A 72,089-nucleotide genomic window follows, 5' to 3' on the forward strand; every position below is an offset into this window, starting at 1 on the left:
TCGTGTGTTGAGAACTACTCGTTAGAAAGGAAGGCCACAAATTAATCATTAAATTGTGGTTGTAATCTCTAAAGCTGGCCAACAAAAAGTTGGCACCACACAATGTTGATTGGAGTGCCTAAGTGTGGCGGTCAGTGAAAAAGGGCCATTGGCTATTGAGAGGGATAGTGAGCAAGATAGGGTGCCGTATGAGAGCATCCATGCACATGATCCTTGCTCTTGTGAGAGCATGTGTTCGTTAGATCTAAGAGTTTAAGAAGTCCAGCAGAAGATGAATGTAGCGGGAGTTTAGGCATGCAATAGACAAACCAAATCTTGAACGCTTTTTGTACTTGGAAGCTCTATGAAATGCCCTTGAGAAGTTCTTCAAACACACAATATGCACAAGGCAATGATGCCTACAATGAGAGTAATTATGTTGTAAAGCAATCTAAAAATGGACATAAAAGAACAATAAAATAAAATTGCACACACAAAAAATTGCACGTGCAGTGCACACACACACAAACACCATTGTTAAGAGCCACTAATCACCAATTAATTAATTAAGAAGGGTACGGGCTCATTGGTATTTCCAAGAGTGTGCCCAAAATTAATTAGTAGCCGTAGTGATTAAGGAGTGGATTATTAGAAATGCTAATGCAAATAGGAATTAATTAATAGATAGGCCTAGGTGTGGAACTGTCACGTTGGATACCACTTGCTGGGAAGTGTGTTCCTTGATCACCAATGGCTTAGCGTTACGTTATGGAGGATGGAGCCTTAGCTTAACCATGGTGTTAGAATTAGGGCTAGAGAGATGGAGATTAGGGTTAGGCCATGCCAAGGGCAAGAGCATAAAGAGAGAGTATAGACACAATGATTAAAACTCAAAGTGAAATTGATTAATTAGATAATAGCCTCTTAAATGGGCTAAGTGCTTTACAATCATTGGCTAGAGACCTCTTGCTATTGGACCATGATCCTTTATCCTTTCCTAGGTGGCTAGAGGCCTTTCCCAACTGGTGACACAAATTGGGTTTACCCTAACAAGCTTGTGGACCTCCTTAGAGCTACCATTTCATAGGATCGTGATTGTCTCTCCACTACACAGAGGTTGCCATAGGGTCCAAGTTGAGACATGGAACAAGGTTAGTCTAGCATTGGTCTTGTGGTTACAATTGGGTTTCCAAATCTACTCCCAAATTTTCAGTCGCATATTCTAGACATTGGCCGCAATTTGGATGCTATTTTAAGTCAGGGTGGTGCTATGTGCACCACATCCCCATCCTTGGATTATTCTTCACCCCTATCTTGTTAAGAATCCTTCAAAATACTGTGTAGAATTTGTTTGAAATAGATTTTATTTGCTTTGAACTTGTTTTGGTGCCAGTTTGGGATTCCTTGAATCAAGTTTTCATGCTCGTTTTATCCATTTGGAATTTTTTTTATACTCATGGTGGCTCGGGATCTCCTTGGAGGAGTATTTGAGAGGAAATTGTGATTGAAAAGTTGTCATGGTTTGGGATTTCCTAGGAAGAGCATTGAAGAGAAAATTTGATGTCATCTGGGGATGTAATGCCTATGGTGGATAGACTAGCGAGGCATTCATCATAGTAGGAGATTCATAACAATTAATAGTAAGTAGAGTAGAGGTAGTGTACTCAATACAATGAAAATGAACTTGCTTGATTGATTATAATGAGAGAGAGAGAGAGGTTACAAGCTTTGGGTAGTGGCCATTTATAAGCTCCATGTTGAGAAGTGAAATCGATGGATGGATGGATATGCACCACAAGTGGAAATGGCAAGGGTCTTGTGAGCTACTACAAGTAGCATGTGGCTATCAAGTGTGTAGAATGCGTTTAGGGAATGAGTAGCATGTGTGAAGCTTATAGGTTTCATAGGACAAACGCCACTTTGCACTTAAATGGTGTACGCTTGGCTAAACACTAGTTCTGTAAAAAATCAGCCACTTTTGTGGCCTTTTGAGACTTTTGTAAAAAATTTATCAACACTATGTTAGTTATCTAAATAGAAAATGGTTTCAGGGAATTATGACCAACACTCAATATGACTTGATAAAAGATAGTTAGAGCTAAATGAAGGTTTGAAGGTGTCTTTCCATTGCCATCTGCTACAACTAATTTGTGCGGATGGACAAAATTTTTATATTTTCTTTTGAAAGTAAATCAAATCTTTGTTAAGCACGCCCAAACTTCTTTGAAAAATCCCTCAATAGGTATGTGATAGATGTACCAAAAAATTTTAACCCGTATATAAAGATTGTCGACTTTTTTTACTTCTGCAAGTTAAGTGTTGAAGTACAGTTTTACCTAAAATTTACTAGTTTTAGAAAAGTAAACTTTTTATTCTTGAGCTTTTCATGTAAATTGTGTATCTACAAAACTTTTTCATATCTTGAACCCATAATTAAGAATTTTCATGAAATTTTGATGTCATATACAAAAGCTATGTTTCATTTACTAGAATCCTGATGTGAGCCATTTTTGTGGCTTTAGCGAGTTTTGTGGCTCATTACAAGTCTAGTGTTAGGGGTTTGTTCTCATTGTGAGTGTAAGCTATATGATTACTTCAAAAAATGCCCACGTAAGTTGAAGCTTACATGATAGAACATGGATTTTGATAAGGGAGTCTAACATAGGCTACATCGAGTAACTACATGGGTCTCATAAATATCAAGTCTCATGGAAAAAAAAATTGCATTTGCTTGATTGTGTGCATTTTGTTTTGTCTTTTCTCCATCATAATTACATTTCTCGAGAGTAGTGATTGAATTGAAATGTATGTGCATACGTAGACACTTTAAGGAGTTTTCTAACACACAATAGCTCCACACTTTTGCTACTTGGAATGGTTTTCAAAACTCCCTTGCTCTCTGATGTGACCAGACCCAAATTCTAACATTTCCATTACTTTTTGGCTTTGTAGCTATTCTCCCCGTGGTGAAAACCCCCTTGGCCTTACACATCCAAGGCACTAAGATATTGTCACCACTACACTACACATCCAAGCTTGAAAGCATTTCAAAGCACTCAAGTATTAGAATTCTAAGCATTCACACATTCAAGCGTTTGGGTAGAATTGTAATGTATGAAAATCTTGATCCAACAAAACTCCTATAGGAAAGTGCAACCATTTATGCTATCACCTATGCATGCCATACCTAGTCTCAAAATTGTAAGGGTTTATAGAAATTGCCAATATCTATTGGTAGATCCACCCCATAATCAAAGCACAAACATATCATTCATATACACAACATGTGCTTGTATGATGAATATGCACCTAATACGGATCAAACCATGTGCACTCCACATGTGCACCATCATCATAATTTGGAGTTCCTATGGTGGCTAGACCAACGAGGCATTCATTATAATAGGATATTCATAACAATTAGGAGTAAGTAGGTTAGAGATATTGTACTCAATAAAATGAAAATGAACTGGCTTGATTGATTAGAATGAGAGAGAGGTTACAAGCTTTGGGTAGCGGGGGGTCTATAAACTCAATGTGGAGAAGTGCAATCAATGATTGGATCGATATGCACCACAAGTGGAAATGGCAAGGGTCATGTGAGATACCACAAGTAGCATGTGGCTTTTAAGTGTGTCGCATATGTTTAGGGAATGATTAGCATGCATGAGGCTTATAGGTTTCCATAGGAAAAATGTGACTATGCATTTAAATGGTGCATGCTTGGCTTAAGAGTTTATTCTCACCATGACTGTAAGCTGCAAGCCTACCTCAACAGGGGAGCATTTACTTGTACTCTCGGAACCTTCAAGCAACACGGGATGTGATCTGAGGAGCATTTAGTTGTAGAAGGTCTCTATATCTCATGACTTGAATATTTTTAGGTTATTTGCGAGAGGAGTGATGAGGGAGTCTTGAATATCTTATGGCGGTGTTACTGTTACTGTTATTGTACATAGTGACATAAAAACGCTTTTTGGCCCCCTGAAACCTCAAAACGTTTTCACAAAACGGGCGAAACGAATTGTTTTTTTTTTTTGGCCCCCTTTTGACCAGTTAACCTCAACCACCCTTTTAGGGATTTTTTAACCCATGTATAGAGGCTGCCTAGAAAAATAAATAGACTTTTTGACCCTCACAAAAATTGAATAATTTCTCTCTCTATGTGTCTGAACCTTACGGGTCAGCTTGGCCCCTCATATTTACCTTTACGTTGCAACCGCTAGCTTCCAACTTACCTTGTTCACTCGTGATTCAAGCCTCAAATCTAGATTTTGAGTCTCACATCTAGATGTTCGTATTTTACATGTCTTGACATGTGAATTTGTATGTCTATTCAATGTATAATTATAGGTACATACATGTAAAATGAAACGTGTGGTTCTTTTTCTTTGAGCTCCAAAACAAAATGTTTTAGAAATCTCAAAACTCTGAAAAGCACAAAACATCAAAACGTTTTGTCACCCTGTTTGTGTAGTAGGACAAGTGTCTCCTGCTCTCTACATTGGGTTCTCCTTAGTGCAATATGTGTGAAACCTCACTCTAGTATTAGTTGGAGGACATGAAGCCAAACCTAATGTGCCATAGGACACCCCCAAAGACAATGATGATGACTCTCCAAAGGATGGCCACAAGATGCACATGTTGGCGAGAGACCACTATGTACAAGCGTCCTCCCCACTGTTGTAGCTCTATGTGCAACTAGTAGCCACTGGAACAATGTGACTCACCACGACTATCTGTCATCCCACAACCTCACCCAAAAAGCTTACAAGAACTCAGTGGTGAGACCCTCCTCATGCCAATGAGGTGTTGCAGCAGGATGAGCCTCTCTCCGTCCTGCCAGTATGTGACGTCCTAGTCAAGCAATGTACTAACAGAAAGGGGCACATGGATGGTCGATTGAGGTGAAAGGGTCCCTCCAAAACCACTCTCTAGGAACCCAATGCACTTGTGCCAGTGGACAATTATCCCAAGCCCATAGCCTCTAGTGGCAAGTCTCAAGAGCTACTGGGTCAGGATCTATGACACAAGTCCTCCCATAGATGCCCACAGCTGGAACCGTCTAAAAGAAGCACTCTGCAACCTATGGGGCCTCAACTGAAACTCAATGTAAATGACCCTCACCTTGTAGCTCAAAAAACAGGGAAGGTACACTATGAACAAGCTTAAACTACGATGAGGACCTCTAGTCACTTGAAGGTCCCCATCCATCTAGGCGTTACTGACTAGAGAGTGCTGACTCAAGAGGTGTGAGCCACTCAGCTGGTACTGCCTCTCGGATGTTCTGACACATGCTTTGCACCCCTCTCATGCCCTATAGATAGATGTTATGAAGCTCTTCTACCAAGCCTGAGAACTATAGCCAGTCACCTAAGGTGCATGTTGGACCCTCTTCCATGGGACCTTAAGAAACATGAGTCCTACTATGAACCAAGTGGCCTCTCTGAGTGCTAACTATGAGGTTCCAAACAAGAGGCTATCACAAACACTCCCCCGTGCTCCCACGAGCGGAGTAGACTCCCAGTAAAACGGTCCTTCAATCTCAGGCCAACTCTATGCATCTCTATGAAAGTCCATATGGTCAAAGGTCTCCAAGTGCCCCTAGATTGAGGCACTCTAGCACTAAGCCACTGAACAAAAAATTCTTCTAGGGCTCATCCCTTGCAATCAATCCTCTGACAAAAAAAATCCCAAGAAGGGCTCTGCTCTAGTGTGTTGGGTCTATGATCCCCAACCCCCCTTGAGAAAAAGGAAGAGTGATGGCTTTCCATGACACTTTGTCCCAAGCTATTTGAGTGTTGCTCCCTAACCAAAGGAATTTTTGGATCAGCCTCTCTACCAGGCTGATGCAAGAAATCAAAAATGTCCAACAAGATGTGATGTATCGCATAGTAGCCAACATCACCTGGTTGGGCACAACAACTCTACCTGCTAGAGAAAGTCGTGCGAAGCTTTAATGTAATAGCTTCCTCTTAATGGATATGAGGAGGGGAGAAATTTTCTGCTCAAGAGACAAGTCCAAACCAACTTAAAGCCCAAGTATTGAATTGCAGTCCCTAGGGAAATCCATCTGAAACTCTCACCTGGAAGCCAATTAGGTGTAGGAGTACTACCAACTGAAAAATCCATTGTCTTGCTTGAGTTGATCAATGTGCCTGATGCACAACAAAAGGTCTGAAGAGCCTACTCACACCTATGAAGGTTGGCCTCCTAGCCCTCCAAGTACAAAGATGAGCCGTCTACAAACTCAACATCCAGTAGCTCATCGCCCCAAATAAGGAGCACTAAGCCACATAGACCAACCTGTTGTGAAACAAAAAATCTACTCATTGCCTCATCATAGAACAGAAAGTGGAATGGGGTAAGAGGGAAGCCCTGTTTGACCAAATGTGTGAGCATGAAACGATCTCCTCTACCACCTGCCAAAAGTACCTGACTGTGTGTTCGTTTGTAAAGAGCTGACACACCACTTATCCAGGCATCAGAGAAGCCCATCCTACGTAGAGTGCCCTCCAAAAAGTCCCAATCAACTCTATTGTAGACCTTCACAAAATCGAGAAGAAGTATCACTAGATCCTCACCACGGAGGTGAGGAAGGACAGAAGCCTCCCAAAACATAAAGACGTTGTCAAGGATGCTATGCTCCTTGACAAAACATGTATATGTCCCATGTATATTCCTCTCTAGATGTGCATGAATCCTCAAACTCAGAGCCTTGGTAAGAATTTTGTAGGTTGACTTGAGGATGGTAATGGGCTGCAACTATTGAATCTCGTCCAAGGAGTCACCCTCCATGGGAATGAGGTAAATCAGACCCTCACTCATGCTATCAGGTATCTCTCTTGTGTGCAAGATGTACTAAAAATCATTACAAAAGTTCTGAGCCAAGTAGGTCCCAGTACTCTAAGAAGATATGGCAGTCAAACCATCCTCACCTGGGGACAGCTACCACGGGTAAGTGCTCTAAGAGCCGCATGGAGCTCCTCTAGCTAAAGAGGCAGCACAGGCCTCTAGCACATCTCCTCAATCACAAGACAAGGCATATGTACCCAAAACTGCTCTTTGCATGCATCCTCACGCTATGACTAAGGCTCTACCTATAGAAGGTCACAATGTCAAACATTTTTTGGATGAGCATAAATTCACTAAGTCATGCCAAGAAGCTTGCCCACTAGCCTCATGTATATGTGTGTACATAGCCGTGCAAGTTTTGAAAGTGGCCCTGTAATTCATGTACAAAAGTGTGATTTTTCCAAGCTTGATTGCTAATGTTTTGGTTGTTCGAGTCCCCAAAACATGGTTTTTAAGTATTTTCAGTTGTGCTTTATAGCTCGTGAATTGGTCTTGTACATCATGAGTTATGAGCATCCAAAGCGGGTGGTTTCAACTTAGAAGGTGATTGCAAGTGCATGCGACAAGGGAGACTAGGCCAACCTGGGGGTTTAAGATAAGAAATATTGAAGTTTTACATTTTTGGACATAGCCAAGGTGATGGGCTTTGAGCCTGGTGTTACAATGTGCAAGTTATGTCTCAGGGAAAATTGTCCGAGAAGTCCTCTTATGCTTTGGGAGAAAGCTGGAATGTTTTGGGCTTGGGAGGAATGAGGAGGAGGTTTCCATGTGGTGGGGAGATTATCCCACATGAAAAGAGGAAAAGGGAAAGTGGGTGGTATATAGGGCACATTGGGTGCCGATTATAGGTGTATCAAAGGGAAAGAAGCTCTCTCAAGGCTTGGCTATGGGGGCTTGTGGGCTCATGGGGAGGGAGATGGTGCATTTTGGGAGTACACACTACCTAGACAGGTGCCTCGCCACTTATTTTGGTCCCTAGCCACTTGCCCCCAACCCATTCCTTGGTCAAAGGGTCACCGACAGCTCATTTTTTGCCCAAAAAAAGGCCTAAAAGGAGCCAATTAAAAGATGCCTAAGGAGAGAACCTTGCCAGCTAAGAAGAGAGAGAAATATATTGGGGATAAAAGATAAGAAATCCCCCATTTTAATAGCTGCAACACCTACACAACTTCCAGAGAGCTCGTTTTTGAGCAAGAAAAAAGACACCTTCATGTTCGAGCGGCCAAAACTTCTTCATTTCTTCTCTATTTTTTGTCTATGGATACTCTACAGACATCTCCACAAGACAAGATTCATCATAATGTCCTTTGTTTCTCATGATTTTGATTGTGTTCCATTCTTGGAGGGTTCTTCATAAATCTCTATAGGTGTTTACCAACACAGGTGTTTTCGACCTTGCAATAGTTCTTCCTTCCGACGGTGTGCCTTTTGCAAGGCTATAGAGGCATTCATTTTCCTTCTTGTTTACACGCTAACACATTTTGGTGCCCCCACTAAGGATCGAGTTCTCCCATGCTCGAATTCTTGTGAAATATGTGTATCTATAGGTAGAGAATGTAAAGGGGATGTGGGTCCTTATGGACAACTACCTATGTATGTGAAAATTGTGGACAACACTTGAGGCGGTCATATAATTAAATTGTAGCCTTTGTAGGGTTGTGAGGTTTTGTGAAGCCAAGCACTGGGAGCTGGGTTACCCTATGTGAGGTGGATTAGGTACTGGGGTGATCCATCGACATCCCTTGATCTTTCGACATCACATGTAAGTGTTTTTGTGGCAATCAAACATGGCGGACGAGTTACCACAATTTCATGGATTGCCTAATGAGAATGCACAAACATTTATTGAAAAATTGAAAGTCAATTTCTTACTACAAAATATCTTAGACCAAGCTATATTGTTGCGGCTGTTGCAATACAGTTTACAGGATGAGGCAAAAGTTTAGTTACACAATCATGAAGAGTTGGCGAAGATGCAAACTCGGGGGGTGGTTTTGGACTACAATTGTGTGAAACAAGATTTCCTAGCATAGTATAGATCCATTGAAGTTTGGCATGAAATTTTGGGATACACTCAGAAGGCTAATCAAAGTGTTCATGATTTTGTCATGCAGTTCACCCATTTATGGGATAAATGGGCCCAAGATTTGGGAAATGAAGTCCCTCCATCCATGTTAAAGAAGGACAATTTTGTGGCCAAATTAAAAGAAAACATGAATTTCAAAGTTTAGCTAAAAAGGCCCGCCACATTCAAGGAGGCAGTCGTTATTGCCATGGAGAAAAAATGGCTCAAATACTGAATGAGTATGGGAAAGCGGTCCTTGTGCAAAGTAATGGTGGCCAAAAGGAGGAAAATTGGGTAAAGGCTGGAGCCCCAACCTGATCAAAGGGTTGCTAATACTAAGTAGTTACAATAAAATATGCAAGACATGATGACCGTGATGCAAGAATTGTGACTCAGTGTTCTTGGAGGTGGAGGTGGAGGTGGTCATGGTTCTGATATAGGGTTGTCTCAAGCATGTGAAGCTCAGTTTAATACTAATGTGGGTTGTGGACAAGGCGTCTTTGAGCTACATAGGAGGTTCATTCCTACTTGCTACAATTGTGGTGAGCTTGGTGACATTAGCACTTATTGTTCAAAGCCAACAAGGACAGGTGATATGTTCCCATTGCCCCAGCAGATTCCTAACACGGCTAATGATTATACATTGGATAGATGGGGAGATCAAGGTACTGAGCATGAAAATCAGGCCTCAACCTCTGGTGGTCATGTGGGTATTGTGTGGGTTGAAAATATATGGAGATGCTCAAGTTTGTGTGATCACACAGTCATGTGTCAAGAGACTGGGTCTCATTACATGTAGAAGATTTGGGTAATGGAGTTGACTAGAAAACCATGCCAAAGTCAAGTGTTTGGGGATGATTAAGAACTTGGAAGTTGAAGTCTTTAATGTGAAGGTTATAGTAAACTTTCATGTTACGACAGCTAGCCTGGGAGCTTTTCCTCTCATTTTGGGATGACCTTGATTGAGAGTTGTTGATGCTATGCAAGATTGGGGCAAGGGAACAATCTGTGTGTATGGCAAGAAGGGTGAAAAGAGGGTGTTTGATATGACTACCAAGCAACCTATGGCACTAGAAGATGTGAGTGAGAATGATGAATTCGAAGTTACCAGCAGTGAAGATAGTTTTAAAGATTCAAAAAGTAGCTCTCCCTCCAGTTCTAGTGATGAGGGTGAAGTGTCATTCTTGTTATTGGACGAAGTGAAGAGGGAAGTGGGTGAAATGTTACAAGTGTCATGGAATTTTGCCCTTCATTTCTCTCCTCCCTGACATTTTGCTTCGAATGCCCTCTCATGAAAAAGAGTACCTCTATTATTAGCATGCCCCCTCCCTTCAATGGCGCCGCTGCTACTGACGTGGCACGGGACTCCTCCCTATGATGTGGCAGGGCCAAATTTTGACCTAGATGAAATCTGCCGCTACCGGTCTCAACCGGAGCGCCCTTGCGAGCTCTGCAAAACCTGCTTCTTTGTCAAGCTCACCTGAGCACTGTGCTGGCCAATGCGAATCCGGTCTTCCTACGCTCCCTTTCCCAGCTCGCCCACCATACCTCCTTTCTTTTGGTTCTCTTACACACTAAAGCCCCCATTTAACTTTAATGGGCGGACAGTCATTGGATTAAGTGGGCGGCCTTGCCTTTAGGTTATGGGCTTTGGGCACCACACTTGGGAACCACACATGGAATACATCTTGGCCAAGGCAATGCCTTGCACGACTTCATTTTCCAACATCCCCTGATTAGCAATATCACCTTGAATTCCGTTGCCCAACTCTAGTGCATTGAATGCCACCATAGCTTTCAAGATGCAAGTATAAGTGGATGCATTCGAAGAGTTTTCCTCTCTTTGCATCTGCTCCAAATAGACAACTTCCTGGTCCTGCCTTGTTGGGTATACCCCGCGATCATTGCATTCCAAGATCTGGTCGAGAGCCAAAAACTCGGAGATGGCACTCCGACCAAGTGGATCGGACTGTGGTGCGGAACCAGCCCCCAGTAAATATTTAACAACCAATAACATGGCAAACGTAAATCCGATCACTGATCTAAAAAGACCGACACACTCCAGAAATTGAGCACTTCAGCCAGATGCATTCACTTCAGTTTTTTCCCCTTAGCTACATTTGCCCAATTCAGTACAAATTTGCATTAACTCAAACTTCAAACTGCCATAACTTCTTCACCGTAGCTCCAATTGACGAGCTGTAAAGACAAGCTGGTAGAGCACTTCAAGCACTGTAGTTCTAGATCATAATCTCCCATCTTTGCTCACTTCAATCATATCCCTTTTTGGCATCATTAAGGCATCAGTTGGCCCTTTTAAGCTGCATCTGGCATACATTAATAATTAAACTTGGCCTGTTAACAAGCCCTGGTCATTGCCCAGTAATAAATGTGTAGGATTCAAAGAATCTTAGCTTGCATTTCTTTGCTCTTTTTCCTATCATGGAAGCGGAGCTGCACGACACCGTGAGCCCACACCAAATTGCTCAAAGACTCTATCTCACTGCTGCGCTCAGTGTCACGGAAACTCCTCTCGACTGCTGCGCGCTCAGTGTGGCAACAATTCCTTGATGGGCCCTCTCAGTCACCCACGACCAGTTCACTTTTATTTCCTTTACATTAAAGAATAAACATAAAAAATAGGGATTCTAAAACCTCTTTAAGGGTTGAATCCGATGCCATTCATTGTGAAACTCCCAAGCCCAAGCAGAGATTCCCACCACTGCAAGAAACACCAAGGCTTACAAGCCAGCCCTCCGCTGATTACCAGAGTAGCTCATCAAAGAGGAAATTCGACTTCAAACCTTCATCTCCAGCTTCAACAAAGAGCTTCAAAGATTTTCAAAGCCTTTTGAATTCGTGCATTCTCTCAAGTCTTCAATCATTTTAAAAAGCTATCAAAGCTTGCACAAACTTATTTTGCATTTGTACAAAAGCATTGCATACTTCTCGTCTCATTATGAATTTTATTTTCTCTTGCACTCAAGGCATGATAACAAAGCCTTGCCTTTCATTATGTATGCCGAAACTATCTACAAAAGATGTGAGAGGACTAGACACTACCCTATTTGTATCTGGAGGTAAGACCTTCTTCGAAAGAATCCCTCGTGCTGACATCATTCGCACGCTATTATATATGCTAAATATCTTTGTCAAGAAGAGAACCAAAGGTGAAGCTATCATAGAAAAAATATGCACTGGCTGCAGCGGTGGCAGCAACAAACCATATCAGATGATGAAGATGACTAAGAGCAAGGAAATGTGATACTAAGAGTAGAAAATGAGGACTATAGATATGGTTATCCTTCACCTTTCATGTCTAAGGGGACGAATCCTTAAGTTTGTGTGACACCATGTTTGTTCGAGACCATGATTTAGTGCGTGTGACTGCCATAGTTTGTGTGACAACCCCAATCTGTGTGATTGCTTGCGTATGTGGCATTGAGCATGTTTGGCATTGAGTCTTAACCCAGCTTGCTTCAGTATAGTCCATGCCTAAGGGGAGGATTTTTGAGATATGCATGTCTTTCTTTAGCGACTATGGGAAACACCTCTACATGTGCATACCTTTTGCTATTGCCATCTAGCCTATGAGTTGTAAGCCTCTAAGAAGGCTTACATGGAGAGTTATCATCCAGATAGCCACTCCAGATTTATGCATAAATAAAGCCCAATCCTATGTTGTACATACACTATGCAAAAGTATTATTACTAGCCTTTTTGTGTATTGAGTCCAGTTTTTCAAAAGTGTCTGTATTTCTCTCTCTAACTGTCTAAGCTATGGTTTCCTTCACCTTCAAACCACCTTGAGCTTATTTCCTTCATCCCCTACAGCGTCCAACAAAACCCTCTCAAGAATATGTAGCATCATGCTCCCTCTCCTCTGTTTATCTGTCACTGTGAGGATCACTGGTGCATGGTCCGAAAAAGAAGTCCTAGAAAAAATGTTAAATATCCCACCACCCAAGTCACAAAAGTGATCACTAGTGTAAAAGCGATCTATTTGATATAGATTCACTCCTCCTACTATGTGGTTTTAACAAGAGAAGGACAGGCTATCTGGGGGCCTCACAAAGGTAGAATGCCACCACACATCTTAAATCCACAAAGTCATACATAACCTCTCCCAAGCTGCCAACTCAACTCCATGCACATTAGTATGGATACCTCCAATCCTATCAAAGGGGTCCTCCAACATGTTGAAGTCCCCCCCAATGCACCATTGTTGTGCCTACGGTAGAGCCTCTCCAATATGAGACCAAAATGTTTCACGTACATGCGCCACATTGGGTGCGTAGATGTTCATGAGTCCCATGAGGCAACTTGGAACCTGCATAGTAATCCATTGAGCCCTGCCTAACACAATAATCCCTCTGTCCACAATGGCATGCTCCAAAGAATCCGCAATAGTCATACATACCCCTCCCTCAATGACTCGAGGTCCAAATGCAGCTGACCAAAACGTCTCATAGTGACCACGCAAAATCTCTCCACACTATCGAATAATGTGGATCTCACAAATATGATTCTCTTGTAGTGCATAAGAATTTTCAATCTCACCACCCACAAGGCATGTCTAAAGCTCTTAACGCAACCGACCCCTCTGACACTGAAACTAGGGCCCTCCTATTCCCTGCACATTCCATGAGATGGTCCTCATGGAGTCAGTGAGAGAAACTAGATGCTGGTATAGCAGCCAACCTCGCTATCTTTGAGGATGGTTTGGATGGGGAGTAGTCCACATGTGAACCAACTCTACACAAGCGCGAAAGAAGCGATTTTCCCACCTAGGGACAAGCCAAGCGTGCAGCCCAAATGGAAACATCCTTTCTCCAAGAACTCTCATGCACAAATAAATAAAAAGGAGGGCTCTGAGTGTCAGCAAACAAATGCACCACAATGTGCCTGCAAAACCCACTGCATCCGCATGCATCACGCTGAAATTGACAAGAGGAAAAAGTTTCAACAACAGATCTGTCACCCGTAAGTCTCCTGTGTGGTGTGAGAACTCAGTAGCCTAAATCTAGAGCCAATCAAGGACTGTGTGTTGGGTCCACTCTGTGGGATCCCTACCGCACAGCAGAAAGGGGAAACCCACCACTTTGTGCAAATCCTCAATGCCTCTAGCTACAAGAAAAAGGATGTGGACTCAAAATGAAACCCCCTCCAAGTCAAGAGAAAAGTCACCCAAGAAACGTGTGAAGCTGTAGTCAAAGAAGTCCCAGCGTCTGTAAATGTCAAAGCTAGTCAAACCTCTAGGGACTGCTACAAAAGAAGAAGCTTGTAACAAAAAAGGCGGCCTCAAGTGGGGCTATCCCTCTTGAGCCACATTGCTTGTAGCAAAAGCATTATCAAGAGATTGCCTTGCAGCAGATGCATGTCTAGTCCCCTATGTTTGAGGAGGAGTGGAGGAGGGGTCGGGAGATGAGGCTATGGGCCCCATCAAAGAGAGACCAGGGACTTGAGGCAAAGGTGAAGGTGGGGGGAGGGGAGAAGGCGGGGAATGTGGAGTGGAATCTTCTGAGGAAGGAAAAGGTGCAGGATTTAAAGTGGACAGGGCCTCCTGAGGCGGGTCCTACTGAAGGGGGTCACAATGGTTCCCAGTCGGAACCCAGTGCTACTGAGTTGTATAAGGTTGGCCACCAGGGGGAGCCATGGAGCGAGCCTGCCCCTGTCGGTGACGTCCAGGCACCTTCTACCAACCATCAATTGTCTTATCACTAGTCTCAATCGAGGTACCAACTAGTTCATCCTGTGTATCTAGCTACTGGGCATGCTCAACCTTAGGAGGTTGCACATGCTCAGTCAAGGTCTCCTACAAGGACATGGCTTTTCCAAATGGCCCATCTATTCTAGAAATGAAACACTAATTTGGGAGGCCCGAATACTCCATGCTATGATGGAACCAACCTCCACTCACTCGAGGTAGTAGGATGACCTTTGAAAGAGTGTGGGTGTCCTGAACCATAACGCGTACTGTGGGGATGCCGACCACCTTGGTAGCTATAGAGGCTATCATGCGAGGTGTCTCTAGGATAGTCCCAATCACTAAGCCTATCCTAGAAAGGAGTGGAAGTTACTTCATCCGCAAGCCGTGGAAACAGACTAAGATGGGTAGGTCTACCTGCTCGGCAAGAACGTAAGTAGCTGGGTTGAAACCATGGTGCCACTGTCAAAAGTTTTCTCAAACTGCTTAGATGGCCAGGGTGCTCATTGCAATGAGCTTGGATGCCATCTCAAGAGTCTCAAACTCTATCTGGTAGTTAGTTACGTCTGAGAAGCTCAACATTGAGGATCTTGACCACCTCTACAATAAGGCGGGCATGGAGGAGATCATGCATCTCCCTCATGTTGGGTCTAGTGCCAAGAATATTTTAGATAACAAAGGTGCCTTGGAGGCATGCCACCTCTATCTCTAAGATCGCTTGCTCTATCACAGGTGAAAGAGCAAGCTAGATGGTGGGTTCTGGGGGGTCAAGCAAGGGGGATTTAGTAGAATCCCTCTATGGCAGAGCAAAATACTCCATCTATGTCTACTGTTGTGAAGAAGGGAAAAGGTTAAACAAGAGCGTCAAACAAGAAGCTAAATGAGACAAAGGAAAAGTCATTTCCGCTAAGAAATAACACCAAGGCTAAGCTCAGGGGAGCAAACTAGAGAGCAACAGAAAAAGGGGGGGAATAAGCAAGGAATGCAGGGCAGGTAGCCTTGTCAGTACGCCAAGTGGACTACCTCAATGCGATAGCCTGCAGAGGGCAGCACAAGAATATGGGAGGGGTGGAGCGGGCAGGTAGGCTAGGAGCAGTGTGAGGGAAAGTTGGGCAGATGGAAATGGCGAGGGCGTACATACAGCAAGAGCAAGCTCTTTATGCTACCCAGAGTTAAGTTTATTTGTCACGAGGTCCTATAAATTGTGCATGAAGGAAACTAATCTAGTAAGGGCCTTAACTACAAGAGGGGGGCAGACAACTCATCTTGAATAATCTTATGTGTCCTTGAGGCCTTATCCCCCAAAACATATGGGAGATCATAGGGATTAGAGGTCTCTCCATACTTCTCCATCCATCAGTGCTACAAGATCTGCCCTGTTGGTCCACTAAGGGCTCCCAAATTTGAACCCCATAGAGCATAGCTAAAGCCACTAGAGTGTCAAAAAGCCACAACTTTGTTCAAGATTCCTGAAATTGAACCTGCAAACACATCTTCTCCAATCCTCCCAAGGCTGCATAAGCTCTCGTCAATCTAGTCTCTGTTGCTCTCTTTAATGAAATTGTCGATCCACTGAAGACTATTCCAAGATAGGTATATGCATCTGCATACTCCACTATCTCCTAGCCATATGTAAAAGTGGGTGTTGACCTCCTGATCCACTGTGGTGTGTGGTGTTAAACACCATAACCTTGGTTTTTTCCCAGGTTAGGAAACAATCCACTATCATGGGCAAATGTGTACAAAGCATCTAAATGACACTTCATCCCCTCTGTGAAGTCAAAAATCATAAAAATAATATCAGCCTATAACAATAGTGGGATCCATGTCCCTGACAACTGTGCTCCTTTATCAACATCCCCCTCAATGTAGTCAGCAACCTCATTCACATACATGCCAAATAGTGTAGGAGATAGCGGGCAACCTTGCTTCACCTATCCTACACTATTTGATAGTAGTATAGGAGAAACCTCTCATGAAACCCTCCTATGTGGCTGCACGTACACCCTCTCTCTCTGCCCATCTACTCAACTGCTACTAAAGGATGGATGTGTACAACCATGATAATGTGTGTCCAATCACAATAGTGAAAGGCTCCATAGGGTCCCTTGACTTAAAGATAGTATTATTGTGGACAAAATCCAAGTACCAAGTAGGCCCTTACACATGGCACGGTTGAACATCATTGTTGGAAGCTTTGAAATTAAATCTTTGGCATGCATAAAATGCTCTACTTCTAGGAAATCATGATCATATGCTCTCCTAGTCTTCATCCTACCAATGGTTTTCTTTACCATCTCGACGGTAAAGACAACACATGTGTGTGGGCATGGCTCTGGTGGATCTCAAAGAGGTGTCTCCCTCGAGACTGTGTAGAGATATGATGCATACTGGCCCCATACCTCCATAAACGTGATGATCGATGGGGGGGAGTTCTCATTGTAGAGGAGATAGTGTGTCTTGCCCTCTATAGTGGATGCTCCTCAGTGCAATGTGTGTGAGATCTTACTCCACAAAATGAAAACACAAAAGACAATGAACAACAGAGCAACAACAACAGGACTCAATAGTGAACCTGAACATGAACAACATGAACATTGACAAACTCAAAGAAACCTATACAGAAACTTGCATGGCAGCACATCAAGTCGAGCCCAGATCTCATGGGTACAATGGGGGTGTTGAGGCTCAAATGTGTAGGGATGGTGCAGAGATGTTATGTATAACTCAAGATGATAGATTCTAGATGACTAAACACACAAAGTAGATGATGCAATAATCCCAAACAGCTATGGATATATAAAACCATCAAGAGCCATGAATGGCTCACAAATATCGAGTCCAACTAAAACTATTCCAAACTGTGGTCGTGGTGGTCTAGTTCCTCATCAGCTAGATCACCACTCGTATGCTTGTCATGTGTCATTGCCAGGAAAAAGTCCGTCTAGTGTGAACCCCAACCCAACTGCAACTAATTGTCCAGTGCCTGTGATATTGTAGCCATGCTATAGATTGCCCATCACAAGACCACTCACCATCCTGGTGAGAGAGAACAATGAAACTGGAAGGAATGAAAAAATGTAGAAAACTTGGTTGAAGAAGCTGAGGTAACTATTTGCAACAGACGATGGAGAAGTATGAGCAACTCCTCCAGGATGAGATAATCTGTTCAAAAAGAAAAAACTTAAGAAGGCCCCAAGAATGAACCAAGCGCCAAAAGTCACAAAGCAGTGAAATATCCAAAAAAAGAGAGGGGTTGATAGAGAGGTCAAGCTAGAAAAATGAATTTGTCCTATATGAAGAAAATAAGAGCAATCTTAAACTGCTTTGAGTATTAGGTCAAGATTTGAAGTTGTTTGAAGGTGGTTTCCGAATGAAACTCGAAGCTGTTGAAATAGCTCGGGTTGAGGAGGGGAGGTTGAGGAGGTGGATAGGGGGGGTTGACAAGGGGGGTAGGATTGAGAGCTAGTGGTGTTGAAATAGCTCAAGCCGAGGAGGGGAGGTTGAGGAGGTGGATATGGGAGGCTGAGGAGGGGGTGTGTAGAAAAAGAGGAAGTGGGGAGGGGCGAGGGGGTAGCGTAGGGGCGAGTGTCATGGATGCTTGACAGTCAATCGCATATGACATCACCTGCATCATCTATGATGTCATCGCTTGTGTTATTGCTTGCATCATCACTATAAGACTCTACTAGAAGAATCTAGAACGATCTAGAATATTCTAAAAGGTTGTAAAAGTATCAAGGAGATTCTAGAAGTTTCTAAAATCTTGGAGAAGATTCAGAAAGAATCTAGAAGTTTTTGGAAATCTCTAGGAATTTGAGGAAGGATCTAAACGGTTCTAGAAGAACTAGAAGGATCAAGAAGGTTCTAGAAGATTCTAATCTCCTCAAGAAGAACCTAGAAAGTTCTAACCTCCTCGAGAACTAGTATAAATAGGTGTCTTGGGCCACAAGCCCCTCAGTCTTTCCAACACCAGTTGTGAGGCTCTTATGAGGAAATCCCTCTTCTAGTTCTTATGTTATAGTCTGGTCCTTGCAATCAAGCCTTGCCTTGTACTTGAGTCATGTAATCCAGGTCTTGTATGAATCTCTCTTAATAACTTATTAAGCCTTGTAATCAAGATTAAGCTTATTATCAAGTCCCAAGTTCTTGTACATTGTGAGCACCTCCTCTTGCTCTCTTCTAGCTCAAGGCTCACTCATAACAATTTGGCAATACTACCATCTCTTGATCTTCTCAAGCCATCATGGAGCCAACGATGGAAGGTGTCATCAACACATTGCAAAGCATCCAAGCTCAGTTACAAGAACTTCACGAGAGTAACACTCAACTTTAAGCAAGGCAACCGTAAATCTTGGGACCAGCATTGCATGACCTTCAACATCAAATTCAAGAGCTTCAAAAGACAAGAACACATCAAGCACAAGATGCAAGATCTAGCAATTCTAAACAACATAAGAAGGAGCCAAAGGTCATCATGGCTGAAAATTTTTATGGGACTAGATCAAACTTTAGAGGTTTTCTTCAACAACTGCATCTCTTCACTCGAATGCAATGAGAGTGTGATCCAGATGATACCTCTCAAGTAGGCCTTATTGGGATCCTCCTCTCAGGTATGGCTCTCTCTTGGTTTGCTCCCTTACTTGAAAAAGAATCTCCTCTCCTCCATGATTTTGAAGCTTTTGTGTGGGAGTTCTCTGCAACCCTTGGGGATATTGATATAGCAAGGTTTTTCAAAACCAAACTTTGAAATCTTTGCGAAGGGTCAAGACCTGCATCCATCTATGCATCCGAATTTCAACAACTCACTTGTGCTTTAACTTGGCATGAAGAATATTTCATTAGCCAATTTTGGTGGAACTAAAGAATGATGTAAAAGATCATTTATTGACTATACCAAAGGTTCACACACTAAGTGATTTCATCTCTCAAGAAATAGGATGTGATAACCTTGAGAGACAATAAGATAGGCGTCTTGGGGCACTGTTGCGGTCTAAAACAAAAGTGACACACATGAAGGCTACACACCTCAAGAGGGCCATGAATCTAGGATTGAGCCCATGCAAATTGATTCAACACGGCTTTAATTTTGGTGGAGCTAAAGAATGATGTAAAAGATCTTTTATTGACTATGCCAAAGGTTCACACACTAAGTGATTTCATCTCTCAAGAAATAGGATGTGATAACCTTGAGAGACAATAAGATAGGCGTCTTGGGGCACTGTTGCGGTCTAAAACAAAAGTGACACACATGAAGGCTACACACCTCAAGAGGGCCATGAATCTAGGATTGAGCCCATGCAAATTGATTCAGCACGGTTTTAATTTTTCTCAATCTGAGAGAAGAAAATGCGACACATTAATGGCTTCTGTATGTATTGCATCTCAGAGCAAGGGCACATTGCTCAACGGTTTCCAAGGAAGAGAAGGATGAAGGTTCATGGTGCAATAGCCTCAGCGTGTTTGGAAAACATGGACATCCAACCTCAATAGAGATCGGAAGGTTGGACAAAAGATAGTCAAAAGTTCTCTTTCTTTGTGTTGATTCCACTTCAAGTTTTATGCTACCAAAGTCAAGATCCATATGTCAAGTAGGCACATGGATTGTGAAGAACTACTAGATTCAGGCGCAATGGCATGCTTCATGGATAAGGAATTTTCAAATTAACAAGGCATACCACTTGTGGAGAAGTCTAATCTAGCAATTGTAGAAGTCATTTATGGTCATCCCCTGGCTTCTGGGGATGTCAGGTATGAAACTCACCCCATAGAAGTAACATTAAAGGAGCATGTTTCAAGAATAGAATTCAATATTATACAAATCCCAAGCAGTCCAATTGGGCTACCATGGCTTGAAATACACAATCCTAACGTCGATTGGAGGGCTCTGAGAATTGAACCATGAAAGTCCAAAAGAAGAAGGGAATGCATAATAGGCCTATATATTTTGGATCCAAGGTCTTCATGCGCGCGGCCAAAACAAATCCAACTTTCCTAATATTCGCAACACCGACCAACACGTCAACAAAAAAAAGTATGGAGGCAATGTCACGTCAATATCAAGATTACAGATGTTTTTGAGAAGAAGAATGTAGATCTCTTATTGGAGCATCGACCCTACGATTGTGCTATAGAGCTTCAAGAGGGAACCCCCAACCCCCTTTTGGCCCAATATACAAGCTATGTCAAGATGAATTGGTAAAATTACAAAAAAATATTGATGAGAACCTTTAGGGGTTCATATAGAATTCAAAGTCCCCAGTAGGAGCTCCAATACACTTTGTAAAAAAGAAGGATGGAACTCTCCGGACGTGAGTGGATTATAGGGGTCTGAACAAGATCACCGTCAAGAATCGCTATCTCCTTCCCTTGATTCCAGAGCTTCTTGAGAGCCTCAGCAAGGCAAGAATATTCACAAAAATAGACCTTCATGGTGCTTACAACCTACTCAAGATCAAAGAAGGCGATGAATGGAAGAAAACCTTTAGCACAAGGTATGGCCATTTTGAATATACCATCATGCCATTTGGTCTCACAAATGCCCCATCAGTTTTTCAACATTTAATGAATAACATCTTTCAAAAGTATTTGGACTATTTTGTGGTATTATACTTGGATGATATCTTGATATTTTCCAAGGATCAAGAGGAGCATGAGCACCATGTACGGTTAGTGCTTGAAAATCTTCATGCATCAAGGTTATATGCAAAGTTAGAGAGGTGTTCCTTTTTTCATCAATGTAAGGTGGAATTTCTTAGTTATGCTATCTCTGAAAAGGGAATCTCCATGGATCCAAATATGGTTCAAACCATCCTTGATTGGGAGATAGCCACCTTGATAAGAGATGTCCAGTGTTTCCTTGGATTTGCAAATTTCTATCATATATTTATCCAAGGATACTCCAAGGTGGTTACAGGACATACAAGGTTGACAGACCATAATAAGTTTGTCTGGGGACTCAAAGGTAGCAGAAGCTTTTCAATATCTCAAGCAAGCTTTCAAGACTGCACCAATGCTAATTCATGCAGGGCCTACAAAGCCTTTTATCCTAGAAATAGACGCTTAAAATTTTGTTACTAAATTTTAATTCAATGTTACTAACAATGAGGATTTTGTTTACTCAAGAGTTTGTACATTATTTTGTTGTCTTCCACTGAAGCTTGGTTTTACAAAAACACAAAAGAAACTATTCCAAGTCGGAAAAAACCATCCAATTTGTTTATATATTACAAACTTCACTTGTGTATTGCGCCATACTTTTTTCTTCACTTTTGTCCATCAATCCTCTGCTAGTGATGTCGTTGCCTTTACCAAAAAAAATGTATATTTTTGGTGTCATGTCCACAATCCTTGTTCCCTCTTTTAAACCATTTACTGCTATATTTTGCATGTGTGTGTGCATGTGTGTGCTTGATACCATGGGTTGGCTATGGTAACTGTCTAATCTATTTTGTGTGTGTGTGTGTGTGTGTGTGCGTGACCCTCCCCTATCCCTGAGAAAAGGTACACTCGGTGGAGGATAGGCCACTAAGTGAACCTATCCTCTACCGATTCTATGTTTTAAGGTGTTGATGGTAAATCTAATACCAAGAAATTTGTTTTCTTCAATGAAACTTGTAATACATGTAACAATCTTTTCTTTTTTGAAACCATTCTCCACAAACATAGAAATAAGTCTATTTAAGTCTGCTACAGTGTATGACTACTGAGATGCATTGTACAAAATGGGTAGAACTTGTGATATGCATACATTATACGCCATCCTTTTTGGCCGATTACTGGCTGCATGAATAAATGAAACGCTGGGACATGGTAGTTTGTATTTTTTCCATGCGGTGTATGTAACATACCCTCCTTCACATAATTGGATATATGTATTTAAATATGTGACTTGGTTTCCCTTGTGTGTCGCTTTAATCCCAATAATATCTAAAGGGTAAATTGTAAAGGGGTCCTCATGGAGCAAAGGTTTTTTTGTGGTCTAGACACTGCAAAATAAATGGATTATTAGCAAATAACAGATCATCCATATATCTCCTTGAGTATAAGAATACTTTCATTACATCATACCGTGTAAGACGAGATAACTTTTTTATGTATTCAATTTCAAACCATGCTAGATACAAATTACACCATAATGGAGAACAACTATACCCCATTAGTATACCTTTTTCTTGGCGATAAATGTGTTTGCCTAGTTTTGTAAAGCAATTGTCAAGGACAAATTCATGGATGTTGTGTAAGTATTCAAATGTCCAGACTCCTTCACTTTTCTTTCTGGTAAGCATAATCTGCTTGCGGTTTTTATGACTTTAATAATGTTGTCAAGTACCTCTAATAACCCATGCGTACCCTTATGAGGTATAGTTTCATAACAAGATGTTATGTCAAATGAATGAATTTATGTGATATGTTTTGGTACATTAATCAAAAAAATCATATTGATTATTGATCACCCAATACCCATTGGCTTGTGTCTCAGAAAAAGTGCATAGCTTTTTATGTATGATTTTGATGTATTTTATAAAACCTTGTAGTACTCCTTTGAGTAATTTAGTGATTATAGTTGTAGCCTGAGTGAAGACACACTTATGTGCAATAGTAATCCATCTAAATTCCATTTTGAGAAATTTAAAATTTCCCATAAGATACGGGAGAGAGTACTCCAATGGTATTTCTAACCCAATTTCTTGGGTATAGGATCCTATGGCTTGACAGATTTCTTCTTCATTTGAAAAAAGAAGACGGAATTCAAGGGGTTCTAATCTTCTTCTTGCTGCTTGTTGATGAGTTTGTTACATATAAAAACCAAGGTTTGTGCTGATTTATCTAATCCACAAATAAATAAATATTATAAAATATATTGAATTTCATCCATTAAGTCTATATTTTTGTACCATGGAGTTTGGTTTTGCCTATGATAAGGAAACCTTTTGGAAAAGGTCTCGTTAACCAAACTATGAATATAATTGTGATGAGCTTTACTATCCTCACATCCCAAGAGGGTACATAAAGATTTCCATGCTTTGCTAGGTTCTCTTACTACTGATGTAGGGTTTACTTGTAATAAAGGGATGTGGTTTAATCCTTTCTTGATGAATTCTTGAAGGATTTTATGTCTAGCTATGTTAGGGTATGTGGTAATTACATGTTTTCCAAAGGGTTCTAAATTAACTAAAAAATTAGAGAACCGTTTGTGAGTTAAGCACCCACATTGTTGTGTTTCATCAAACTCATTGGCAAATACTGAAGTTGGTTTGTAAAGAGTATGGTTCAGGTTATTGGTATCCGGGGGGGATTCACTGTGTTTTTTCGTACGGTACCACGTGAGTGTACAATATGGGGGGTTTTAGATTTTGTATATAACCGTATACAATAGGGGTAGCCCCTCATTATTTCATACTCATACCGTACAAATAGGGGGGGGGGGGGGGGGGGGGAGGGAGAGGGGAGGAGGGTGGTTACATTGGGGCTACATTCAACTACCTGATCCACCTTAAATACATTAGTAATTCTCTCTCTCTCTCTCTCTCTCTCTCTCTCTCTCTCTCTCTCTCTCTCTCTCTCTTTCTTTGTGTGTGTGTGTGCGCATCGATGAATATTTTCATGGCATGGTGAAAGTAAGGGCAAACTTGAAATTCTCTCGTTTTTTTGGTCAAAATTAGAAGCTTTTGTCGATAATTACACTAAAACTTATGTAAATTTTCTCGTTTTCTTAAAGCCAAGCTCAAACCCCCTCTAATTTGTCAAAATTCTCAAATTACCCTTCAAATTTTTAAAATTCCCAAAGTACCCATGTATCTATTTTGGTCAGATTGATCAAGCTTTTCTATTTTTTTATTCCTTTTTGACAATTGCGATGCATTTTTGAGTCTATATTTGTTTCACCACCTTTCATGGAAACATGATGGCAACAATGTACCCTCATGTATGAACTACACCAAATACTTGGACAATACTATAGTGCTCAAAGGGTGTCCGATACAACTTTAGCTATTTAGCTCTTCTATAGGTAACCCTTAAATTACCTCTCTACTGGTTGGAACAAATTATTACCTTCAATTTGATGACACCATTCCATGAAACAAGAGATAGTCTAGTAATGGTTCCTTTTGTGATAAGATCCCATTACCATATTAGAAAAGCTCAAAATATTGTCCAAGCTTTCAACTTTCTCATCAATCCAGCAAATATCGACAATATTATAGGCTCATGTTTGACCTTGCCTCTCTTGGCAAACTATGCACATCAAGGCCCCATCAAGGTTGCCTCAATCTCTCTCACTTACTATGCTAAATCTTCCTCTCTCTCTCTCTCTCTCTCTCTCTCTCTCTCTCTCTCTCTCTCTCTCTATCTCTCTCTCTCTGTCTTCATCTTTGGAGACCTCTACCTTGCTCAAAGTGTGCTTTACATCGATTGAACAAAGGCACCAACCAGCCTTTCATGTTCCAAAAGGGTGACAGCCGACCTGCCCTACATGTGACGGACCCTCTAATAGTTGAAATATTTTCCTTGTGCCTTACACACCCTTTGTCTTCACATGCCTGCTTTCTTACAGAACCTTCTCCCCACCAAGCACCTGGCAGAGCTTCACTTTGTGAAGAACTATGAGCGCCCACAAATCAGTAGCTAGAGGCTCATGCCTCAAACCGCGATCGGGTGCTACATGTTGGGCCTCCTAAATTGCTTGACCTTTTTGCTCGTGTGCAACCCTCCTCCTACTGTAGCCCTAGCCCACCTTACCTCCCATGGTCTCCTGCCTGGCATGTTGCATTCTTATTGCCTTGTTCAGGTGGCATGTACACGATGTTTTGATTCCTTGCCTTTCTCGCTAACAAAGATGAGAGAGAGAGAGAGAGAGAGAGAGAGAGAGATGCATGCGCATGGCATTGTCACTATAGCCAGCGTGTCAAAACTCATATTTTCTCCTAGGCACGGGTGGTGAGTAGCACTATAGCAACACGAGCAAGTCTCCTCTTGGCATGTAAGTTGTTTGCATGAATACAAACTCTTTTTCAGGGGTCTCCATTCTATTTCTTTTTCAAAATCTAGTCCTCTCGCTACGATTTACAAAGACATCTCCTCTGTGTGTGTGTGTGTGTGTGTGTGTGTGTGTGTGTGTGTGTGTGTGTGTGTGTGTGCGCGCGCGTGTAGTACTTACCTGCACACATCCATTTTAAAAGAGCAGGAAATCGCCCCCCTCAAATCCAAATTTTCCTTTCCCGTCGATTCTAAGAACAAGGCCAAGAAAATCAAGCTCACATCTTTCGCGCCCCCGCATATGGGCGCACATTCCGCTTGTCTTGGATCTCCTTCTTTACTTGCTTTGTCTCTAGCTTTGCCATTGCCCCCCTACTGCTGGTGATTCGTGACAACCTTAACCTTAGCATGCACGACATCGGCAATGCTAGAATTGCCTCACTGTCGGGATCTACCGCATCACGTTGTCAGGAGTTTTTTGGAGCAAGGGATTGCGCATATGTACATATACATGCATGGTGCATCAAATAAAGAATTGCCCATTTTTCAAAGCCAGGTGGTTACGTGGGGCCCACATGTGTACAGGTAGGATAGGGTGTACATAGTGCATCGATTTTCACTGTTACCAATACCATTGTGTTTTTTCTACAATACGGAGGAGTTGGTAGCGTGTAAAACTTCTCGAGGAAGCTATCCACGGGCTGACGACATGAGGTAAACAGGTGCGTCAGATGGCATCTAGTGGCGTTGTCAGGAGTTTTTTGGAGCAAGGGATTGCGCATATGTACATACCCATGCATGGTGCATCAAATAAAGTATTGCCCATTTTCCAGAGCCAGGTGGTTACGTGGGGCCCACATGTGTACAGGTAGGACACCATGTACATAGTGCATCGATTTTCATCGTTACTAGTACCATTGTGTTTTTCTACAATAAGGAGGAGTTGGTAGCGCGTAAAACTTCTCGAGGAAGCTATCCGCGGGCCGACGACGTGAGGTTAGCAGGTGCGTCAGATGGCATCTAGTGGCGTCAGGAGGGCGAACGAGGTCAATATTTTCACGCAGATGAGGACAGACACAACGTGGGTGTTTGCTTGTGAGAATTATGCAGAAAGGTCATCATGAGGACCTTTTTTTGGGGCCACTTCACGTGGTGGCGAGGTGCATTATTGGAAAAAAGCTGAGTGCCAGGTGTGCGAATGATGCAAAAAGGTGACAACTATGCACTGCGAGGTCAGTTTTTGGCCTGTTCGGGGTCCGTTTGAGGTCATCTAAAAGGCCAAGGGTGCCCAACTAAAAAAGCTAAGTGTGGGAACTGAAAAAACTGAGAGAAGACCAGAAAAAACGTGGAGAAGAGAGGAGGAACAGCCGCAGCTCTGTTTTTGCTCATTTTGGAGCCTGTTTTGGCCGTAAACTGCTCATCCGAGGTCGGATTTGAGCACTTTGACATTGTAGACTGGGGTTTTGGGCCGTTTCGGACGCGATGGCGCTGTCCATTTTGCCAAATTCCTCACTCTTTTCCTGCTGTTTTTCTGTGTAAGTTTCTCCTATGAGCGAAGTTTCTTCTCCAATTTGTGATTGTATCTGGCTTCTTTTACCCATATTGTGTGAGCTATTTGCCCCATTGGTGTTGGCCCAAGCTCAATTGTATCTAAACATCAGAAATTCTCCGCTTTTGAGCTGAGTTTTTTGGGTGTGTGTGTGTGTGTGTGTGTGTGTCTGTGTGAAGTGGACAAGTGGATAGTTTCTCTCCTCTCACTCCAGAGGTGTGTTCCCTGTCTCGGCCAGGTGTGTTGTCTAAGCCGAGTGGTGCCCCATAGTGTGTGTGTGTATCTTCCCAAGAGTGTGTGTCGGGTCGTTATAGAGGCGCTGTGTGTGTTTTCATCCCGCTCAGATTCTTTTGGCGCCCCCACGGAGGATCTTCTTCGAGTACCTTCTGCTTCGAGCTTCGAGCTTTGAGCTTCGGGATTACAGGTTGCAGGTTGCAGATTACAGATTACAGGTTACAGGTACAGGTACAGGTGCAGGTGATTAACACAGGTACAGGTAGCTGGAGTACAGTGATATACTAGCAGTGATGTCACTTGCAGTTGTTGTGGGCATGCATCACTTGGCACCTATTTGAGCGCATTGTCTGCTGGATTGTACGTTACTTGTGGAAACTGCCATTGTACGCATTTGTGGAGCCATACTTGGTTGTATTTGGCAGTCCCAGCCATTTCTGAGACTTGGTCTGGAAGATAGTCATTTCTGAGACTTGACTATATGCGATTTGCATTAGCCTTCGTGTGAGGGTCGATAGCGTGAGGTTTTTATTGAGCTTGGGGATTCTCAAATGTGGAGATCCTTTCGGTGATACAGGTAGCTGGAGCACCCTTTTTGTGACCTCGCCATAGGCTATGTACTAGTGAGTCCTATTTGATGCTCGAGTTCTATTGTTGGCAGTTTATGCATACAGATACAGTCTATATTTTGGGTTCTCATTGCTCTATTTCTGGGGAAATTCTGTCGAAATTTTCCCAAGTTATGATGGCTGGTTTTTTGGTAATTTGAGCGATTTATGCTGTTATGCTGCTGAAATTTTGGCAAAATCAGAGGTTGAGTCAGGTGTGCCTTCTTGGGAGCTTCATGGTTGGCTTTAATGGATGATCAAAATGGCCCTCAGTTCACTCCTTTTCATTTAACTCAAAGAATTCAGATTAATGTTCATGTGTCCAGGAAGATCTTTTTCCAACAGCGCATAGTCTTTATGTTTGGGCCAAGAAGATTGAGAGAGATCCTGGAATGTCCTTTGCCTGTGGTAATTCCAATGATCAACTATGAAAACTCATTTGATGTGCATGTGTTTGTCCTTATCTAAAGTTGAGTTCCATTGAAGTTTCTGGGGATTGGGTAGTGAAAAGTTTTGGGTTCTTGCACGTGTGTTCGAAGGGGTTCTCAAAGCATCATAATTTGGGTAGCCATGGCTTTCTCTTATCCCGAGTTTCATGGAAGAAGTGATGAAGATGTGGAAGAATTTTTGGAAAAGATGGAGGTTGCATGCATTAGCAACCAGATTCATGACCCTACGCAAATGTTACGCCTTCTCCAAATTTGTTTGAAGAGTGATGCACGAGCTTGGTCCAAAGCATTTGAAGAGGAGTTGCGTATGGCTGATCCACCTATAAGATTGAGTTGGGACAATCTAAGGCATGGATTGGAAGTGAGTTTGTGAAGATAGAAGACCCTGACAAGGTGTGGCAAGAAGTACAAGGTTTGGTGCAAAAGGAAGGTGAGCCAGTAGATGCGTACATACGTAAGTTCTCATTGGCATGGGAGCGGATGTGCAAGGCCTTAGCACCACAGGTACCCCCGCCTGACATGATGAAGAAGGACAGGTTCTTAGCTGGTCTTTGGGAGAATATACGTTGGAGAGTGGAGCTAAAGAAGCCTAGGACATATGAGGATGCACTAGAGGTAGCAAGGAACAAAGAGTGGAAGCTGAGGAAAATGAGCCAGTTAGGGGTGGAGTCTTTGCCAATGAGGTCTGAATTTCAGCCTATAGAGTCTTTACAAGGGCGCATGTCAGGGGTTCATCATGAACCAGTGGTTCCTGTTACTACTCAGGTTATGCCAGCAGTGGTCACTACAGCAGTGCAAGATGATGGGCTAAGGCAAGACATGAGGCAAGTGGTTGATTTGATGAAGAATCTCAGTCTAAACATGCTAGGTCAAGTGGGAAATAATCGAGGTCGAGGGCGGTTTGCAAATCAGCCAGGAGGTGAAGAAAGGCCTAGGAATGGTGTTGGACAAAACAATGGTAGGTTTTGGAGGCAAACGCCCACATGTTATAATTGTGGAGAGTTGGGTCACATCAGCCCACAATGTGATAAGCCACCAAGGATGGGGGAAGACATGTATCCATTGCCAAGACAGGTGCTAACTAGGTCAAATGATTATGGCATCGAAATTAAGGGAGACGAAGGAACCAGTGGACTGACCCAGGAGGAAAAGGGAAAGACAAAAGTGCTAAGTGTAGTCACCTTGGAGAAGGCATCAAAGCTAGAGGATACATTAGTGATGCCTATTGGGAAGAGGACCACAGAGGAAAAGGAAGGAAGAAGTGCCCCAGGTCCTAGTAAGAAGAAAGGAAAGAGCCATGAAGGCGAGGATGTCAAGGCCAAGAGGAAAAGGAGAGCTCGTCGAAAGTTTCATGTTTCAGATTTTCCACTAGGGGATGGGCAATTAAGCTATGACTTGAAGGAGGATCTGACGAGCAGGAAGGCAGATGTTAGTTTTGGGCAGCTTATAGAGATGGTGCCTAAGCTAAAGCGACAGTGGAAGAGGATGGTTAACCCAATGGAGAAAGAGCCAGAGAGAGGTTCAGTAAAGGTGTTGGCAATGGATGAGCTACCAGACATTTGTCCAATAGTAGATGTGTGGCATAAAAGGAAAAATTTGGGACAAGGTTATGTGGATGGCGGAGCCCAAATATGGGTCATAACACACTCATGCGTTGAGAAGATGGGTCTCACAGTGGCTGGGGTGTCAGGTTTTCGGATCAGATTGGCAAGCCATCAAAAAGTAAAATGCTTGGGTGTTGTAAAGAGCTTAGAAGTGGAGGCATATGATGCAAAGGCAGTGGTTGATTTTCATGTGATGCCAGCAGGGTTGGGAGCATATCCTATTATACTGGGCAGACCATGGTTACGTGCAGTGGGAGCTGTTCAAGATTGGCGACATGGTACGATTAGCCTCTATGGAAAGACAGGTACCAAGAAGCTTTATAATATGGACACAAGGAAACGATTAGAGGAGCTTTATGAAGATGAGGATGACTCTAGTGATGAAGACGCTTCCACGGTGACAGATGAGGATAGTGATAGCACTACCAGCAGTGATGAGGATGTTGATGTTGCATTTCTTTTGATGGACAAAGAAATCCAGGAGATTGGTTTAGTCGCATTTGCGAAGGAAGTTGAAGATGAAAGTGAAGGGCCTTATGAAATGATTGAAGGGCTGATGCAAACCAAAGTTGATTTGTCAAAGAAGCAGGAATTAATGACGCAAATGATTAGTGGAGACCTCTCAGCTATGGAGAAGGATATATATTTGCATATGCTGGCTAGTTTTCCTGATTTGTTCATTACTTCATATGAAGAGATCAGAGGGTTCAAGGGTGAAGAGATGCATATAGAGCTGAAAGAAGGTGCTAAGCCAGTGCGGCAAAGGCTAAGAAGGATGGGTCAAGAGCAAATGGAAGCCTTGCGGGTAGAGGTGGACAAGTTATTGAAGGCAGGGTTCATAATTCCAGTGGAGACCACAGAATGGGTGAGTCCAGTTGTAGTCAGTCCAAAGAAGGATGGGAAGTGGAGAATTTGTGTGGATTTTAAACCCTTAAATGCAGCCACTAAGAAGAACCCATATCCTCTTCCATTCATCGATCAGATCTTGGATTCAGTGGCAGGTTATGAGAGGTACAGTGTGTGTGATGGTTTTTCAGGCTATTTTCAATTGAAGATTGCTCTTAAAGACCGCACAAAGACAACTTTCATTATGCCATGGGGCTGCTATTGCTACACAGTATTGCCATTTGGGTTGTCAAATGGACCTTCCTTCTATCAAGAGAGAGCAAATTGGGTGTTGGAACCATTCATTGGTAGTTGTGTTAAAGCTTTTATGGATGACTTCTGTGTCTATAGCAGTAGGGCTGAACACCATGAGAAGCTGCAGATGGTATTCGCTAGATATGATGAATGTGGAGGACAACTAAATCCAAAGAAATGTCATCTAGCACAGCCAAGGGTGAAGCTATTGGGCCATATGGTGTCAGAAAATGGCATTGAGGCTGATCCAGATAAGGTGAAGTCTATTATTCTTCTTCCATCACCTATGAGTACGAAGCAATTGGCAACCTTTATACACAAAGTGAAGTACATGGCACGGTTTATTCCATTGTCTTCGCAGCTTCTTTATCCATTACAGCAAGTGGCAAAGCATGATCCATTGCAATGGGATGACAAGTGTGAAGAAGTGTTTCAAGAGGTGAAAGAGGTGTTAGGGGGGTTGTCAGCCATGCAGGCTCCTGATTGGGAGAAAGTTTTTTATGTAAATCCATCAGTAGGGGATGATGCCATTGGAGCCATGCTATTGCAAAAGGGGAAGGGCAGCCATTATATGAGGCCAGTGTATTGTGCAAGCCGAGTGAAGTTGGTAGCGGAGAGAAAGTTATCGGAAGTAGAGCTAGTGATGGCTAGTGTAATATTTGCTTGTCGACGATTTCGTCATTACTTGCTACCACGGCCTTTTGTTTTCTTGAAGAGTTATGCCTTTTTGCCACAGTTAATTAATGGTATTAACATGTCAAATGTGGTGAAGAAATGGGTAATTGAGCTGCAAGAGTTTTAGTTCTCTTTTCTAGTGGAAGATAGTACAAGGGCTACCCTAGCTGATTTGTTGACCTACAAGGAGAATCCCCTTATTGTTAAGGAAGAGGTGGTGAGAAAGGTAGTTGAAGAAGTGCCACAGATCAGCAATGCACATGTGTTGTTCTTTGATGGTTCATACAGAAAGAGCGATGATGCAGCTTCAGGGGGTATAGCACTTTATGATCCAGAGGGGAAGCTAGTATGCAAGAGAGGGTTCAAATTGGATGCTCATAGTAACAATGAGGCTGAATATGCTACATTGGAAGCCGGATTACACATTTGTTTGAAGCATGGGGTTCGAAGGTTGAGCATAAAAGGTGATGCCTTGTTAGTGGTGAAGCAAGTGTTGGGTGTGTGGAAGAGCAAGAACACCTCATTGAAGGAAATGTGCTTCAGAATTAAAGGCCTGTTAAAAAAGTTTGAAGCATGGAGTATCAGACACATTGAACGTGCTCTAAATGGAGAGGCACATGAAGCAGCTCAAGGCATGATTGGGGAGCTAGTTGTGTTGAGGACCACTTTACCTCTTTATCATGGCCGGGAAAGTTTGGCTCAAGAAGAGGAGTTTTTGCTAACAGGAATCATTCCAAAGGAGATTCAGAAGTCTAAGAAGTATGGCTTTGTGCGTAGAGCATACAGGTACAAATTGATTGGTGATGTCTTATACATGAAAGGGGCTGATCTCGTGTTGAGACGTGTACCTTGGCGGGAGGAGCTTTACAGAGTGTTGGAAGAGAATCACGAAGGCGCATGTGGTGGCCATTTTGCTCTAAAGATCACCTTGCATAAGATTTTGCAAGAGGGGTATGTATGGCCTAGTTTGCACAAGGATGTTCACCATTGGTGTAGGTCTTGCAATAGGTGTCAAGCATTTGGGAAGAGAGTGTTGAAGCCAGAGCTACGAAAAACCATTATGGCGTTTGATGTGTTTGAAAAGTGGGGAATTGATGCAATAGGCCCGTTACCTATCACAAGGAGGGGCAAAAGCTATATTTTGACGGCAGTGGACTATCTCTCTAGATGGGCAGAGGCTATAGCAGTAAAACAGATCACTGCAAAGGATGTGGCAAAATTTGTGTATGATGAAATATGTTGCAAGTTTGGGGTGCCACTGGAGTTACTTTCAGATAAGGGGCCTGGCTTTAGAGCTAAACTGCTAGATTTTTTATGTGCAAAGATGAAGATTAGGCACCAGCATACCACTCCTTATTACCCGCAGTGTAATGGCTTGAATGAAAGATTCAATGGTGAGTTGGTACAGATTCTTTCAAAAGTGACAGAGCACCAAGAAAAGAATTGGGATTTAGAATTGCCTAGTGCATTATGGGCTTACCGTACTTCGGTGAAGACAGGTACAGGGTTTACTCCATTTCATTTGGTGTATGGAAAGGAAGCACTATTGCCTGTGGAGGTAGAGTTGCCTGCGGTCAAGATGTTAGAGAAGTTGCTTGGGCCGCCTAGTGATGCATTCAAAGAGAGGCTCTTGCAGTTACAAGAGGTCCAGTTGGATAGGATGAGCGCATTGGAGCATTATGGGCAGATGCAGGATAAGGCTTTGACAAAGATAAATGAAAAGGTCAAAAGTAAGGGTATCAAGAAACATGACTTGGTTTTGCGCTACAACAGTAAGCTGGACAACACCTTCCAAAAGAAGTTTCAAATTAAGTGGGAAGGCCCTTTCAAGGTAGTAGAGTGTTTTCCAAATGGCACATATCAGCTGGCTAACCTGGATGGTGTTCTACATAAGTCAAGGGTAAATGGATTGCGTCTTAAATTGTATCATGCTAGATTGATGATGGTGGAGCAAGATGAACTGTCTGTGGAGCAAGCAATGTTGGTGAAGGATGAGGAGACATGTGATGCGGCGAGTCTCATATCGCTCTTTGCTGCTACTGATCATGAATGATCTAGCAGGCTAGGGGATGGGCAAATTATGTCAGGAGTTTTTTGGAGCAAGGGATTGCGCATATGTACATACCCATGCATGGTGCATCAAATAAAGTATTGCCCATTTTCCAGAGCCAGGTGGTTACGTGGGGCCCACATGTGTACAGGTAGGACACCATGTACATAGTGCATCGATTTTCATCGTTACTAGTACCATTGTGTTTTTCTACAATAAGGAGGAGTTGGTAGCGCGTAAAACTTCTCGAGGAAGCTATCCGCGGGCCGATGACGTGAGGTTAGCAGGTGCGTCAGATGGCATCTAGTGGCGTCAGGAGGGCGAACGAGGTCAATATTTGCACGCAGATGAGGACAGACACAACGTGGGTGTTTGCTTGTGAGAATTATGCAGAAAGGTCATCATGAGGACCTTTTTTTGGGGCCACTTCACGTGGTGGCGAGGTGCATTATTGGAAAAAAGCTGAGTGCCAGGTGTGCGAATGATGCAAAAAGGTGACAACTATGCACTGCGAGGTCAGTTTTTGGCCTGTTCGGGGTTCGTTTGAGGTCATCTAAAAGGCCAAGGGTGCCCAACTAAAAAAGCTAAGTGTGGGAACTGAAAACACTGAGAGAAGACCAGAAAAAACGTGGAGAAGAGAGGAGGAACAGCCGCAGCTGTGTTTTTGCTCATTTTGGAGCCTGTTTTGGCCGTAAACTGCTCATCCGAGGTCGGATTTGAGCACTTTGACATTGTAGACTGGGGTTTTGGGCCGTTTCGGACGCGATGGTGCTGTCCATTTTGCCAAATTCCTCACTCTTTTCCTGCTGTTTTTCTGTGTAAGTTTCTCCTATGAGCGAAGTTTCTTCTCCAATTTGTGATTGTATCTGGCTTCTTTTACCCATATTGTGTGAGCTATTTGCCCCATTGGTGTTGGCCCAAGCTCAATTGTATCTAAACATCAGAAATTCTCCTCTTTTGAGCTGAGTTTTTTGGGTGTGTGTGTGTGTGTGTGTGTGTGTCTGTGTGAAGTGGACAAGTGGATAGTTTCTCTCCTCTCACTCCAGAGGTGTGTTCCCTGTCTCGGCCAGGTGTGTTGTCTAAGCTGAGTGGTGCCCCATAGTGTGTGTGTGTATCTTCCCAAGAGTGTGTGTCGGGTCGTTATAGAGGCGCTGTGTGTATTTTCATCCCGCTCACAGCGTCAGGAGGGCGAACGGGGTCAATATTTGCACGCGGATGAGGACGGACACAACGTGGGTGTTTTCTTGTGATACTTATGCAGAAAGGTCATCATGAGGACCACTTTTTGGGGCCACTTCACGTGGTTGTGGGATGCATTATTTGGAAAAAACTGAGTGCCAGGTGTGCGGATGATGCAAAAAGGTGACAACTATGCACTGCGAGGTCAGTTTTTGGCCTGTTCGGGGTCCATTTGAGGTCATCTAAAAGGCCACGCAACCAATAAAGCTAAGTGTGGGAACTGAGAAAATAGAGAGAAGGCCAGAAAAAAACGTGGAGAAGAGAGGAGGAACAGCCGCAGGTGTGTTTTTGGTGTTTTTGGAGCTTGTTTTGGCCCTAAACTGCTCATCCGAGGTCGGATTTGAGCACTTTGACATTGTAGACTGGGGTTTTGGGCCGTTCCGGACGCGATGGCGCTGTCCATTTTGCCAAATTCCTCATTATTTTTCTGCTGTTTTGGCTGTGTAAGTTTCTCCTATGAATGAAGCTTCTTCTCCAATTTGTAATTGTATCTGGCATATTTTACCCATATTGTGTGAGCTATTTTCCCCATTGGTGTTGGCCCAAGCTCATTTGTATCTAATTATCAGAAGTTCTCCTCTTTTGAGCTGAGTTTTTTGGGTGTGTGTGTGTGTGTGTGTGTGTGTCTCTGTGTGGAGTGGGCAAGTGGATAGTCTCTCTCCTCTCACTCCATAGGTGTGTTCCCTGTCTCGGCCAGGTGTGTTGTGTAAGCCGAGTGGTGCCCCATAGTGTGTGTGTGTATCTTCCCAAGAGTGTGTGTCGGGTCGTTATAGAGGCGCTTTGTGTGTTTTCATCCCACTCATATTCTTTTGGCGCCCCCACGGAGGATCTTGTTCGAGTACCTTCTGCTTCGAGCTTCAAGCTTCGAGATTCGGGATTACAGGTTGCAGGTTGCAGATTACAGGTTACATGTTACACGTTACACGTTATAGGGACAGGTATAGGTACAGGTGATTCACATAGGTACAGGTAGCTGGAGTACAATGATATACTAGCAGTGATGTCACTTGAGCGCATTCTCTGCTGGATTGTACGTTACTTGTGGAAACTGCCATTCTACGCATTTGTGGAGCCATACCTTGTTGTATTTGGCAGTCTGAGCCATTTCTGAGACTTGACTATACGCTATTTGCATTAGCCTTCGTGTGAGGGTCGATAGCGTGAGGTTTTTATTGAGCTGGGGGATTCTCAAATGTGGAGATCCTTTCGGTGATATAGGTAGCTGGAGCACCCTTTTCATGACCTCGCCATAGGCTATGTACTAGTGATTCCTAATTGATGCTCGGGTTCTATTGTTGGCAATTTATGCATACATAGACAGTCTATATTTTAGGTTTACACTGCTCTATTTCTAGCGAAACTCTGCCAAAATTTTTCCAAGTTATGATGGCTGTTTTTTTGGTATTTTGAGCCATTTATGTTGTTATGCTGCTGAAATTTTGGCAAAATCAGAAGATAAGTCAGGTGTGCCTTCTTGGGAGCTTCATGGTTGGCTTTAATGGATAATCAAAATGGCCCTCAATTCACTCCATTTCATTTAACTCAAAGAATCCAGATAAATGTTCATGTGTCCAGGAATATTTTTTTCCAGAAGCGCATAGTCTTTATTTTCGGGCCAAGAAGATTACGAGAGATCTTGGAATGTCCTTTGCCTGTTGTAATTCCGATGATCAACTATGAAAACTCATTTGATGTGCATGTGTTTGTCCTTATCTAAAGTTGAGCTCCATTGAAGTTTCTGGGAATTGAGTCAGTAAAAGTTTTGGGTTCTTGCACGTGTGTTCAAAGGGGTTCTCAAAGCATTGAAACTTGGGTAGCCATGGCTTTCTCTTATCCGGAGTTTCATGGAAGAAGTGATGAAGATGTGGAAGACTTTGTGGAAAAGATGGAGGTTGCCTGCATTAGCAACCAGATTCATGACCCTATGCAGATGTTACGTGTTCTCCAAATTTGTTTGAAGAGTGATGCACGAGTTTGGTCCAAAGCATTTGAAGAGGAGTTGCGTGTAGCGGATCCACCTGTAAGATTGAGTTGGGACAATCTACGACCTGGGTTGGAAGTGGAGTTTGTGAAGATAGAAGATCCTGACAAAGTGTGGCAAGAAGTACAGGCTTTGGTGCAAAAGGAAGGTGAGCCAGTAGATGCATACATACGTAAGTTTTCATTGGCATGGGAGCGAATGTGCAAGGCCTTAGCACCTCAGGTACCCCCGCCTGACATGATGAAGAAGGACAGGTTCTTAGCTGGTCTTTGGGAGAATATACGTTGGAGAGTGGAGCTAAAGAAGCCTAGGACATATGAAGATGCACTAGAGGTAGCAAGGAACAAAGAGTGGAAGTTAGGAAAATGAGCCAGTTAGGGGTGGATTCTTTGCCCATGAGGTCTGAATTTCAACCTATAGAGTCTTTACAAGGTCGCATGTCAGGGGTTCATCACGAACCAGTGGTTCCTGTTACTACTCAAGTTATGCCAGCAGTGGTCACTACAGCAGTGGAAGATGATGGGCTAAGGCAAGACTTGAGGCAAATGGTAGATTTGATGAAGAATCTCAGCCTAAACATGCTAGGTCAAGTGGGAAATAATCGAGGTCGAGCGAGGTTTGCAAATCAGCCAGGAGGTGAAGAAAGGCCTAGGAATGGTGTTGGACAAAGCAATGGTAGGTTTTGGAGGCAGACGCCCACATATTATAATTGTGGAGAGTTGGGTCACATTAGCCCGCAATGTGATAAGCCACCAAGGATGGGGGAAGACATGTATCCATTGCCAAGACAGGTGCTAACTAGGTCAAATGATTATGGCATCGAAATTAAGGGAGACGAAGGAACCAGTGGACTGACCCAGGAGGAAAAGGGAAAGACAAAAGTGCTAAGTGTAGTCACCTTGGAGAAGGCATCAAAGCTAGAGGATACATTAGTGATGCCTATTGGGAAGAGGACCACAGAGGATAAGGAAGGAAGAAGTGCCCCAGGTCCTAGTAAGAAGAAAGGAAAGAGCCATGAAGGCGAGGATGTCAAGGCCAAGAGGAAAAGGAGAGCTCGTCGAAAGTTTCATGTTTCAGATTTTCCACTAGGGGATGGTCAATTAAACTATGACTTGAAGGAGGATCTGACGAGCAGGCAGGCAGATGTTGCATTTGGGCAGCTTATAGAGATGGTGCCTAAGCTAAAGCGACAGTGGAAGAGGATGGTTAACCCAACGGAGAAAGAGTCAGAGAGAGGTTCAGTAAAGGTGTTGGCAATGGATGAGCTACCAGACATTTGTCCAATAGTAGATGTGTGGCATAAAAGGAAAAATTTGGGACAAGGTTATGTGGATGGCGGAGCCCAAATATGCGTCATAACACACTCATGCGTTGAGAAGATGGGTCTCACAGTGGCTGGGGTGTCAGGTTTTCGGATCAGATTGACAAACCATCAAAAAGTAAAATGCTTGGGTGTTGTAAAGAGCTTAGAAGTGGAGGCATATGATGCAAAGGTAGTGGTTGATTTTCATGTGATGCCAGCAGGGTTGGGAGCATATCTTATTATACTGGGCAGACCATGGTTATGTGCAGTGGGAGTTGTTCAAGATTGGCGACATGGTACGATTAGCCTCTATGGAAAGACAGGTACCAAGAAGCTTTATAATATGGACACAAGGAAACGATTAGAGGAGCTTTATGAAGATGAGGATGAGTCTAGTGATGAAGACTCTTCCACGGTGACATATGAGGACAGTGATAGCACTACCAACAGTGATGAGGATGCTAATGTTGCATTTCTTTTGATGGACAAAGAAATCCAGGAGTTTGGTTTAGTTGCATTTGCGAATGAGGTTGAAGATGAAAGTGAAGGGCCTTATGAAGTGATTGAAGGGCTGATGCAAACCAAGGTTAAGTTTTCAAAGAAGCAGGAATTGATGACACAAATGATCAGTTGAGACCTCTCAGGTATGGAGAAGGATATATATTTGCACATGCTGGCTAGTTTTTTGGATTTGTTCATTACTTCATATGAAGAGATCAGAGGGTTCAAGGGCGAAGAGATGCATATAGATCTGAAAGAAGGTGCTAAGCCAGTGCGGCAAAGGCTAAGAAGGATGGGTCAAGAGCAAATGGAAGCCTTGCGAGAAGAGGTGGACAAGTTGTTGAAGGCAGGGTTCATAGTCCCTGTGGAGACCACAGAATGGGCGAGTCCAGTTGTAGTCAATCCAAAGAAGGATGGGAAGTGGAGAATTTGTGTAGATTTTAAACCCTTAAATGCAGCCACTAAGAAGAACCCATATCCTCTTCCATTCATCGATCAGATCTTGGATTCAGTGGCAGGTTATGAGAGGTACAGTGTGTGTGATGGTTTTTCAGGCTATTTTCAATTGAAGATTGCTCTTAAAGACCGCACAAAGACCACTTTTATTACGCCATGGGGCTGCTATTGCTACACAGTATTGCCATTTGGGTTGTCAAATGGACCTTCCTTCTATCAAGAGAGAGAAAATTGGGTATTGGAACCATTCATTGGTAGTTGTGTTAAAGCTTTCATGGATGAATTCTGTGTCTATAGCAGTAGGGTTGAACATCCTGAGAAGCTGCAGATGGTATTGGCTCGATATAATGAATGTGGAGGACAACTAAATCCAAAGAAATGTCATCTAGCACAGCCAAGGGTGAAGTTATTGGGCCATATGGTTTCAGAAAATGGCTTTGAGGCGGATCCAAATAAGGTTAAGTCTATTATTCTTCTTCCATCACCTACGAGTACGAAGAACTTGGCAACTTTTATACACAACGTGAAGTACATGGCACGGTTTATTCCATTGTCTTTGCAGCTTCTTTATCCATTACAGCAAGTGGCAAAGCATGATCCATTGCAATGGGATGACAAGTGTGAAGAAGTGTTTCAAGAGGTGAAAGAGGTGTTAGGGGGGTTGTCAGCCATGCAGGCCCCTGATTGGGAGAAAGTTTTTTATGTAAATCCATCAGTAGGGAATGATGCCATTGGAGCCATGCTATTGCAAAAGGGGAAGGGCATCCATTATATGAGGTCAGTGTATTGTGCAAGCCGAGTGAAGTTGGTAGCAGAGAGAAAGTTCTCGGAAGTAGAGCTAGTGATGGCCAGTGTAATATTTGCTTGTCGACGATTTCGTCATTACTTGCTACCACGGCCTTTTGTTTTCTTTACGAGTTATACCTTTTTGCCACAGTTAATTAATGGTACTAACATGTCAAATGTGGTGAAGAAATGGGTAATTGAGCTGCAAGAATTTGAGTTCTCTTTTCTAGTGGAAGATAGTACAAGGGCTACCCTAGCTGATTTGTTGACCTACAAGGAGAATCCCTTTATTGTTAAGGAAGAGGTGGTGAGAAAGTTAGGTGAAGAAGTGCCACAGATCGGTAATGCACATGTGTTGTTCTTTGATGATTCATACAGAAAGAGCCATGATGCAGCTTCAGGGGGTATAGTACTTTATGATCCAGAGGGGAAGCTAATATGCAAGAGACGGTTCAAATTGGATGCTCATAGTAACAATGAGGCTGAATATGCTACTCTGGAAGCCGGATTACACATTTGTTTGAAGCATGGGGTTCGAAGGTTGAGCATAAAAGGTGATGCCTTGTTAGTGGTGAAGCAAGTGCTGGGTGTGTGGAAGAGCAAGAACACCTCATTGAAGGAAATGTGCTTCAGAATTAAAGGCCTGTTAAAAAATTTCGAAGCATGGATCACCAGACACATTGAACGTGCTCTAAATGGAGAGGCACATGAAGCAGCTCAAGGCATGATTGGGGAGCTATTTGTGTTGAGGACCACTTTACCTCTTTATCATGGCCGGGAAAGTTTGGCTCAAGAAGAGGAGTTTTTGCTAACAGGAATCATTCCAAAGGAGATTCAGAAGTCTAAGAAGTATGGTTTTGTGCGTAGAGCATTGAGGTACAAATTGATTCGTGATGTCTTATACATGAAAGGGGATGATCTCGTGTTGAGACGTGTACCTTGGAGAGAGGAGCTTTATAGAGTGTTGGAAGAGAATCATGAAGGCGCATGTGGTGGCCATTTTGCTCTAAAGATCACCTTGCATAAGATTTTGCAAGAGGGGTATGTATGGCCTAGTTTGCACAAGGATGTTCAGCATTGGTGTAGGTCTTGCAATAGGTGTCAAGCATTTGGAAAGAGAGTGTTGAAGCCAGAGCTACAAAAAACCATTATGGCGTTTGATGTGTTTGAAAAGTGGGGGATTGATGCAATAGTCCCGTTACCTATTACAAGCAGGGGCAAAAGCTATATCTTGAAGGCGGTGGACTATCTCTCTAGATGGCAGAGGCTATAGCAGTAAAACAAATCACTTCAAAGGATGTGGCAAAATTTGTGTATGATGAAATATGTTGCAAGTTTGGGGTGCCATTAGAGCTAGTTTCAGATAAGGGGCCAGGATTTAGAGTTAAACTGCTAGACTTCTTATGTGCAAAGATGAAGATTAGGCACCAGCATACCACTCCTTATTACCCGCAGTGTAATGGCTTGAATGAAAGATTCAATGGTGAGTTGGTACAAATTCTTTCTAAAGTGACAGAGCACCAAGGAAAGAATTGGGATTTGGAATTGCCTAGTGCATTATGGGCTTACCGTACTTCGGTGAAGACAAGTATAGGGTTTACTCCATTTCATTTGGCGTATGGAAAGGAAGCACTATTGCCTGTGGAGGTAGAGTTGCCTGCGGTCAAGATGTTAGAGAAGTTGCTTGGGCCGCCTAGTGATGCATTCAAAGAGAGGCTCTTGCAGTTACAAGAGGTCCAGTTGGATAGGATGAGCGCATTGGAGCATTATGGGCAGATGCAGGATAAGGCTTTGGCAAAGATAAATGAAAAGGTCAAAAGTAAGGGTATCAAGAAACATGACTTGGTTTTGTGCTACAACAGTAAGCTGGACAACACCTTCCAAAAGAAGTTTCAAATTAAGTGGGAAGGCCCTTTCAAGGTAGTGGAGTGTTTTCCAAATGGCACATATCAGCTGGCTAACCTGGATGGTGTTCTACATAAGTCAATGGTAAATGGATTGAGTCTTAAATTGCATCATGATAGATTGATGATGGTGGAGCAAGATGAGCTGTCTGTGGATCAAGAATTGTTGGTGAGAGATGAGGAGACCTGTGATGCGGCGAGTCTCATATCTCTCTTTGCTGCTGCTGATCATGAATGATCTAGCAGGCTAGGGGATGGGCAAATTATGTCAGGAGTTTTTTGGAGCAAGGGATTGCGCATATGTACATATACATGCATGGTGCATCAAATAAAGAATTGCCCATTTTTCAGAGCCAGGTGGTTACGTGGGGCCCACATGTGTACAGGTAGGACAGGGTGTACATAGTGCATCGATTTTCACTATTACCAGTACCATTGTGTTTTTTCTACAATAAGGAGGAGTTGGTAGCGCGTAAAACTTCTCGAGGAAGCTATCCGCGGGCCGACGACATGAGGTAAACAGGTGGCGTCAGATGGCATCTAGTGGCGTCAGGAGGGCGAACGGGGTCAATATTTGCACGCGGATGAGGACGGACACAACGTGGGTGTTTTCTTGTGATACTTATGCAGAAAGGTCATCATGAGGACCACTTTTTGGGGCCACTTCACGTGGTTGCGGGATGGATTATTTTGAAAAAACTGAGTGCCAGGTGTGCGGATGATGCAAAAAGGTGACAACTATGCACTGCGAGGTCAGTTTTTGGCCTGTTCGGGGTCCGTTTGAGGTCATCTAAAAGGCCACGGGTGCCCAATTAATAAAGCTAAGTGTGGGAACTGAAAAAATAGAGAGAAGGCCAGAAAAAAACGTGGAGAAGAGAGGAGGAACAGCTACAGGTGTGTTTTTGGTGTTTTTGGAGCCTGTTTTGGCCCTAAACTGCTCATTCGAGGTCAGATTTGAGCACTTTGACATTGTAGACTGGGGTTTTGGGCCATTCCGGACGCGATGGCGCTGTCCATTTTTCCAAATTCCTCAAATTTTTTTCTGTTGTTTTGGCTGTGTAAGTTTCTCCTATGAATGAAGCTTCTTCTCTAATTTGTGATTGTATTTGGCATATTTTACCCATATTGTGTGAGCTGTTTTCCCCATTGGTGTTGGCCCAAGCTCATTTGTATCTAATTATAAGAAGTTCTCCTCTTTTGAGCTGAGTTTTTTGGGTGTGTGTGTGTGTGTGTGTCTCTGTGTGGAGTGGGCAAGTGGATAGTCTGTCTCCTCTCACTCCATAGGTGTGTTCCTTGTCTCGGCCAGGTGTGTTGTGTAAGCCGAGTGGTGCCCCATAGTGTGTGTGTGTGTGTATCTTCCCAAGAGTGTGTGTCGAGTTGTTATAGAGGAGCTGTGTGTGTTTTCATCCCGCTCACGTCTGCTCATGGGTGCTCTATGCGATCTCGTTGGCCCAAGGTATGGGTGTGCATTCATCGTCATGCTCTGCTCGCTATCAATTTTCTGCATGGCGACAGTTTCCATGTTCGTAGGATTTCTTAAGTCCTATTTCTTCATCGAATTCTCGCTCGCCACATTTGTCTCCTGCGAGTATTGGATGAGCTCCTCCTTCAATGTGGAGATTGTGGGGTTGGTGAACGGCATCACGGCAAGATGGGGGAATTTGGGTGGGGGATCTACACAACTGATCATTCCCCTTTTATTCACGGCCCCATCATCTCCCCTAACTTCATGTCATGGTGCCTCTCCTTCTTTGTGCCGGGGATCATGCACATCATAATGGGCCTCACAGTCCTCCTCATTCATCAGGATTTACCTGATGGAAACTTCAAGGAGCTAAAGAGCAAGGGAGCTCAAGTCAAAGATAGCTTCTCTAAGGTAATATTTTGCAAAAATGTCTAACCTTCTCTGTGTTTTTACGGCAAATAAAGCTGAGATGAGCTTTACTTATAAAATGGCAATGGATGTAGGTCTTTCTACATGCTGTTACAAACTACAAAATTTGGATCTTTGCCCTCTCCTATGGCTACTGCTTCAGTGTTGAGCTGACCATGGACAATGTGATAGGCCAGTACTTCTACGACAGGTTCAATCTGAATCTTCATATTGCTCATCGCTTTGTGTTCGGTATGGCGAATTTGGTGACTCGCCCCTTTGGCGGCACCTTGTCGGACTAGGCGGCTCGCTGCTATGTCATGCGCCCGCGTGTGGACATTGTGGATTGCACAAACCTTGGGTGGAGTGGCGTGTATTGCACTCGGGCTAATTGGCAATTTATCAGGAGCCATAGTCATGATGATCATATTCTCCATTTTTGTGGAGGCCAAAGTAGGGTTGACATTCGGCATCATTCCCTTCATCTCCTACAGGTTTGTACGTTGTCATGAATACCTTGATTCTTGAAGTATCAATTAGTTGAATATTAAGAATTGTTCTGCACAATTAGGGTGGAACTTACAAGACCAGCCATAATTAAGTCTGGTTGTTGAAGGATCAAGGGTGTAAGGGCCCTACTTGTACTTTCTTGTGACTTTCTCACTTGAAAAATAAGGTGAAAAGTTAAAACTTGAAAGTCACTATGGCCTACATGAGGAATAGTATGTCCCTCTTTATAACAATAGAAAAACAAGGTCAACTATTTCTCACATTGGCCTACATATACAAAAGATAATTCTTAGTATGATAAGGATGTGGTCACACGAATCATAGTTATCAGTAAGATGTTGCATCTTATTGATCCAACTATGCCAACATCAGCATACTTATAATACGCCTTGCAAAGTTTCATATAAGACAAATAATTGGTGCACTTGTGACCATGCATGAGACCAGCTATTTTAAGTAACATTGTGTGATCGCTCCCTAAGACACATTTAGCATACCTTGGTAGAGATGCCATTTGATTAGAATATCTCAATGGAGATTTGATGCACACAATTATATGGAGATGACCCGCTAATGTGCTTCATCCTGCAGACAGTGAGAGAGAAAGACAAACAGTAGTGAGCTAGTTTCACTGCAGCTCTTTTGATTTTGCATCCTGCCTACAATTTGTGCAAAATTTCAGCATGTACGGTTCAAGCATGTCCTTTTCGTTTGCATGGTTGCTTTGGGTGTATAAACTTCTTGACTCGGGTTCTTTTGGACAGGACCTACTGCTCGGCGTTGCATTTTGGAAGTTGGATGATTGGAGCTTGGTGCGAGTGGTCCAGCCAAAGAATTAAGAGCCCATTAAGAGCTCAGTTTTCAAGCTCTACTCGCAGCCCGCAAGCCCGCCAGTGAAAAAAGCATTGTGAGTAGTTAAATAGACCCAGACTGCATAATACTCCATTGCTCTTAAAGCCATGCCTTGCCATTTAGTTTATGTTTGGATGTAACCTCTAAAGGACCTTGCTTGTCTGTTGTTATAATATAGTGGGAGTTAAGTTTCCTGCCATTGCTGAGATCCTTTTAATGGGTAAAAATGAGTAGAGTTTGTTTTTGGGTCCACCCAAAAAACAAGTAGCATCTCCACAAAAAAAAGATAGCTTTTGGGCGATAGTTCTCAAAACCTAAATTTTGGGCGATAATTCTCGAGAACAGAAAATCAGAATGTCCATTCTTTGTTTGGCATGTTAAAGTTTTCCTTGAAGAAGAAGGAGAAAGGTGTAGAATATTTTGAATCCAAGTTTTTAATTTATGAATGCATCTCTTCATAGGAAAATTTCACGTTTTCCTTTTTGGCTTTTTGTTTTCAAAAGACAAATTTTGTTTTATCTTACGAAAATAAGAAAGTTGTAATGAAAGCCATGCATGCTCCAACTGAGCCATGGCATCCAACCCTAGACCATACATTGGCTGGCAAAGGGAGCCATGATGAGACCATAAGCAACAACAAAAAGCTGTAATGAAAGTTGTAATGAAATCCATGCATGCTCCAACCGATCCATGGCATCCAACCCTAGACCATACATTGGCTAGCAAAGGGAGCCACCCTGAGACCATAAGCAACAACAAAAAGCCAAGACTGTCTTGACCCTTGGGGTTGCTACCAAGGATAAAGCCCTTATGGGCCTTAGTGTTAAGGTTAAGGATAGCAAGATCAGCACCAATTGGCTTAAGCAGATAAGACAATCTAGTTTGTTAATAGTCCCTTCATTTAGGAGCCCTTTAGGAGGAGGACTTGCAAACATGGAATATTGGCGTTAAACTCGGATATGTGAGTATTGACTATCACAGCACTTGGAATATACTTGAAAATAGGGATTATTCGCTTTAAACTCAGATATGTGAGTATTGACTATCGATTTTTACCTTTAGTTCTTCTAGCTATCCATAAATCTTTCTTTTCTATGTAGTTACAAATTTTATAGTCTCAATTTTCCACATGGTCATATGGCTTGACAGGGTGTGTTATCTTGAGCTATAGTTTGTTGCCAAGACACTTCTAGCATACCTTGGGTCTGTGTGTCACACATACATAGTGTCTTTATTTGTATATAATTACAAATATAGTCTCAATTTGTCACATAGTCATATGGCTTGACCGGGTGTGCCATCTTGAGCTATAGATTTTTACCTTCTGTTCTTTTACCTTTCAAAGTGATATATGGGTCACATTATGTTAATATAGGACACTTCAGTTCTTCTAGCTATCCATAGATTTCTTTCTATGTAGTTACAAATTTTATAGTCTCAATTTCCCACATGGTCATATGGCTTGACCGGGTGTGTTATCTTGAGCCATAGTTTCTTTCCAATACATGTCTAGCATACCTTGGGTCTATGTCTCACACATACGCAATGTCTTTATTATGCAGATCATACCACCACTCTGAAGTTAGATTACTTTGACTCTATTGAGAATGTGTTTGATTTTAATGTGTAAGATAATCCTTAAATCCCACATGGGAGCCCAATATGAGGTGGACAATTTTTTTGGAAAAAGAAATTATGTGATGAAAATCCCATGTGGGAGCCCAAGAAAAGGGTGTATCGATTTTTTTTTAGAAAGAGGTCTCTGTACAAAGGAGACTTTGGCAAAAATTTTAGGATTTATATTTTATGTGCAAATTCAAAATTAAATACTGATGGTGCTTTTTTAAAAGTTGCATTTTGCTTAAGCATAGACATGCATTCATATCACATATAATTGTTTTTGTTCAAAAAGATTAATCTTTTATGGGTTTCTTTGTAATGTGTTTTGATTTGATGAGGGAAGTTTTCATGGTTGTTTAAGAGTAGGCATTATTTGTTATTTAGAGAACAATCCATTTCATATGTGTTCCTTAAATCCCATGTGGGAAGCCTACTAAGTAGGTGGCTAGTATCATATGTTTTGAGATTGAGATTTGTATTAGTTTACAAGGCAAATGCTATTTGTTTTTTGACAAATTACATTGAAACGATTGGTTTATTTTAATTTTGTATTTATTATATTTGTTGATTTTCATGGTTTATTCTCTTAACATCTATTGCAAATGAAAACACACTACAATGTACACTTCTGTTCATTTGCAGTTCAACATGTATTTTTGCAAAAGAATGTGCTTCTAAAATTGTTATGTTACTAGTATACATAAAATAGTGGGTCATTACATTCCTTACAAAATCCATATGAGGGGGGTTGGCTCATTGCAAGAACGTCCGTATCTTATCCATATGTAGGGGGGTAGGCTAGCAAGTAAGATATCGTATATAGGGGGGTTTGTCTAATTTTGATGCACGCAGGTGACATCCCTCCATTACTAATAGTGAATCCCCCAGGACTGGTATACTTCCAACCAAAACAAATCCTCATTTTAGACAAATCCTTAGTCATGTGAAAATCATTTAGCATCGTTTGAAAGGGTTGATGAAGTCCATATATTTGTTACAAAACAAAATGTGAATAAATCTCCCATGTATTCTAATATTACTTTCAGGATGTAGCAAACCATTATTTCTTGTAGAAAGAGGGCGTACCTGGTCTTCATAATTTGAGTATTCAAGTGCCTTGGGAGTATCTCCATAGTCCTCTGATCCTCTGAACTACCTTGGTTTCTTACTTGTTGATGCCATGCTGCTTGGTGTATGTGTGATCTTCTTTAATTGTTCCTTACTTTTTGAAGGTTTGAGTAACGTTTCAATTGTGTTGGATATTGGTGTGTTGTGTAGCTTTTAAAGAAGTGGAGTCCTTGGTGTGTATAGGACTAGTCCTTTAGCTGCTTCTAGCATGTGCTCAAGAAACTGATAATAAATTATTATAGCATGCCTTTGTTCTCTTGGAAATGGGCTACCCAAGCTATAAAGGCATAACTTGTGCTGGCCCGTATGAGAATTGAAAGAACCTTGGTAAATTCTGGAATACATACCACAAAAATTGGTCAAACCAAATGATTGAAGAGGAACGATTGTAATCTGGATCAACTCTTTTGCATTGGCATTTAAGAAAGGGTATATAGGAGTTCCGAGAATTTCTCAGAAATCGCTTTTGATCCTTTGCCCTATCCATAAAAGAGAGTCCCTTGGTGTGAGAAATGATTGAGGATCTTGGATATTTTTTCCTATTCACATCAGATAATTTGACTTTCTTGAAAAGAACATCTTGTAATAAGAGATGTTTGGAATGTAAGGCAAGGGTTTTGCATTTCTCTACAATGTCTGTGGGTATGCTACAAAGAAAACCGAGAGAGAAAATAGTAAAAGGTGCTCGATGGTTCAAAATTTCATAATCTCAGAGCTTGTGTTCAAGTCGAATAGCATCCAATTCAACTTGTCTAGGTGGTAGAAGTGGGATTACTTCTAAGAAAAGTTTAGAAACTGCTCTTTCTGGGGATAAACTATTTGCATCTACCAAAAAGTGAGTGCTTCTTTCTCTTATTCTTCAAGTAGGTCAAGATCTAGGATGGGCTTGCTAACCTTTTCTGAGTGTTTAATTTTTATAGGGACAGGAGGGAGGTTATTGATAAAATAGAGCTTGTTTACAATAGTGGGTAAAGAATGTTGAGTTATATATAGCACCCAGGTCCCCTCTATATATACATCATCCGTGTGAGTATTCTACACACTTTGGGGTATGCAATTGTGGAGACATCTTTCTCTCTCTCTCTCTCTCTCTCTCTCTCTCTCTCTCTCTCTCTCTCTCTCTCGTGTCTTGTCTCCGTCTCAATATGGTATCAGAGCTGCTCCTCTCTCTTTGGCTCCTATATTCAGCAATTCTCTCTTGTCGCGTGCAGGTTATTGTATGCATGCGAGAAGAGAGAATTTTTTAATATAAGAGACAAAGAGAGAGAGAGAGAGAGAGAGAGAGAGAGAGAGAGAGAGAGAGAGAGAAGAGAGAGAGAGAGAGAGAGAGAGAGAGAGAGAGAGAGAGAGAGAGAGAGAGGCAGCTCTCATGCAAACATTAACACGTGCAGGTTACTATATGCACGTGAGAAGAAAGAATTGTTGAATATAGGAGCCAAAGAGATAGAAGAAGCTCTGATACCATGCTGAGCCAGAGATGAGACAGGAGAAAGAGAGAGAGAGAGAGAGAGAGAGAGAGAGAGAGAGAGAGAGAGAGAGAGAGAGAGAGAGAGAGAGATGACTCCACAATTGCATACCCCAAAGTGTGTAGAATACTCACACGGATGATGTATATATAGAGGGAACCCGGGTGCTATATATAGAGATCGTGCTATATATAGAGCTCATCAGAGAAGTGAAATAAAAATCAAGATCTGAGCTATCTTGTGCATCAATAATGGTTGATTTGGCTAGGAAGGTACCAAATGCTTCCAGAAGCTTATCCTTCTCTTTTCTAGAAAGAATCAGTAAAGTGAGCCAATCATTGACATACATTGTGTTTAATACATATATAGAATGGGTGATTATAGCTTGTTTCTTCAAATCAAGAAATCTTTTGTGGAATTCCACACCTTTGAAACAAAAAATTATACATTGGGCACCAATTGGTGGAATCGGAATGTCTTCTTCTATGCCATATCCAAACGGATAAGAAATGGAATTGAAAAAGCTTGAATCAATCACCATACAAGTATTATGCATCCCATTATCATCATGTTAGTATTAAGTTTTCTCAGTATGTGATAGATACCCGACCAAAGGTATCCTCAGAAATTTTGTGTGTGTTTGAATTTAAAATCCCATCATTCAAAATCATATACTGAGAGACCTAAATACTGTTTGCAAAATCATTTTGTGTAAAGAACAAAACAAAGATGAAATTTTTGATATAAAATGCATTACAAGATACTTTGATACATGACAAAGTACGAGTTTAAGCCGGAACTGCTACTAGGCAGAAGCAAGGATCTTTACCTGCCAACCAACCACAAGTACAATCAATTAGAATTAATTTGTACTAAATGGGTGACAGGTATATCAAGCAATCCCCACCTCTTGTTATTGTTATCACACCTCAGACCCCAACCTTACTCTTGAACATATATTAGGTTTTCCTTGGCTCGTCTATGTAAGTAAGCTCTATTGCGGTCTTTTTGAAAGATTTTATGGGTTTACATGGTTTGGAGATAGGGTCCCTAATTGCTATAGGCCTGGTTTTATTCTGCCTAGTATGCGCAACAAAGAGCTTTCCTTGAATCTATTGTAGCTTAAATATGTCTCGAGTGATGTTCATCTTAGCCGTCTGCCTCTATTCCTGCTTGCCATCAATAGTTACACACATGTGGTTAATATTTTTATGTACTAGACCTAATTGCTGCCCCAAATACTTGTGCATGAATCCCACATTCTATTATATATACAACTTACCCATTTCTTTATAAGAGCCTTCATTTTTTTTTAAAAAAATCAACAACATTTTGTTTGTAATATCACTATTTTTAAAAAAAGACCATCTGTAAACATTTGACTTGTGCCCTCACAGGAGGTTGTCATAAAAACTCTTTTATATCTTGACCCATATCTAGACCACCTAGTAAACATAAAAGGAAATCTTTATATTCAAGAAATGCTTCAAAAAAACTTTATATCCTAACACCTTTGTTTTAGTACTTTGAAAAAATAACTCATACGCAAAGACTTATGTACCAATTTACCTAGTTTCTATTTGCAATCACCATTTGTGTTATTGTTCTTGTATAAGATTATTATCTAAGCTAATGCACACCATCACTGATGAGGTAGTGCATACCATCACTAGATTTTCCAAAAATATTCGCAGTGTTTTGGTTGTAACATCACTACTTTTTCAAAAAGACCAGCTGAAATATTTGACTTATGCCGTCAGAGGAGGTTGGCATAAAAAAACTTTCATATCTTGACCCATATTTAAACCACCTAGTAAACATAAAAGGAAATCTCTACATTCAAGAATGATTCAAAGGAACTTTATCTCCTAACACTTTTGTTTCAGTATTTTGCTTAAATGACTCGTATGCAAAGCCTTATGTACCAATTTACCTGGTTACTGCTTGCCGTCCCCATCTGTGTTATTCCTCTTGTATATGCTTATTATCCAACGTAATGCAGACCGTCATTGACAATCCCTTCAATTGATACATTTTTCCAGATATAGCCCTTATGCTTACTGCTACACAACTTGTATATTCTTTTGTATATGCATATGTGAGATATTCTAATTGTGCTATTTTTACATGTGCGTGTATACATGCATATGTATGCAGACTCTAATAAAACACTTTTATGTACGCATCACTATGCCCAACCCTGTTTTTTATTCCTATTGTGTTATCCTTGTGATAGGGGTTTATCATTTTTACCTCTTATATGCACGTCTATATTTTCGGGGCCACTTTCTTGTGCACCCCAATCGTGCGTGTGATTATGAGAGATTGAATAGCTAAAAATGGTTCCACACAAAGTACAATAGGTAGTAACCGCAACTCAATGTACATAAAGAACTTTACACAAATAGGTACCAAGAACTTCTACCTGCAGTAGAAAAATCCTTGCGGGGATATCTACTCTCAAAAGAGCTCAATGGCATTGTGTGTGCTCAAAAGTTTGCATATGTCAGCGCATAACCGTTCATAGAGAAACTATTGTTGAAGTGACTGTCAAAGTTGCATGAAAAGGGTTGTACCTATGTGTATCTGAGAATTTGTAAATCTGCATGTCGATGTAGACTATGAGGTTGATGTCAATTTCTGTCACCGGATGAAAATGTGCTAGTCGAGTAGCCGCCAAGAGAGTCGAAACAAAAGCTACGCCAAAAATGGTAATCATTGCGCTCGATGCCGATGCCGGGTGTCACTCCTTTATAATAGAGGTACCTCATCGGCACAATCCATGAAGGCAATTGTCCATGGGAAATGAGAATCCGCAGGAAATCCGATGTCGGATATGTCAAAAAACATTAATGCCAAAAGTGACGTCGATGCCCAAAACCAAAACCAAATAGAGTCAATGCCGAAAAACGGTGAGACTGAGAGAAAACCCGATGTTAGAGGACGGATGATGTGGAGCCAAAGATGAAGAGGTGATGTCAATGTCCGAGAACTAGTAATGTCTTTGCTCTCTCTCTCTCTCTCTCTCTCTCTCTCTCTCTATCTATCTATCTATCTATCTATCCATCTATCTCTCTCTCTCTCTACTCTCTCTCTCTCTCTCTCTCTCTCTCTCTCTCTCTCTCTCTCTCTCTCTCTCTCTCTCTCTCTCTCTCTCTCTCTCTCTCTCTATCTATCTATCTATCCATCTATCAAAAGTGAGTCGATGTTTAAACCAAGATGCAAAAAATTGAGAACGAGTAAAGTCGATGCAAAAAACTGAGTCGATGTTGGAGATCCGATATGTCTTTTCTCTTTATCTCTCTCTCTCTCTCTCTCTCTCTCTCTCTCTCTCTCTCTCTCTCTCTCTCTCATGAACCATGCACAAAAGCAAAAAAAAAAACGAAAACGGATGTCAACGCTTCAACAAAAGACACCAAAATCACGCAATGGCGACAACAATTCAAAGAAAGACGTCGAAAGCGTGCCCCAATCTGCACCCAAATTGAAGAGCCCGCTACACCGATGCACCAATAAAGCTTGCAATTCGCCGGCATCTCATCCACGATGCACTTCTTCAATAAACATCCGTAGGGTAATACATTTTCCGTTCTTCCAAGTCAAACTTTGTTATAAAAACTTTTGTATATTCCACGTTTCTAGGTGATGATCACAACTACCCACCTAGGAGAATATCATTTTCTTATTTCTCCCAAAACAAAGCACTCGGGAACCATACGGGACCCGACTTCCTGCTTTGTCTCTCCAGCTTAGGACCCTAAACCTAATCAGTTTATGCTAAACTAATGCAGCCTGCACCTATAAAAGAGGACTGAGAGGTCACTATTGGGGGGCAGCACTTGAAGGAGAAGCCATGCACACACACTCACTCCAAGGGTCACTAATAACAGGAGTAGGATCTCCGTACATATGAAATTTCCCTAGAGAACGCACTAAAGGTTCTCTCTCTCTCTCTCTTCTCTCTCTCTCTCTCTCTCTCTCTCTCTCTCTCTCTCTCTCTCTCTCTCTCTCTCTCTCTCTCTCTCTCACACTCTCTCTCTCACACACACACACACACACACACACACCGTGGCCTCCATCTGGCCGAAACGAAGGTTCCTATAAATACCACCTTAAATCAAGTTTTCCCTCACATCCCGAGGGGTTTCATCATCTACATCAATGTCTCCATCTCTCTCAACTCTCTCTCTCTCTCTCTCTCTCTCCATCTATTTATCTATCTCTATCTCTCTCTCTCTCTCTCTCTCTCTCTCTCTCTCTCTCTCTCTCTCTCTCTCTCTCTCTCTCTCTCTCTCTCTCTCTGGTGTGTTGTGTTAGGGTTATTTGAATCACTGTTGTTCGTGTCCTAGCCACTCAAAGCTAGGTGGTGATCCTTGTTCACTCCCGTGATGAGTTCTACGTGCACAATCCTAGAATAGAGGCCACTAGGGTATGTCTTGCACTTGTGCTTGTCATTTGGTGCCCCCACTCAGGATGGCTTCTTAGAGTCCTTAAGATTACAACACTAAAAATGATGCTCATCATCGACCATGGATGAGTGGCTGCAAAAAATCTCCAAGTGGAGAACGGAGGAGGAAGAAATTGAAGAAGCACTAAGAGCCTTCATCCAAGTGCTGTTGTCGAAATACACCGTCATCAACATCCAGGAAGTAAGTTCTCCATCTCGCATCTCTCATTCTAACCATGAATCAAGAGCCACCAAAGGGAGGATAGCAGGCTACTCTCATTGCCCTCATCCACCGCAATCTATCAATGAGTTTCATCAATGAAAGTGAAGGAGAAGCAAAAATCCTCTACGTCGATGTCCACCACAAATAAATCATCCATGTTAAGGAAGAAAAGAGGTTAGTAAAGACTCTCTTCCCCAAGGAATTTGAAAACAGAATTGTAGCCTCTCCTCATAAGTGGCCGAAAGGGACTCCTCGTGCCAAAGGAAAAGGAGGGTTAGGTCAATCCTAGATCACATGACCCCCAAGGAAGAAGAAACACCTGGCCACGCGAGTGCTTCAAGTTCGTCTTTGGAAAGCAGAATCATGCCTAGGCTGCCAAAAAGAAGGTCATCCAAAGCAAAGGGACGAAAGATTTCCTATCAAATCGTGGCATGCATGCAAGTGCTAACCACATGTCCTAACAAATGGACTCTGGCATGAGCAAACTTACACTTCTTTGGGTTGAGTTTCCCACCCTCTTGTTGAAGCCTTTTAAAACTCAACCTCGGCTTCTCCAAATGTGTGACCCTTGAGCTATAACACCCAATGTTATCCATGAAAATGCGAATGAACTTAACCAAGTAGGGACCAAACACTCTATTCATCCATCCTTGGAAGGTAACATATGCATTAACCAGCACAAAAGGCATTCTTTTGTAGGCAAAACAACCCCAAGGAGTAATGAAGGTCGTCTTCAATCAATCTTCAACCGCTATCAAGATCTGAAAGTAGCCAAAAAATCTATCCATGATTGAGTAACGTTCATGACCTGCAACCTAATTGAGGATTTCATCTAGGAAGGGTAGTGAATAATGATTTCTTTTTGTGGCAGCATTTAAAGGTTTGAAATCACCACATAACCTAAATCCTCCATTCTTCTTGGGCACAATAACTACTGGAGAGACCCATTTGGACTCCTCCACTCGAAAGTTGAAATCTGCTTCCAAAAGCTTCATCACCTCTTCACGAAGTGCCTTCTCATGAATGACCCCCAACCTCCTAAGCTTTTGAACCTTTGTCTTGGCACCTTCTTTTAGATTGATTCTATGCTCGACTCCTTTAGCTCCTTGCAACTCTGTATATTTGATGGCAAATAGATTTGGAAACTCTGTGAACATGACTTTATACTCCTTCTTTTCTTTCTCTGTCAAGTCCTCTCCTAGCATGCTCCTTGCGTTCACTCTAGTAGGCTCTACAATTGCTTTTGTATTTCCCTTCACCTCCTTGACCTTCACATCATGCATCTATGCTTCCTTTTCAACACTTACCCCAAATAGATCAGGACATAATTGCATCAAGCCTTCCTCTACACTTTCTTCTGATGATGTAGATAAAGCATCACTATCGTATGACGTAGTTTCTGTCGAATTTGTATCTTGCATCTCCAATAGGGACTGTGTATGGCTCTCGTGTGTCCTCATGTTGTAGACAATGGTCCTTCCTTTCTCTTGGTCGGGGATGGTGATCAAGCCCGTGCCCTAATCCTACTTAGCACCAAGGGTTATAAGCCATGGCCTCCCTAAAATGATTGGATAAGCATTCTCACCCGCTTGCATCACGTAGCAATCAGCCAAGCACTCAATCACCAAGACTTTTATCCTCACATCTTCAGCTATTCCAAGACACCTTGCCTTTTTGTGGTTGGCCATCTGTTAGAAGCTGGACACACCCCACGGAAACTGACTACTCAGAAGATTATCATTTTTTGTAATTATTCATCTATTGAGGAAACCTGATTTTTCACCTTGTAAATATTGGGGCTTACAGGAGTTTCCAGATTGTATCCTAGTTTTGATAGTTAGATTGAGTAGATGGTTGATTTGGAACTTTAGGGTTTGAGAATTATAAGGTATATGTACCACTTTTTGACCTTAATGAGAAAACCTTTTGTCATGTTTAAAAAGAAGTTTTGAAGTCTGTGAGTGAGTGTATTGTGTATGAGAGAGAGTGTGAGATTCATCTTGACGCTACGTGTGCACCGGTGGTCGGAATCGACTGCGGAGAAGTGCAGCGTGTTGCCCCCTATGAGAGGTACGCACCGATACATACATTGCGCGCGTACGGTCTGGTTGTGCGAGCTCCTTCTACGAGCTTCATCTGGTGATTTGGTGAGCATACATTGTCCGATTTTTCATTGCAGCATATCCACGCCTTCACATTAAGTAGAGCTACACATTAGGCACTTTAGAATTCGGAAACGAAGACCTGCATATGTTGGCCATACATCCTACGTGATTTTGCACCGGGTGTTTTGGGTTGGGATTTTGGTTCATAGACTTGAGGGAGAGCTACCTATTGGTGTTAGTAGGGTCTCCTTCAAGTTCTGTGGTGTTTTGAGATTGTTTGATAGGTGTTCGGCTCTAAACAGCGTTGTAGGAAGTTTCCTCTTATGCACTCTTGAAGGCTGTGACTTAGACAATTGGTAGAGACCTCTATAGGAATTAGTTAGGAGTCGGTCGAGTGTAGGTTGACACCTTATGCTTGCTTCCACACGCCTGTGGGTCGAGCTTCGTCCTTAGCTGACAAATCTTGTTAGGTGAGTTCTCGCTGTGCTGACATCCGTCGCGGCGTATCCATCCAACATTGGCGCCGTTGCCGGGGACGAAAACCTTAGGTAGGTGACCGAGACTAGTCCTTGAGGATAGGGATTTTTGGCTTGCCAAGAGCCTTGTTTTACATATTAGATAGGATCAGAGGGTGGAGGACTCTCTAGGTCTTAGAGGGAGTCCAGGAAGCGTGTGTCTCACCTAGATCCTGCGACTTAGGTAGATTTAGGTAGACTAAGATAGTTTTAGGTATTAGTTGAGTTCTTGAGTAGGAGTTGGAGTGGTAGAGGCGGTGAGAGGAGCGCTTGAGAGTTTGGAGAGGCCAGAAAGCAACCAAAACACCATTATCACCATTTCACATGATGAGTAGGAGTAGAGTAAGTAGGACATCATGATGCAGGATCTAGAGCACTTCATGCATGTATACTTGCTTGGTAAATTCATCACAAGTTTGTAAAAGACGCAAAAAAAACGCTAAAGTGTGTTTGAAAGCCTAAGTGAAGTCCAAAAGTTACTGTGAGTGTTTCTGATAGAGCTGCAAAGAATCAGGAGCATTTCTGTCAGGAAAAAAAAATAATTTCAAGCCAGGAGACATCCTACGCGTAGGATGTCTACAGGCTAATCTGGTGGGAATTTTGGGATTTTAAGCTCACCAATGTGTTCAGAAGGTGGGGTTTACCCTATTTTCAACTGGAAAGTGGAAATTTGACCATATCTTGACAGGATAAGGCCATATAGACTAAAATTGCCAGAGATCCTACCCAAATTGTGCCAAAGCATTAGTTTAAGACCAAAACCATAAGATGGCTACATGAGCATGACTTGCATGATATATTGAGTGACTGAGAGGGGTTTCATCTCATTTGGGTGAGAAAATTGGATTCAAAGTAGACTTTAGCACTTTTGATTGAAAAAGGAAAGAACAACTAAAATTGGGGACTTTTGAAATCCAAACCAAAATCTAAGCATACCACTGGGTTGCTGACATCAAGGGGAAGATGTGGGTCAAGTCTGGGGTCAAACAGGCCAAAAAGACATCCTACGCGTAGGATGTCTACTATGTGATTTTTCACTCCAAACCTAATTTTGAGCATACCAAGCAACTCAAGGGGAGCCTGTGTTTTGAATTTGAATCCATTCTAATGAAAAAGACATCCTACGCATAGGATGTCTAAAGCAAGAAATTGAAGCCAGACACTGACTCGGGGCATAGCAAGGTGTTGTATAGCCTGAGGCAAGCCTCCTGGTCAATTTTGGTGCAAATTGGAGTTAATTAGACTGATCAAGATCAGCAAGTCGGAACAGATTTCTGATCCATTGACCAGCTTAAGGGTGTCCAAATCAAAAAGTAAACACAGTTGTGGACTCAGCACATCAAGGGGAATCAATAGTGCAAAAATCCAGGCAAAACAAAGTAGGAGACATCCTACACGTAGGATGTCTACTGGGGCCTACTGAAGAGAATATTTGACTGGGCTTCCACAATGAGATTCCATTTGGCTCAAGGGTTCCAGAACTTCTTTTAGAAGTGAATTTGGACCTTGTTTGTCCATTTGACGGAGCAAAGACTAAATTCAGACTTTTTCACGTAAATTGACCAACATCCGAGGGAAGTAAAGTTCCAGAATAGCAGACCTAATCCAGAACATCAGTAGTATATAAAATACAGTAGTAGTTGAGATTAACTCTTCAGTTATACCAATCATTACTAAGATAACCTATAGCAGACAAATGCTTTGATTCGATTGCCGAAAGCTTGTGTACAAGTATATTCAGCAGCAAAGCAAGAAGTTGTGCGGAGATTGATCCTTTGCCAGCAGATGAGTGGTTGGATTTGTGATAAATTGCATTGATAAGGTTGATGAATTTAAGATCATGAAGATAAATTTTTAGAGACTAGAAGGTGGCAGGTGAACCAAGGTAGCTTAGTGTCCACCGAGGAGAGTGTAACTCAGGCAAGGCTTGATCCACTAGCGCCAATTATTCAGGAAGGTAGTGATACTGACACTTCGTCAGACAAATCTTTCTTCATGATGGGTAGTCAACAGCCAGGAGGTTTTCACCTATGATGGACCAATGCCAGGAGGAAGCACCTCCCTAAATCCTTTGAATGATTCCAAGCTCATTGTGATCTTCTTAGAGGGAACAAACTCGAGGGGAGCCCTAGTCTATTCTGACTATCGAGGACACAAGTGCATTTGTATCGAAGAGAGGCCGGCTCAGAGAAATAATCTGAGTCTGTGATGATGGAGATAGATTTTGAGACGAAAAGGGGAACCACTATCTGATAGTCAGTAACCCTGAAGATTACAATAGATATGGAGATAATGTGGCGAAATGAAAAATGGTTTCAGAAGCTCAAGAACCGCCACCAAACATTGATCGGCCCGGAGCTATTTTTATGTATGATAAGAAAACAACCAGGGTTCCAACTTATAATGAGAACGTGGGAATCTACAAGCATGAGAGTGAGGGTATAGTCGCTTACTTTCGCAGCAAAGAACCATACTTAAACGAATTAAGCAAAGACAAGGTTCTTTACTTATTCTCTTATGAAACTGCTATGGGGAAGGGTATAATTTTTGTTGATAGATACGGGCGAGAATACCAACATATTCTCCCAAAGGAGGTACAAAAGGCGACAGTTCTAGGAGCATCAACATACGCCCCAGACGACGTGCCAAGAGCCACCTACACCCCTAGCAAGTCGACAAATCCCTTTTCCGAAGAGTATGACGCTACCTCACATTCCACCTGACCGCAGGCATTCAACAACCAAAACCAACCAGCAAACTAGCCATCATTGCACGCATGGCTTCGACAGTCAACAACAATGGAGCAAGACCGAAACCGAGATGGTTATCAAGCCGCACGAGGGCTAAGGGATTTGCAAGAACCACCACTCTATTCAAGGTATCAAAGAGAGAGTAAGCCAAAGACTCAAGGGTCAACAGAGCCTGGAGGACCACCCGTAGAACGATTTTGAAGAGATGAACCATCTCTCGCGAGAACTGTTAGAAATTATGGCCTAGAAGCACCACTAGAAGAGGAACTAGCCGAGTGTCACCGTTCTCCAAGCGAGACCTTTCGAGCGAATGTGGATTCCGAGCGAACCATGACAAAACGTTTTTCTCTAAGCACTATTTTTAGTCTAGCCACTTTTGCATTTTTTCAAAACAAGATGAAAGTTGAATATCTCATATAAACTAAAGAGTTTTACAATTTTCTCTATTTAAAATATATTAAGTGGATTCACACTCATCATCTACAAACAAGAGACGAGAACTCCGACATCCTTGTAACCTCACATCATATTGCGTATATCTCTCCATGCTTCTAGCCATTGCCTATGCATAGTCTAGCAACACATATAAAAAAAAACATAACAAAGTAACCACGAGAAAATATTATTCTCTAAGCACTATTTTTAGTCTAGCCACTTCTGCCTCTTTCATAGACATTTTTTCAAAACAAGATAAAAGTTGAATGTCTCACATAAAGTATAAGACATGTATTCATTGTAGCAAAAGAGAAAAAGTGAAACATATGAACATAATAATATGATGGCAAACACATTACTGCTAAAAAGAAATCAACACTTTGTCCACCCATTTAAACAATCAAAAGTAACTTGTGATGTTTGCATAGTCTACAAAGTGACATGATAATCTAGTCAATTATATCTCAAGAATTTGAAAGCTACATGAACAAGCACTTTTAGATGGAGGACTTGTCCCTTCACAACATTCTTTTTTGATAAAACAAATTAACCCTAATTTGTAATCATAGAAATCATGAACATCTAGTGTTTATCACTATACAAAGACATGCATTTATATATGAAAAGCATATTGAGTATAGCATGCAAAGTAAACAATTTGAAAGATACACACACTTAGAAGTTTTAGACACAGTTAAACTTCAAAAATGCACATCTGAAAGAGTGTTACAGTTTGCTCTATTTAAAATATATCAAGTGGAGTCACACTCATCATCTACAAACAAAAGACGATAACTTCGACATTCTTGTAACCTCACATCATATCGCGGATCTCTCTCCATGCTTCTAGCCATCGCCTCTGCATAGTCTGGCAACACACTTCAAAAAAAAAGCATAACAAAGTAACCTCAAGGCCACTACCAATATCGAAAACTCCAAAAGAGATAAATATCGATACAAACATGCAAATGTATGAAATAGTCAATGCCCTACGATGACCATAAAGTAGAAGACTCTCACTAGTCGTATGGTGTGACCCCTCCAAGAGGATCAATCTCATCATCGTCGTCCCTCCCTGTATATGTAGTGGTCGGTGATCGAGCTGTGTGGCTACTCAATAGCGGTAACACAAAAGATGAGATGATGCCATCGTCCCGATCTAAGGACACACAAAGATGTGTAGATCCAAGGCATGCCTACAACAATGGAGTTGTTCCACAACCAAGATCCAAACATATCACATCTGGTGTAGATAGCATATCCAAGAAACATGCAACAAAAGAAACACTCCTCTGCATCAGACCTCGCCACTCCATGCCCGTATCTGTACGTGCCATAGCCTTTGTGGGTAGGTAGTGATACATGACTGAGTCCTGAGGCTTCATCCCTAGAGCCTCAAAATGTGAATTAGACTCCCGAAGGAACACAGGAGGAAATCTGTGGTAGAAGAAGAATGAGTCATACTGCCATATGGAGTATGATGCATCACAATAATGCGTCTGAAGATGTCTAATCCTGACACTCGGTAATACCGCTCCACCAATCCCATAATCTCACCTACAATACGATGGCTACAAAATTACATTTAAAAAAATAAATCAATTTGAGATTTCTACCAAGAAAATTACCTCCAGTAGATCCCATTATCAACATCCATCCGAAATCAGAGAGTGTGGCAGTAGATAGAGATATCCCATATCGCACATGATCATCACTAAGCTCGTCCCAAGCTGGATGTATGGATGACCCATGCAAATCGTGACCATAAGGAAAATCAAGAAAACAAAATCTGCAGCCCACTTCACTTGTCTACCTTTCTTTGTGTACTTAGTGCATCCAACTCTATGTTTCAAAACATGATCATGAATCTGTGAGTAAACTTTATTCTTCTTTCCATCAGCAAAATCTTTGCCAATGAGCACATAGTCTCCCACAATAGACAAAGAGTCCGAACATCTCAATCCATTCTCTGCAACCCAAGGCTTGTGTACAAATAACATTGACTTCCGTGCTTTCAAAGAGAGTGAACTACCTAAAAATAGACAACCAAACTTCAAAATGGAGTGACTACATAATCTGCTAACATATGCATGGCCATAGACACATAAGATTAAATCCTTCTTACCAACAACATCCACGCCTTCCTCATGCTCATATCCCAAGCCACCATCCAGGCTCTCAGAGACGCTTATGTGATTTTTCTTGAGAGTGTCGCTTTCATTTATGTAAACCAAAAAGCAACCATAAAAAGAATCATACATAGAAGAACAAAGAGAGGATTAAGAAAAAAAAAATTCTTTCACATACCAAACGCTCAAAAGCAAACATACACATAAGAAGATTTGGGTTTACCTTGGATTTTTTCTTTTCCCTTCTCTCTAACATCAACACTTTCTTTCTCTACCCTTGCCTTTTCTACTCCCTTTTCCTTGTCTCCTCCATGCTTGATCCAAAGCTCCTTCTCATTTGCTAGAATATGACCTTTTTCAAGGTCGATCCACCATGGACAGTTCTCTACTTCCCAAGGAGTTAATCCTTGCATTTCCACAGGATACATACATGTTGTTTCATCATTCAAATCCACCCACTTACGAGCAAATATGGGAATGGAATTAATGTGCTCTTTACTCTTTAATGCAATGAAATACCTATCCAAAGGAAAACACATACATTATGCAATGAATACTTTCTCAAAATAATGTTCATAAAATATTCACAATTATTCAAATAAGATATAAATTACAAGGTGTAGAGAGGAGAAAGTTAGACCTGTAAACCAAGCGTTGCCCTGCTTTTTGCAACAATGCTGGGATTCTTTGTGCCTTGTTGAGAACACCTTTCTCTCTAATCTCTCCACGAGACTCTAGAGGAAACAAAGGTTTCCTTTTCTCCATTTTCACCTCCATGTAGTAGTTAGCAAGAGTAAAATCTTCATGAAGGAGCAACCCTCCAGGAATGTCAATGAAGTCTTTGAGAATGGTATCTGCAGTTCTACCCACCTTTTCTAACAAAAGCTCCCTTTGAATCCAACTGAAACAATCAAAAGGGTTGGCCATCCAAACCATGAAAAACAAACAAAATAGAAAAAGATAAAATTGTTCACATACTATCTGTACAAGTGGTCTCCTCTTTGCAAGTGAAACAAAGTTTTTGTTGCCTTGTTTGCTTCCAAGAGAGAAAGCCAAAGTATCTTTGAATCAATAGCGACATCAGACAAAGCAATAAGATTCAACTTTTCTAGTGTCACAAAACTCTCACTATCCCAACGAAGTGCTAGAACTTTTTCTTTCCAAACGTCTCCATGGCGAGGATCAATTATATTCAGAATCTACATACACAAAAGAGTTGATACATATAAAATTAACAATGAAGAGTCCTATTTGAGGCATAAAATTATCTTTCTTAACAACCACTAGCTCACCTTTCCAATCCTATCTCCAAATCGATGAGCAAGCTCCTCACTCTCTTTCTTCTCAATTTTGCCAAGCTCTTCTTCAGACACTGCCAATCTTAGTTGGTCCAACTTCTTGCTTAGAGCCATTGTCATTTGAACCTATTAAAAATAAATGATAATCTCACACAAAATATATAGTGTCCTTCAAAGTTATACTCAAAGAAGAAAAACAAATACTCGTATTGTATACTAACTTTCCCAAGTATCTTCGAGTCAGTGGAAACCAAGGCTCAGACCCCTTTGACATCTTTTTCCTAATGTGTGCAATGACCTTTTGATCTTTATCAGGAAGATCACTCAAATATGATTCATGGTCTGCCTCACATATACTCATGCAGTTCACAATCTCATCCCTTAATGACGTAGGGACAAGAGCATGAGTATTCAAGCAACACAAAGCCAAAACAAATAAATCATGATAAGAACAACAAAAGATATATCTTATTGTAGAAGAGTTTCGATACTCACTAGTTCATCCGTTGGAGTGTTGAAAGCAGTGCAATCTCTGGAACTTTGCAAGGATCAATGATCTTACATAAGACTCTTTGATGATTTTCTTTAGTGCGAGAAAAGCACTCTTTTATGGCACTAGTCCATGCCATAAGCCTGTGATTTCCATCCCAAACCAGAAACATTTTGTTGGAAAGAATTGCAAGGTATGGAGACCTAAAGATCTCCTGCTCAAACTCCGTGTTAACAACTTTCCAAATGGGGTCCCATTCTTCCATGATCTCTTGGGTCACCAAGTACTCTTCACGTGAACATGACCATATGGAAACAATAAAATCCCCTTTCTCTGCAACATAGCCCTCCTTGCCAAATGTTGTTTTCAAACTACTAACCTCATTTCTTAGACCTCTTACTTTAGCATGAGTCACCATTCTACAAAGAGGAATCGGAGGACACTCATGACAAGTAAACATCCTAGTTCTATTTAGAATGTCCTCTCCTTTGTTCAAGTAGAGTTCAGCCTCTTTGTTTTCATCAGTCCCCACCTCCGGTATCACCACAAATGGGACTATTGCAAGTTCTTGTTCTTGAGGCACTAGCTCTGCAGGAATGCTATCCTCACACTGTGTAATAGTTTCTGCATTTGGCTGACTATCAACCTCTTCCATAGCATCACCAAAAGCATGTAATTGAGTCTCCATCACATGGCTAACATCATCCAAAAGAGTACTTGGCATGTTAGCATCATCTTCTTTTGATAATCTTGCTGGTCTGGGACGCTTTGAGGACCCAACACTTCTCTGTGGGCTAGCAATAAAACGATAAAGAGAAAATCAAACATTCAACTTCTTCATTCAAAAGCTAACCTTATGTTATTTAGCTTGTATAAAAAACCTTCAAAAATTGTGTATATTTCAAACCCAAAAATTATCAAATTTATCTAACTTCTCTTCTTTTGTTGTCCAAAACAAGGCACGCCGACGTGCCTTGTCTTAGCAGTAAAACAAGCTTTTAGAACTTTTGGCTAGAAAAATTGATTTAGAACTTTTGTTTGAAAAAAAATCTAGATTTAACTCACAAAACAAGGCACGTCGATGTGCCTTGTTTTATGATTAATAATCAGACTCTTTATGATGAGATTTCTGTCTGCTTTGAAGCATTTGATCTCATCATTTTCAACTCATGAAACAGGGCATGCCGACGTGCCCTTTCTCATGAGTTGAAACCAAACTCTTAATGAAAACTCTTAACACTAGAATGGTAACCTAACAGGACATAAAAGTGTCCTTTCAGGGTTTTGGGAAAAAATTCCAAAACCACAGTAGATCCACTCATTTTGAAAAATCCTTTCATGAGCTTATAGTTCAATAACTACTACATATGGAAAAAATGAGAAACTTGTAATTTTTCTCATCCCTTGGTCACTACAAGCCTCCAAAGTTGATGGACCAGTGCATTTTGCCCAAAACAGCAATTTCTTACGGTTGATTGCATATAAATAAGAGTGGAGATTTTTGTAGGACATGAGATAAAATGCCCCGTTAAATTCAATGGCTTGGTGACCAAAACATATGGTTGCTTTTACCTCACTAATTTGTTTTTGGGCAAAAAAAAAGGTACAAAAAAGTTGCATTTTTGCCATTCTGCAGACCTATCATCAAAGTTTCTATAGTTACGCTCAATACAGATACTATATACATGTTTTCTTAGTTCCCTTTGGGCCTCTGGATTTAGAAGGATCCATGGAGCATGTCAAAAGGATAATGGATCTCTTACAATTGGAACCTTGGGGGCAATGATAAAGTGCTAAATATAGCAAACATGAAAAAACTGGGTTTAGCATTATGACCTCTAGAAACCCATAGAAACTACTCAATATCTAGCCAAGTTTGTAGTCTATGATTAGATATGGTCACTACCTACAAAATACACACAATTGGCCTAAGAAACTAGCAATATTGAGAAAGTTATACTTGCTACTCTAAAATGTATCATATTCTTCAACAATCAAAAAACTCAACCATCATCATATACTATGCTATATAGCATATTAGGTCCCCCAAAACTCAAATAAGATTAGCTTTATGTTATACATTACACTTACAAAATCAAAATTGAATTTGGATATCAAGAAATCCACCAAAAAAACATTAAAGTGCTAATTTTGGCCCAAAAACAGGATTATGCAATTCTTGTAAATTGGTCATAACTTTCAATTTTAACACTTAGCTCTCCCTACAAGCATCAAAACATGTTGAGAACTATGAAAACCTAACCTCTAGCCATCTAAACGTCACAAACATGAAGTTTAGAGTGGTATAGTTGCCAAAAATTTAAAAAAAGCCAAAAACAGGACCCGTCTTTTCACACAGTTTAGGTTCAAAAATGTTGTGCAAGAGTAAGGTTAATGGTGAGATCGATACTCAAAAAAAAATGCTAAGTTTTTTTCAGCTCATAAGGCAACTTTGTGGATATATAGCACCCAAAAATTCATTTTCATACTCTTCAAATAATTCAAGCAAAATGGTCACTTAACAGGACACAAAAGTGTCCAAGGACATAAAAGTGTCCTGTTACCATTCTAGTGTTAACCAAACTCTTAATCAAAACTCATGAAACAGAGCCCGTATTCAACTCATGAAACAAGGCACACCGACGTGCCCTGTCTCATGAGTTAAAACCAACATTTTCTTTTTAGATCGTGAAATAAGGCACGTCGACGTGCCCTGTCTCATGAGTTGAAACAACATTTTCTTTTTAGATCGTGAAACAAGGAGTTGGAACCAAAATTTCAAGAATACCCACTTAAATTTTCCCGCTATCAAAGCAAACCAGCATCTAAATTGACAAAACTAAAACTAAATTAGTAGTGCTATGAGAAGCCTCTCTTCCCTCTCCTTGATTAAGATTAAGAGCAAATTTCCATGCTCAGTAAGAGCCATGAATGCCAATTTTACTGCTTCATTTTCCTTCATAGTTTAACACCTGGACTAGGTAAATGCAGTCCTTTCCTTTCATCTTTGGTAATCAATGACTCCAAAGCGCACTACATTGCGATTTATACAAATATATCAACTAAAATTTCAAGTATGTCCCATACATACAAGGCCTACAAAGAATGAAGACAATACCATGGTGTAGCCATTTATATAAAACAACTCACTAGGAAGGGAGCACATTGCTTTGGCTATGGCTCTCTCTTCACCAAGCAACTCAGAAGCCCAGATATAGTCTTTAGTCTATTTATCCACATCTTGTTTACATTTGCGGTCTTGCTGACAACAAACCTGGGCTTACTACGCGTGTTGAAGAGCGTAAACAGATTTGAAGCACGATATTCGTACAATGCTATTGACCATGTGATCTAATTCCATCTTGTAGGTATCGTGCCCTTGACATAGAAAGTAAAATAGAATGTTTAATAATCCTTTATGGAAGAAGGCACGCCGGCGTGCCTTCTTTCAAAGGCATACCTGGAATAATTTTTCTTCCTTGGTGGCATCTCAGACCTGCTCTACTCGCTGTCCAAAGCTGCGTTAAATGTCCTGCTCTGCTCGTTGTCCAAAGCTACGCAAGATGAACTGTTCGCAGTGCTGTTCGCTGAGCAGAATGCGCAGTGCTGTTCACAGAATTCGCAGCCTGTTCGCTTCGCAGAATGCGCGGAATTCGTAGAATGCGCCTGTTCGCTGAGCAAAATGCGCAGTAATGTTCCCTGAGCAGAACACGCAGACCTGTTTGCTGAGCAGAATGCGCTGAGGTCTGTGCTACGCTGAGATCCGAATGCGCAGAGAGAGAGAGAGAGAGAGAGAGAGAGAGAGAGAGAGAGAGAGAGAGAGAGAGAGAGAGAGAGAGAGAGAGAGAGAGAGAGAGAGAGAGAGAGAGAGAGAGAGAGAGAGAGAAATGGGGAGAGACAAATGGTGTGTGCTGCAGAATGAGTAGGAGAGAGAGAGAGAGAGAGAGAGAGAGAGACAAATGGGGAGAGATAGAATGCGCAGAAATTTAGGTAGAGAGAGAGAGAGACAGAGGGGCAGAGAGAGGTATTGGGTGAGAGCAAACTAATTAAAAAAGATTAATTCTCTCTCCATTTCTCCCTCTGAATTTAGGCTCATTTTTGAAGGGTGACCCTAATCATTCATGTGAAGGGTATATTTTTAACTATCCTTAATTAAGTTATATTTAGACAAAATTAGAAGGGCTACTCTATCCTTCTTTCGAAAGGTAAAAATATTTTTGCCCTTCATTGAAGGATAAAAGTTCCTCCGAAGGGCGTCGAAGCCTTCAAAAATTAGGCCTGCTCTGAAATCGATGTGGTTATTAATGAGGTTGCAACTCACAGCAATAATGCAAAATATGCTCAAATCTTGGACGTCCCTAAACCGGCATTTTTTTGTCAAGCCCAAAGTTTGAAGGTGACTACTCTCTCTTAAAATGAGGTATTTAATGTGGTCGCAAGCGTGATGGTCTTACAGGAGTTATGACAAATACCCCTCAATTTTTGAAGGGTTTTTTGAGTCCATTTTTTTCATAAAGAGTCACGAAAATTTATATTGAGAATAAAAGCATTACAAAGACAGGCATGAAAACCTTGAAACCACTATATATAAGGAGTCTTTTCTTTTTTTTTAACCATAAAAAGGCACGAGAATCTATCAAAAAAGAGAGCAATTACAATCTGTTTCCTCTAGTGTGTTAAGGCAAATTTGTTCTTGAGCAGACTATCTTTCATAGTTGTGCTAAGGCAGATTTCTTCTTGAACAGACTATCTTTCATAGTTGTGCTCTCTATATGGCAAGACACATTACCATCTATGGACCTTCAGCTCACACTAAGCTTAGCCTTGCAACCAGCTCTCAAATGTTGGAATTAAAGCTTCAGGTTATTAAGGAATACTTTGATTTGGTGGGTTTACCAGTTTCATTAAAACCTTTATCTCTGAGCCACGAAGATGTTAAACTAGAGCCAAACGTGCTTTCATGTGGAGTACCTGGGTTTGTCTTGGACACTCACACCCATCAGTTCTATAAAGTATACATTGACATTGGACACAAAGATGTTGATTCTAAATCCACTACTGTCAGTGTCTTTGACATCATTAAGCGCTTGCCTTTGAATAGTAGCCTTCATGTGGCCTTCAGCAGTTGTATTGAAGTTCATCGTGTTTCAGAATTGCCAAAGGCTTATGATGGTTATATTGCTTTTGAGCTTCAACCATGTGGTGAGAAGTCTTCAATGGAAGGTATGGAACAAAAGAGTGATGGGCACACATGGACCGAGTACCTCACTTGTAGCTCAGATTGTTTTGATGGTGTCGTGCGACTAAGTAGATGTGCTAGTCACTTACGATGCTTAAACATTGATTGCCCATATTATGCTCACTTGCATGTGCATAATGAGACACAGTGGAATGGAAAATTAAAGAGGAATTGTCCAGTAGATTTAGTGCAAGCAGAGTATGGTAATATAGTGAGGCGGTCCGGGGCGGGCAACAAGAAGAGTGGCCTCTAGACACCCTTCAAGGCTCCCGTGCTGCTCAATGGGGCTGGGGCACAACACAACACAAACCAAAACAACAAACCCACAGCCAAATCCCAACTACACAAGGGGCACCACCTAGTTTAAGAGCGAACTAGGACGCAAAAGAGGAGAATCGTTAGAGCAACCCACAAACAAGCAAGGAATTTACACTAACCCTAACACCAACGGAATACTCTCACACCCTAAAACACGAGAGAGAGAGAGAGAGAGAGAGAGAGAGAGAGAGAGAGAGAGAGAGAGAGAGAGAGAGAGAGAGAGAGAGAGAGAGACATAGTGCTCGGGCTGCTTTGAAACGTATCGGCAATGATCAAGCAAACACAACTATATATTTAAGAAAGAGAGAGAAAGGGGGAGGGGGTGCTTGTTGCATTAATACCTTCTTACAAATCTGTCATGACAAATCAAAGTGAAATTAGTATTTGTTCAACATAGCTTGCGTAAATTTCACCACAACACATCACAAGAAAAGCCACCCCAATCACTGTCTTAAAGCCAGGGGAGTCCTCTCCACCCTGTCGCCCTCTTACAGTATGTGGGATTTATGGCTAGATTGATGACAACACCAGAGACAAGCTATCAAGAACTTAACAAAAAACACCAAGACACTTACGCATCATTGTTGTCCATTACTTCACGTTGGAAGGGAGACAAAATATCCAAGCTTAGTCCAAATCCACCCTCCTTGATTCAGCAAATGTTGGGCTTACACTAGTAGGAGAAATGATAGATTTCCTACTCTTAATTGAATGATCACTCTCTCTCTTACAATGGCATAGTGTTCCCTTGCTAATCCCCTATTACAACAAATGCACATGCATAAGACAATGAGCTTCCACTCAAGAGCTCCTTCTAGAGAGGTTGAGCTTGGCTTCTCAAGCTATAGCATAGTGCTCTTGCTTATGGCTCTCCTTTTGTGCTAGCTACACCCTCCTTTTATAGCAATTTTGAAGGCTAGGGTTACTCCTCTAACCATGGTTGGGTTAGATTTTCAGCAATTTATCTAATTTCTTTTGCTTGGAATTATCAAGAAGTTGGTGAGGAAAGAGAGAGGAGAGAAATGGAGGTGATAGGACTTTTCATAGTGGGTTAGTGTTAGTAGAGTTAGTATTAATTTACAAATGGAATTGGATATTTACAATGGGAGTATCCATGTAGGATACAAATAAGGAAGAAAACTCTTAAGAGGTAAGAAAAGGTGGATTTCTTACAAAGTTGATGCTCCAAGTGTCTTGAGTAGGGCCAATTTTTGACGCTTGTTGACGGTCCACTAGCTTTGACGGTACATTTTTTCTCCACTCTTGACCTTCCTTGAGAGACAAGGTAATTGAAGCTGAGTAATCAACCACCATGATGCTGTCTTTTAAGAGAAGAGGCTGAATTTTGTGGTTTTTTTGATAGATATGGGTAAATTGGAGGAGGAAAAATGAGACTAGGTGGTCAATTTTGGAATGGAATTGTGTGTGGAAGGTATGAGTTCACCATGGTTTCTCTTATTCTTCAAGGTTGAGGAGAAGGTGAGTAGGGTGCAGAGAGGAGTGGTGAGAGAGATGGGGATGATGAGTGGAGAAGTGTGTGTGAAAGAGGAAAATGATAAAGTGGAAGAGAGAGTGTGGCTGCATAGCATGGGAAAATTGGGGTCCACTAATAAAATCATAGCTCACAGCTCGTAGCTCAAAAAAATATGAAAAAATTTGAGACAAAAGTTCAGCCCATGAGCTACAACTTTTGTTTGTATCACCTTTTCAAATTCGGAGCGCAAGTGCACTTTAAAAATTCAGCAAAACCGACCGTTTTTTTCCACTGCAAAGGTCCTTGTGGGGTCCTTCTTTGGATGATTCTTTTGAATACCTCCAAGAGTGAGCCCTCCATAGTGCATGTATGCATGCCACCTACCCTTGACCTTATTTGATAGGTCTATAATTGAAGATATTATTGAGATTAGGATATAAGTGAATAGTACAACTAAGAAAATCAAATATTGAGGGGTTTAAAAAATATGTACATGTCAAATATAAATAATATAAGTGGAAAAAATATAAAGTGGTCAAAAGAAATCTCTCTCATTATGAGGCTACCATAAAAAGATAAATATTTTTGGTGTTCTAATTTTTTAGAAAAAAACAAAATAGATGTAGGAAGGGAAAAATCACAATAGTGAAAAATATACACATAAATAAAACTAGTTTTTTTGGATTTTTGTTGGGGTGGAGTTACACCAAATATAAGAGAAGCTTACATGAAAATATTTCTATATGGAATAAAGAGTATGAAAAACGGTAAGAAAAATTGTGGTAATGGTGAGGCAATGTACAGAGCATAAATAACACACACCTAGGTAGAAATATTTAAATAAATACCAAAATAATTATGAAAAAAATCTTTTATTTAGGCCCTATATACAAAGAAATATTTACACACAAAGAGGCCATAATATACTTTTATTTTTTATTTTTTTTATTTTTTTGGCTCAACTAGCCCAGTGACTAGCTAATTGAGGGTTTTTAAAGAAGATATGGGAAAAGTCCCGTGACTCACGCACGCCTATGTACAGTGAAATGGTAGGGATAGCCACAGTGTTTGGGTGATTTTGGTAGGGTGAGGTAACTCACTGTGGCAATTACAAAGAGCCGAAAAAACGGCTATCAATAGTATGTAAGAATT

At 41.6% G+C, this 72,089-nt stretch overlaps 1 pseudogene; it reads left to right on the forward strand.

Annotated features, from left to right (window-relative positions):
* Positions 1 to 14,323: 14,323 nt before the first annotated feature.
* LOC147452129 (high-affinity nitrate transporter 2.1-like) lies at positions 14,324 to 44,466 on the forward strand (annotated as a pseudogene).
* Positions 44,467 to 72,089: the final 27,623 nt, after the last annotated feature.

Source organism: Adiantum capillus-veneris, chromosome 8 (assembly GCF_014529385.1).
Source record: "Adiantum capillus-veneris isolate H3 chromosome 8, ASM1452938v2, whole genome shotgun sequence".
Taxonomy (NCBI): domain Eukaryota; kingdom Viridiplantae; phylum Streptophyta; class Polypodiopsida; order Polypodiales; family Pteridaceae; genus Adiantum; species Adiantum capillus-veneris.